Source organism: Haliotis asinina, chromosome 5 (assembly GCF_037392515.1).
Source record: "Haliotis asinina isolate JCU_RB_2024 chromosome 5, JCU_Hal_asi_v2, whole genome shotgun sequence".
Lineage (NCBI taxonomy): Eukaryota > Metazoa > Mollusca > Gastropoda > Lepetellida > Haliotidae > Haliotis > Haliotis asinina.
The window spans coordinates 52,800,645-52,872,733 of record NC_090284.1 but is presented as its reverse complement, the minus strand read 5'-3'; the positions used below and the strand labels follow the sequence as shown (position 1 = coordinate 52,872,733).

General features: G+C 41.3%; 5 protein-coding genes, 1 long non-coding RNA gene, 1 other non-coding gene and 1 pseudogene across 7 annotated transcripts in view; 4 read left to right on the top strand and 4 right to left on the bottom strand.

The window, feature by feature from the left end:
• The window catches only part of LOC137284636 (uncharacterized), a 19,079-nt gene extending 13,311 nt beyond the window's left edge, over positions 1-5,768 (top strand). Inside the window, exons 2-3 of the long non-coding RNA XR_010956915.1 lie at positions 4,529-4,608; positions 5,328-5,768. This is a non-coding gene — a long non-coding RNA (uncharacterized lncRNA). The remainder of the gene's footprint in view (positions 1-4,528; positions 4,609-5,327) is intronic.
• Positions 5,769-27,733: 21,965 nt separating this feature from the next.
• Trnaf-gaa (transfer RNA phenylalanine (anticodon GAA)) lies at positions 27,734-27,806 on the top strand. The gene has a single exon. It is a non-coding gene; the product is annotated as a tRNA-Phe (tRNA).
• Positions 27,807-32,141: 4,335 nt separating this feature from the next.
• LOC137284793 (phenazine biosynthesis-like domain-containing protein 1) lies at positions 32,142-38,209 on the bottom strand. Its single transcript, XM_067816775.1, has 9 exons — positions 38,068-38,209; positions 37,483-37,582; positions 37,108-37,206; positions 36,845-36,954; positions 35,933-35,962; positions 35,628-35,716; positions 35,191-35,384; positions 34,164-34,226; positions 32,142-33,040 (listed from the first exon to the last, which is right to left on the bottom strand). The coding sequence occupies exons 1-9, from the start codon at positions 38,161-38,163 to the stop codon at positions 32,931-32,933; spliced, it is 891 nt and encodes a 296-aa protein (XP_067672876.1). The 5' UTR covers positions 38,164-38,209; the 3' UTR covers positions 32,142-32,930.
• A 917-nt stretch (positions 38,210-39,126) lies between these two features.
• LOC137284792 (phenazine biosynthesis-like domain-containing protein 1) lies at positions 39,127-47,282 on the bottom strand. The gene is made up of 9 exons (XM_067816774.1): positions 47,151-47,282; positions 45,015-45,114; positions 44,730-44,828; positions 43,731-43,840; positions 43,250-43,279; positions 42,716-42,804; positions 41,537-41,730; positions 41,223-41,285; positions 39,127-39,852 (listed from the first exon to the last, which is right to left on the bottom strand). The coding sequence occupies exons 1-9, from the start codon at positions 47,253-47,255 to the stop codon at positions 39,743-39,745; spliced, it is 900 nt and encodes a 299-aa protein (XP_067672875.1). The 5' UTR covers positions 47,256-47,282; the 3' UTR covers positions 39,127-39,742.
• A 5,226-nt stretch (positions 47,283-52,508) lies between these two features.
• On the top strand, positions 52,509-56,623 carry LOC137283560 (E3 SUMO-protein ligase ZBED1-like). The gene is made up of 2 exons (XM_067815125.1): positions 52,509-52,686; positions 54,122-56,623. The coding sequence occupies exon 2, from the start codon at positions 54,141-54,143 to the stop codon at positions 56,118-56,120; it is 1,980 nt and encodes a 659-aa protein (XP_067671226.1). The 5' UTR covers positions 52,509-52,686; positions 54,122-54,140; the 3' UTR covers positions 56,121-56,623.
• Positions 56,624-57,973: 1,350 nt separating this feature from the next.
• Positions 57,974-60,562, bottom strand: LOC137284790 (cytochrome P450 2B4-like). The gene has a single exon (XM_067816773.1). It carries the CDS (start codon positions 60,560-60,562, stop codon positions 59,027-59,029), a length of 1,536 nt encoding a protein of 511 aa, XP_067672874.1. The 3' UTR covers positions 57,974-59,026.
• LOC137284791 (cytochrome P450 2H2 pseudogene) lies at positions 57,974-63,101 on the bottom strand (annotated as a pseudogene).
• A 5,696-nt stretch (positions 63,102-68,797) lies between these two features.
• On the top strand, positions 68,798-71,881 carry LOC137283559 (cytochrome P450 2C23-like). Its single transcript, XM_067815124.1, has one exon. It carries the CDS (start codon positions 69,287-69,289, stop codon positions 70,775-70,777), a length of 1,491 nt encoding a protein of 496 aa, XP_067671225.1. The 5' UTR covers positions 68,798-69,286; the 3' UTR covers positions 70,778-71,881.
• The last annotated feature ends 208 nt before the right edge of the window (positions 71,882-72,089 follow it).

Genomic DNA, 72,089 nt, shown 5'->3' with positions numbered 1-72,089 from the left:
CCTGGCTGAGTAAACCATTTTGATATGGAAATTAAAAACGACCTACTGTGTCACAAAAACAGCACAAAGAAGGGTGGTTCGACACCGTTGGTTCTGGGCGGTTCAGAAGTAATAAGTAAATATTGCGAACCAGAGTTTGTTCAAACGTCGTGTTTCTGTCTGTTGTCTTTGCTCTCATCGAGAGCACTAACAGGCAAATGGTGAAATATCATATTCTTAATAAAAATGTATTCAGTAAGGACATAGACTATTGATCTGATGATTAAATGAGGGTACTTGTGTGTACGAGTCCGCATTGATCGTGCGCTCCTGCTCTGTGTCTCCTGGTACCACTGATACTTTAATAATGTACATGATACGGGGCTGATACATGATACCGGGTACATAGGCCAGGGACATGGTACATGATACAGGGCTGATACATGATACGCGATGCTTGGTAGAGGGACAAGGTGCATAATATAGCGCTGATATGTGATACCGGGTACATGCTACAGGGAGAGGGTGAATGAAACAATGACAAGGGTACGTATTGTGACATATGTCGTATGTGAAACCCAGTGTTTGTGTGTTGTGACATATGACATATGACGTATGTGAAATCCAGACACTGTCTCTCGTCTACCCGTGCCGTGTGTGAACCCTAGACAGCGTTTCTATGTCACGACACATGTGTGTGAAACCCAGACCCTGTCGTATGTCGCTTGTAAAACGCAGACAGTAATTTGCACACGTAATGCAATTTCAATATGAAGTTATGAAACAGTTGTGTTTTGATTATCGGAATCAGACTTGCAAGGCCTGGCAAATGACATGAAGCAAGTACCCCTTTAACATGACTGACATCAATGATCTGGGGCCCCGCGATCGATTGATGAACGAGATCCTCGTCTTCGATGGAATCACGCTACCCAGACATCAACAGATATCATTTTCTTCTATTCCATGTTGCATTACGAACACACTAAGACCTAGTCCCTGGAATAAACATAGCATCTTCCATAACAAATAAAGACTGTTAGGCGTCACGTAAGTGCACTTCGCGAATTCTATTTCCAAGGCCATGTTAGTCTCTGTAGAATCCTTCTAGTTATTTCCACTGAAAATATGGCCATTTGTTAAGTTCGCATCTAGCTGCAGGCGTACTTCGCTGACGAAGGAACTAGATTCTGTGGGGCTGTAGTCGACTTTACACGTCACCAGGACACTTAATTGTCTTGTTCTGCAGTATTACACCGTTAAGCCTGGTAGGACACGAAGTCGCATTCATCTCTGTACTGATCAACCCCCGGCACGTTGAAGTTTCACTGAATGGTAACTTCAAATACGTACCCACCGTCCTTGGAAAATATGCATATGAGAACAAAGAAACTTAAAACATATATGTCCGACTCGTTCTCCAAACATCCGAGTCAAATACATCATGACTCGAAAATACAGATCTGATCCATCATATCACCTCGCAACTCATTTCAAATTGTTTTATAAATTTACAGCTTGAATTCAAACAAAAGTCGATATTTCTTTATTACAAAATCGTTATTTTTACTCCTCCAGAGGATAAAGGTCAAAGGTTCTTGATACAGCCTGAGGCTGAAACCTAATGTCATACAATGTCGGCAAATGTGCCGCCGCTGTCTAACATCGTTAAACTAGCCAGTGTACATGATGTTAATTGTTGAATCCATGGAACCTTTTACCCAGTGGCTTCTCGTCCTGGGCTGTAATGTACTCACACAATACATCAACACTTCAGTACAGCTGTCGTCGACGCTGTTTGTAGGGCCGTACTGTCGTGATGAATCTTCTTCTTGTTATTGAAGCGAAACATTCTGTTCCGCCAGCCTTTTATTTTACCGATAAATACGTCGATTGCTGAATCCTAACGTTATTGATTTTGTAATGAACTTAATGATTTATTCTGTCATCAAATATTGGTGTAGGGCGATTGCACATCTCCCCGTGGTGTTCCTGCCTACCTCTTGGCTCATTCACTTAATTCATTTGTTAATCAGCGCATTGTGGGTCGAATTGCAAAACGTCGTTGGCAAAGTTTTTAACGAAATGATACCTCGGGCAATATGCACTTATACCCCGGTAATTTATAGTCGATATCTTTCTAAAGAGGCCCTTCAGGTTTGTTGAAGATGTCGACTGACTTCTGAAGTCAGTGTGAATGATGACATTGTCCAGTTGCTGCGTTCTCGGTGCATCTGTCCTCAGTTTTCACTGTCAGTCATACTTTATCCTCCCGCAGCCTTCCAATGGCTGGTCTCGCAGCCATTTTCTGAAACATTCCGTTGTGTTGTGGTGCAGAAGATTGTGTGTATCCAAGAGCAAATGAGGTTGGAATACCGTCATGGTATTCACTTTCTGTGTTTGTTTACTTGTGGTTTAACACCGTTCTAGGCAATATTCCAGCCATATGGCGGCGGCCTGTAAATAATCGAGTCTGGATCAGAAAATCCAGTGATCAACAGAATGAGCATCAATTTACGTAATTTTTCAACCGATGATAATGGCGTCTCAGACGTATGCGGGTCAATGCACACCGACCCACCGGGTGTCATATGGATCAGTGCACCCTTACATTCCTGTTCTGTAACATAGGTGTCTGTCATGTGGCTCGATGCATCCTGACATTCCTTTTCTTTGACATAGGTGTCTGTCATGTGGGTCATTGCACCCTGAACCTCCTGTTCTGTGACGCACATACACGCCGTGTATTTATTCGCATACCCGGATTAAGACAGAGAGAGGCGGGCTGTAATTTACACAATTTCTATAGCCTGGTTTAGACCACTTTCAGAATTAGCTTCAATATATACTGAACAGCAAAAGAAACGCAACTCTGATTTTTGGTCAAGTTTTTAAACAGATGATATGAACATGAACGCTTACTTTTTATGAGATTTCATTTTGTTTCTAAACCTTCGTTTCTTTTGGTGTTCAGTATATTTCTTTTTCTTAAAGTACATTCTCGGCCGCTAAATCTAAACACCAACAGTAAACACATGCATGACCTTAACGTGTCAGAGGCCCTGGAAGTATCTGGCGTGCTGGTTACATTATAGTGTATATAATCTTGGACAGTATATTCACAGAACTGAATACGCGTGTTCAATGCTCTGCCCTCATATAACCGTGCCTACGTCATCCAGTTCCTTAGAAACAATACCTTTCGTGATTCACATCGCCTACCACAAGGCAATCTGAGCTTTACGATTGCCGTAAGTCAATGTGGTTTTATTGGATATCACGACAGTTCTACCACCACCGTTTGCAACGACGTACGAAAGAACGGCTTTCTGCAAGAACACATATCCTTGGTATATACAGGACAAGAAATGTATCAGTTGTACTTAGGATTTGTATGAAGCGGCAAATGGCGATTTATTATAACAGAATTTCAATACGCCATGATGTTATTCCAATAATGAAATCGAACATATGTTATATCTGAGATTACACTTTCTCTGCAATTATTTATAGATTACAAATTGAGTAAATTGCCCTCACCAAATAAAGTCATATCAAGAACTAATATTTGTAAATAGCTGTTAGTGGTCAGATATAAATTTCCCCGAAGGTGGCACGGGTACGGGTAAAGGGCCGCAAATCCATGAACCGATCGGTTTCTGGTGATTTAATATGTTTCATGTTTCGGGAGCTCGATATTTTCTTCATAGTGGTAAAACACTGATATCGCCATCACGACTGGCTCTGTCGGCGCAAGAAGCTGATATGAGGAGTAAGTGAGTTTTGTTTTACGCGTCATTCATCAATATTCCACCTAAACGTCGGCGGTCTGTAAATAATCGAGTCTGGACCAGACAACCCAGTGATCAACAGCATCAACATCTATCTTCGCAATTGGGATACGATGGCATGGCAACAAATTCATGGCGTTAAATCGAACTCACAATTTCACTCACATTTTTCACACCCACTACCCCACTCTTAGGAGGCAATGGGGTCATTGGTCCTTGTGCTAAGGCATTTACCCTTGATTCCTGCGTTTAATACACTGAATGGTATTAGCCGGGCGTTTTAGGTTTTGTGTGTACCAGTACTGCATCTCAGTCCCTGTTATCCAAATTTATTTGACCTTTAACAGAGATGGGCCCGTTTCCAGTAAACCTGTTATACAGAAGCCCACGCAAGTCTAGATTATGCTGCAAGTCTAGATTATCACAGTTTCGTTATATTTTATGATAATATTTGTTGGAAAGAGTTCCGTTCCCCCATATTCATTCTTCCGCAGATTAGCAGAGGTAACACTAAGTGGTTCAAGCCTATATATTGTACTTCATTTTGTTTAGTTATTTATGTGAGTCCTCTAGTAATTGATGTGTTAGGGTTTGTTAACAATTCTAGTATATATCAATTAATCAATATTATTTGGGATGGGGAACGGGAGGAACTCTTCCTGAATTTATATTTTTGTTTGCTGTAAAATTTGTCCATTTCAGTGACTCCGTCTGCTTCTCCAGGTTAAACGTGTTCAGTTGAAATCATATGTTTTCAGGGCCTAAACGTTAGTCTTAAACAGCTGTCCTGCGGGCTCTGATCACTGGTGGCGAGATTGCATGGCGTAAGGTCATTAAGGTAACCTTGCTCTCTTATAAATAAATTACAAAGATACGAGGCCACATGTTCGGTATGGATTTGAAAATGTTTTGTCATGTCGTGACGTCTCAATTCTCTAGCAAACAAAATACTCGCCTCGCGCGTAGTCTGCATGTGCGTGTACATATCGCACGTGACGTTGTCAATATACCGTGGCCGGCGTGTCAACATACGTGCATTGCTGGACGGGGAGCCTGACATGCTATTGTCTGTACGAGGCTGGGGAGCAATACCCCGTCCACGGATCATTAACTGTAGCTCAGATCAATGTACTTGATAAACCCTGACTCCCCACTCGTGGACAGTAATTTCATTTCATTCGTCCGCCCTAAGCTAGGGTCGTAAAAGTAGCGCTGTTATTGCATCTGAGGGTTTGGCTAGCTTGATGTATTCCAGCGTGTTTTTCAGTGTTCAATTACAGTGTCGGCTGTCAGTAGGTAACTGTGATTAAACATGCTTGTCATTCTGACCAGTATTCATACTATAAATGCATCATTCATGGTTTGTTTATCACCGACATAAGTTGTCAGCACTGTTTTTCTGTTCTTAATTATTGTAGTTCTTTAACTATTTATTTCATGCATTTAGTTTCTTTAATTTATTTTTAAGGGGTGGGGGTATGTGTGTTTCTAGCGTTGACGTTCTATGCTTATTTTGTATGACCTTGTCAATAACATATTATTTAATAATTTGTTCAGCATGCGTCACGGTCCGCTACGATGACAATTATAAAGTAATTGTCTTGCCGTGGCCTTCCCGTTCGCCTGGTCTAAACCCGAAAGAACACCTACTTGATCGACATGTACGTTAACGTCAAAACGCCTCAGAATTCTGCAAGAGCGATTTCGTCGGCATGTCCAATCTGTGCGGAGACGGTGTCGAGCAGTATTTGCTGCCAATGGTGCCCATACAGAGTGCTGACTTTGATGTCATCTTGTGGACTTCAGTGAGCAGAAACACAGAAATATAGGTTGTTGTATTGACAAACTGTTTATCTATAGACGTGTGAATGTTTACATATTTACCATGGGAATTACATGAAGTAATGAAGAGCGATTTGGGGCTAAAGTGAACGATTGCAAAAACCTGTATACAAAATCTGTCATTTCTGTTTCTTTTGAGCAAAGTGTTCAACTGGTCAGGCGTTTTTTATGTTTGGAAGACCTTATCAACCACTTAAGGACCGACAAGACCATCATTATACTCTTACAGCCCGCCAGTGAGAAGCAAGGAGGGAAACACTCCCCTGGACTTCATGATTGTTGGACACCACTACAGAACCGTGTTCCCTCTATCAGCCACTGCCCTCCCTGTCCACGTGTGTGCCTTTCAAGAGAGACACTATAAAGGAGGAATCAGTACATTGCCAAGTCAACAGGTTCTGAAAACTGATTGCTTTCAATTCTCAACACCTGTACAGTTCTGTTTTCCTAACCGACTATTCCAAAGCGGAATATTGAATGCGTGCGAGTGAGTGAAACTGCGTTTACACCGCTTTTAGAAATATTCCAGCAATATCACTGCAGGGAACACTAGGACTGCACTTCACACATTGTGTCCATGTGGGGAACCGAGCCCGTTCTTAGGCGTGACGAGCGGAAGGTTTAACCACTTTGCCACCTCCCCACCCCTCCAGAGTGGTAGAGAGTCTGCCTTGAGAGTGGCATGTCGATGGCTCCATCCACTGGCACTCTGCCTAATGGGGATAAACCGATGACTGGTTGGCTGGAACAGTACACCGTGTCTGTATGGAGTGTTTAACTGAAGCAAGGTATCTCTGTGGGGTGACACTATTAGAGTGAGTGAGTGAGTTTAGTTTTACGCCGCACTCAGCAATATTCCAGCTGTATGGCGGCGGTCTGTAAATAATCGAGTCTGGACCACACAGTCCAGTGATCAACAACATGAGCATCGATCTGCACAATTGGGAACCGATGACATGTATCAACCAAGTCAGCGAGCCTGACTACCCGATCCCGTTAGTGCCGCCTTTCATGGCAAGCATGGGTTGTTGAAGGCCTATTCTACCCCGGACCTTCACGGGTCGGCACTATTAGACAGGCACAAGCACATTGTGAGCCAAATAGCATCACACGCGGCCACGCTCAACATACACCCAAATAAATACATACGCACGTTAGCACTAACACGCATGCTATCAGCAGCGTGCATCAGCAAGAACACAAATACACACATATGCGCACGCACACACAAATACACACACATGCGTACGCGTCGCAACACACATGCTTCCATGCATGTGCAAGAATCTCACACCCGACTTTACACCTTATTTCAACCTGACCTCTCCAGACCCTCCCACCCAGCCAAGGATCTCCTAAACACACCAGAGCGTTCTTAAAAAATCCATTTTCCAGAATTACAGGTAGCTTTATGTCTTGCCATAGCATGGCATTGAATTTCAAACTATTCATTAGGTCGATCAGCAACAACATTGACTTCCAGTCTGTTGTGACGATGCCACGATGTAATTTGGACAAACCCCGGCTTTAGGGTTAGCGCTCTGTGGGTCATTCACCTCGAGGTGATCAGACTGGACGTCACGCCACCCTGAGGGCATGAGACCGCGGTCACCCCTCCACGCACCCGATATGTCATCTTACCTGAGGAGGTCTGTATTGTGCACTGCTTTAGGCCGGATTTTGGTAAACAACTGTGAGTGAATGTTGGTAATGGCAGCAATATACCAGCATATCATGCGTGTCTGTAACCATTGGTCGACGTCATGAACAATCACCGCGCCACTGAGTCACGATGACCTTTAAGTTACTTTTGGTCTAAAGCATTGGTTAGTGGGAACCACTGCAGCCCCTTCGGGAGTGAAAATAACCTTTTGTAATCTGAAAAGGCGAATGTGGGGTGAACAAACACCAGAGGGGGATACAAGCGACATGCCCTTTGCAAAAAACAACAAAAAAAAATTTAAGAATTAAAAAAAAACAATCAAGATCAATTATCAACACGCACTCAAAACATATACGTGTCAATGAATATTGCGTTTTAGTCGAATTATTTTGATATATTTGAAATGGCCGCCGACATCGACGTTTAATCTTTATAGGAGCCTGAACGCGATCAGTGTCTAGACGTGTGTCATTCAGGGAATTCATGGAAATAGGACGGCATGGTTGTCTCACAGACCTAGCCTTGCTCCAAGGCTGTACGGAATGCAAAGCTCATATATGTACAGTAATTCTGCTCTGTAAAGGGACAAGTCTAGAGAAGCGGTCAATACAAGGGCGTCAGTCTGTTAGTTATATTTGTGTAGAAATTGTCATTTAAACTATTGAGTATTACCATGGAGACTTGTGCAAGTCTACCACAGACCCTGAACCTTAATATTAATCCATGTAGCCAATACTGTAATGTAAAAGCCCCAAATGAAGTAAGCCCAAATCATAACGAGCAGGTCTGAATCTGCCACCTCACTCGGGCTTCCGCTTCACTTCAGGTTTCAAGTTCTGTGTTTCTATCAAGATTAAATATTTTCAGGGATTAAGCGTTAGTCTAGACGTTCAGGGATGGGCGGAAGGTAAAATACAACGGTTCAGGCTACTTGACACGGGGACCACATTGATGGCAGCAGTGACGGTAAAGGAAGGGTCACGTGCTGTGAAGGAGTATCTGTTTGCCCGTGAACCACTACTTCAGCATGTGATGTAGACAGGTAGGGTGTAACGATGTAGATCCCCGGCTTCAAGATAACAGAGGTACATCTTGTTTGCCACCTGCCCGAGGTATGCCTTATACATAGGTCAGTCTGCCCCGACTCCTTCCGGCAAAGAAAGGCCTGTGAGTCTGTCTGTCCAACTGAGAAGTGAAGTGGAGAATGAGAAGCCAAGGGCAAAATCACTATCCCCCATTGCCTCCCCGTCACCACCAACCCACCGTCCAACTCGCAACCGTTACACAAAACATGACACCTCTCGTCTCAGTGGTTCCAGTGCTAACGAATATTGTGATGACAAGCAATCATTAAGTGACTGAGTCAGTTGGGTTTTACGTCACACTCAGCAATATTCCAGCTATATGGCGGCGGACTGTAAAAAATCGAGTTTAGACCAGACAATCAAGTGATCAACAGCATGAGCATCCACCTGCGCAATTGGGAACCGATACTGAAGACGTTATGAATCAACCAGGTCATATATACTCATTGGAAAATGTTTCTTTGCAATGAGGACGAAGCGCACAACATGATGACATGTCATATTACGTCCTCAGTTGCACTTTGATGTTATGTTTAAAAATCTGTCAGTCTGTCTCACAGTGCCTTAACATTCCTTTTCCGTTCTGCCTAGCCCTGTCGGCAATGCTGAAGTTTTAAATGAAACAAGACTAGATTTCCACAGGTTCAGTCTCGTTTCTCACTGGTGATATTTTTCTGTTTAAAAGGAATTGTTTGAAATTAATCATATTCATTACCTAAGCGTTACCTATCCGTTATAAAATGTATTCATTCATGTTGAATTTAATCTTCCCGGGAAGCTTGGATTAATTACATCCATGTTGATAATCTAGAGCGTGCACCTACTGATTCACTGCATTGGCGCAGGGCATGTTGGTCGGATCTCCGTTACACAGTGTGGAAGGGTATACGGACCAAACACGTGTCATTTATATTGCATTGTCAATAAAACCAAACTGCTTCACTTCTACAGGCTTAACAACAGCCTATTGATGTGGCTAGTTTTTACATTTAAAGCAGTTTGATTTCATCCCTTATTTCACCACGACATCCGTGTACATTCGCTTAGCCAATCCCGCCCTGCGAGGACAATATGTAATGCAAGTGAAGAGCAAACAAACACTGTACGCACCGACTGCTCCTTGATCAAACACGAGAACGTCTTCAGGTGCACACACCTTCCACGTGTAGCTCAATCCACCCGCCCCAAAAAACGAGTCAAAATATTCCTATGATATGAAAATTGAACTAAGATTAAGTAGGGATCGCTGCTCAACCGTCTTCTTAATTCATATTCTCTGTAAGCACGTGTAAACAAAAATATATCCAATACACCACGTACACGTATACGGGACCACGGATACCCGGACTCACTCGTTTGGGCGTAAATCGTCCGGATAACTGAACATCCGGGTAACTGGGTTTTTCGTTTTCACACACTAGGAAAATAAAAAATGATGGTAAAAAAATAAGGGTTACAAATGCCTCAAAGCTGAATTTGATATCAACACACTGCACTTTTACTGCTTTGACCACAAAAACAACCTAGCAGTTAAAACTCATGTAGGTTATTGTAGTTTCAGTCTGAGAATAAAGACGATCTCTTGGCTTTTTTCGACATCTTTTAAAGAGAAAATTTTACAGTTTTTGGTTTCTGCAAAACACTTTCCTTTCCGAGATGCTAGTCCAACACAGGGGCGGTGGGGTAGTCTAGTGGGTAAAGCGTTTGCCCGTCACGTCACAGACCTTGATCTATTCCCCACATAGGGGTAATGTGTGAAGCCCATTTCTGGTGTCACCTGACATAATATTGCTGGTATTGTAAACTCGGTGAAAACCATACTCCCTCACTCACATAAAGCCTATCCCACACAAGACAGGAGGATACTTTGATGTTTGGTTGAGCGTGCCACTTACACTACAGGGGCGTAAAACCGTACTCACTTACTTATCGTACACAAGGCTGCCTCTCATTACGCTGAAGACTGGGGATGGCATTCGTGTTATTCTGGGACAAACCGAAAAGCGTCTTGCAGGTTTACGGAAAGGGACGAATGGTGACGAATGAGGGTATTGGTGGCACATACCAGATACCAAGTAATTTTATATGGTCTCTGCTTGTACCATGTCGTTCTTTTTGTTGCACAGATACTGACACACATGCACTCACGCACGCACACACACGCACGCACACACATGCACACACACACACACACACACACACACACACACACACACACACACACACCTAATTCCATTACCTTACATGCACCATATCCTCACATTCGCCTACTCGTCAGTGGCGCAAGGATGATTCTTATCACTACAGCCCCACCCCCGGGGCATGCTAACTATGTGATAACCACCCCCGAAGCCTTATTCCATCCAGTGCTAATGCCACCTATTGTCGACCGTGTACCGCAAAATAAAGCTCGACTTCCCTGCCGGGTTGGGCGCATCAATTATTTCTCCGAGTCTGTATCTCTCCGTTGGATGAGTTCACTCCATGCAGCAACCTAACGCTGCCTCGGAGTTCATTACCTGGTACATGTTTCCGATTGTTGAGGAGATTACACGGCACTCGCTGCGTGTGTCGCTCCGTATTTCTAGGTACTTGTCATCTAATCTTCCTTATGGCGGGATATTACGAGCTAAACATGCTGAAATGGGTTTGTATCCAAACCAGTCAGAGACCAAAGCATGTGCATGCGCGTGCGTGCGTGGGCATATGTATTTAACATAACATAATATTCCATGCCTATTATAGTCCATGAAAGTTATCTGCAGGTTCCATTCTGGCCTTTTTCTATTTAAGAGAAAATCTGAAACAACTGATACACTCTAATAGTTATATATTATATAGTTATATAACACTCAAAAGTCCGTGTAAGAATTAGTTCTCAGCGGTGACCGGACAAAATCCACCCGAACAAAATCCACCCCAAAATTGCCACCCCGGACAACATCTTCTTAACAGAAAAATGGACAAAATCCACCCTTTTCAAAACGTAGTTAAAAGTTTTAGTCTGTTCTGATCCCGAGACACACTAAACCATGAATTGTGGCGTGCTGTTTATTCATAGATATGTCTGAATGATTACAAGAAGACATAATATGTTTCATTGTATGTGAGACATATGCATTTGGGTTGTTTTTATTATCGATTATGAATGACTGATATGAAAAAAATAATTTCTGTGATTAAACATGTCACTATTTTTATTCTTAGGAAGGAATTTATTAGGGTGGATTTTGGATTCGTCCTCAGCTACCAGTGTTTGTCGTAAGAGGCGACTAACTAGAAGGGGGGGGGGGGGGGGGGGGTGAGGCTCGTACATGTCATCGTATCCACATTTGGCACATGTCATCCACATTGCTGAGTGCCCCATAAAACAGCAAACGAACCGAAAAGAGACACCCCGTGTGTAAGATAAGAGTTTGGGATATGCGGCATTAAACAATCACAAATAAAGAGTATCCTAAGATTAAAAAATCATTGCATTGGCAGACATGTGCTTCTCTAGCTTTCTACTGCTTATGCAACCATGTACTGACAGGTTGTCTCCCTTACAAAAAGGACATCTGTGGGCATGTCTCAGCTACAAAGGGTTAGACATTACATACGATTGAAAATCAAGACGTACATAACGTGAGAGTTTATGGATATTTTTGTCAGGTGTCATCAAAGACCAGATGTTACTAAAATGTTACTCAAATTTTAAATATTTACTGCTAAAATGTTCATTTATCCAAATCTGTCATAACAATTCATTTATTTTTTATGTAGAATGTAAACATTTATTTATGCTTGGACCCCCTCTCTCCTACCTAGTGGAAAGGCAAATATAAATAGGCACGTGGAAAGTGGATAAGATGAAACAAGTCACACATGTTACCAAAAGTTTCTTCACTGAAACTGTCACCTGAACACTAAACGGAAGGTCCGAAACACAACTAAACCCCATCAAATCCATCGTCCATTGTTTTTTCATTTTAGTTCCCTTTAAACATCGTTGGTCAGTGCTCGTTAATCCAGAGTATTCCGCTATTCTGGATTAACGAATTCGGGCAAGTGCTATCGATTACAGGAAGAACTGGTTCTGGGAAACAAAAGGTCAGTCACATAGATTCGTGGCTGAAAGTGCGATAAAATATTTACAATGGCGCTCTCGGTGTAAAACCAGTGGTTTCACTAGCGACAAGCGAGCCAGTATTCTGTGTAGACTCCGCCATTTTAATCACAGTTATTGCCATGGTATGGTCTAGTGTTGCATCATGGGACCACTAGGACGTGGTACTACATTGCCGTAACTGGTGCGTGTTGGTAGAGGTTAACGATGGCTGGTGTGTGATGGCAAATCGACGTGGGTTGAATTTCTGTTGAATATATCAGTTTTCGCTGTTTTTACCTTTCGAAGATATCTGCCAACATTCCAAACTAATCTAAATACCTATGTAGGCGTCGTGCGCGAGACCTCGCTACCGTTACTGTATACCTGTATTCGTCCTTGGTTTATTATCAAGTACTTAGTGTCTCACTTTCTCTGAACCGCAGTATTTCCCCTTCCACCCAGCAATGCTAAAGCAAGTCGAGATTTCCCCAGGTCCAAGAGCCAGTCTTACTGGGGCTCCTGTCAGTTTCAAGGAAATCTATGCATTCAGAGACTAAATCTCAGTATATAAACACTGAACTATATTCATTATGGACATAACCCTTTAAAATGAAGTTATGATGAATGCAGCGGCAACACAACGTGCATCTACAGCTACCTGTACCTACAGCACCAGCAGCTGTTGTCCTCCTTGTGTCCACAGTCCACACACTTACATTGAATCAGTGCTTCGTATTTTGTGATGCACAGATATGCCATAGACTCTAGATCTAGACCCACCCCGTCCATTATTCCGTCTATATTCCACAACAACCCCTTCACATCTCTACTGCATCGTTCGTGGCGAAATTTCGTTCCTGTAAACTTCTCGATACCCTTGTGTAATCCTGCTAATATGCTTACCACGTGGTATGGGAAGCTAGCTATACCTTCCCGCAATCTGCTCAAACATAACTATTTACAATTTAAGAGGTAACCTTCAATCTTCGACTAAATCCGTGTTACTTTGTCACCAATCAATGGGGGGCGTCGCTCCTTTTAAACCTAGTACATACATGTCCCCCCTGTAAGCTCTTTCAGCATCAGTATTAGACCAAATAGTTGAGCAGCAGCGCGTCTTCAGACTGATACTGTCGGCACGTTGAATACGCAGGTTTCCAACAACTCAGGAATATCTATCTACCTATACTGTGTTTCAGACTATTTGCTCTTGAGCTGTATCTTGAAAGTTAGTTGCGTCGTCGTTGGTTTGGTGCTGCAGCGGCTCACGCTGCTGACGCTGTTGCTGAACGTTTACCTTATTTTTATCGTCTTGGCATATTGTCATCATTTTCCCTGGTGCATCTGATGTCTTGCATTGCGCATAGCGTAGCAAGGTCAAGGTGTATCACGTGTCGCATTTGTTTACTACCCTTCCGCTGGCCTTGACCTTCTCAACTTACACTCTTGTTGAGCTCAACTGTGGACTTATACACCACTGCACTCACTGAAAAGCAGTAGATCACCGGCACGTCCACAGTCCTGATGTACGAACTGATCGCTTATATCACATACGTGCAAATAACTGATATCTCGGAATACATAAAAAACGCAATTTATTGAAAGTAATTCTAAAATATAATGAGGCTGAAACCCAGCTGCTTTCCACACAATGTCTGTTTGAACACCGAGACATACACTTTGATGAGGAAACCATATATACCTACAGGTCATTTGTCTGACGGATTTTATTCTGAATGAAATTGTCTGGTTTATTGATTGTTCTTTATATTTATATGCTTGTCGTAAGAGGTTACTAACGAGATCGGGGGGTCAGACTCGGTGACTTGGTTGACACGTCATCGATTCCCGTTTGCGCAGATCGATGGTCACGCTGTTGATCACTGTATTGTCTCTTTCAGGCTCGATTATTTACAGACTGGGGTCATATAGCTGGGATATTGCTGAGGGCGGAGTAAAACTCAACTCACGTTGTTGTGAGAGGTTTAAATTTTTAATGGGGCTAACATATGTTATTTTTTCAATTTTGGCCATTTATCACTTGCTTGACTTCTACCACCACTGTCTCGCGGAGACGAGTCTTGTGTTGTGTTGGTGGAATCGATGCCTGCAGGGGGTGCCATATAAGATACAATCTCCGTGTGTATGTGTGTGCCTGTGCCGGTTAATGATGAACAGTGTCACTTCGACCCCGCTGTTTGGGAGGGAATGATAAAATCACAAATTGATTTTGGTGTAACAATACCATCAAAGGCTCAATATTGATTAGAAACTATAGATTTTAGTTACCAACAAACAAAAGACACATTGTAAGCCGGGAGACGGATCGATGTAGTGGGAAAGACAATGCATTGTCGTTTAAGCGTCGAGTCTCACTGTCATTGTAAAGCTCGACACTTGTGAATGTAATCAGACCGTTTTTCAGCAAATTTAATCAAGCGGCGCCGTAACGACAATCTTGCGATTTGCAACACGAGCAAAAACAAAGCAGCGCTGGATACAAACGTTCAGAGGCTGGAGCCACGAGCGGTGCGACGGTGGACATTGTTGCTTGCAGGTAGCTGGTCAGGTGAATATGGGCGTTTGTAGTCGACGACAGCGTGTGAGACCTGAGCAGGCTGCTTATCGACTAGTGTGCTGCTTCTCTTTGATGTCGAGCTCAATAAACGGAAGGGTATCGAGAATATGTAGACTACTCGTGTTTTGTGGAGCGTTGTTATATTGAGGATTGAGACCTTCTTAAAATAATACTGTGAGGAAATAGTAAAAGGATCAGGAGAATGGTTGAATACATGTGCTCATGGAATAAGTCACATGCACTGATACCATATACGACACAGACATGCACATGCTATAAATCATATACATTGATACCGCATACGACACATACATGCACATGCTATAAATCATATACATTGATACCGCATACGACACGGACATGCACATGCTATAAATCATATACATTGGTACCACATACGACACATACATGCACATGCTATAAATCATATACATTGGTACCACATACGACACAGACATGCACATGCTATAAATCATATACATTGGTACCACATACGACACATACATGCACATGCTATAAATCATATACATTGGTACCACATACGACACATACATGCACATGCTATAAATCATATACATTGATACCGCATACGACACGGACATGCACATGCTATAAATCATATACATTGATACCGCATACGACACAGACATGCACATGATATAAATCATATACATTGATACCGCATACGACACAGACATGCACATGATATAAATCATATACATTGATACCACATACGACACGGACATGCACATGATATAAATCATATACATTGATACCACATACGGCACAGACATGAACATTGAATAGGTCACAGGCATTGATACCGTTTACGTCACACGACATGGCATGTTCTCAAGGCATCCCTCACATGCATTGATAGTATAAGACACAAAATGGACTGATACGTATACATCACAGACGTGATATAAGGACCTTGGTATAGACACAGACGTGGTATAAGAATCATATAAGTGTAAAACTTTTAATACTTTAAGCTGCGATAAGTACAGGTCGGCCACTAACCCCCACAGCGTCAGGGTGATGACCACACAACTCTGCTGTTCGATACCCACCGGCCATGGTTGTCTGCACTTGGACGTGATGAGTGTCCTACTATTCGGCATCCATGTGTAGGAACGATCATAACAAAATCATGAAGACCAGCACATGATTCAGATAACAATTTAACAGGCGAGGCACGGCGCATTTGAATTCAGATCAAAACCTCAGCATTGCATTTGTTCAGTTTTGCGATTGGATTCAGCGTGAGTCCTCTGAACACTGGATATTGGTGTAATATAAATGTAAAACGTAGGTAGGTAGGTAGGTAGGTAGGTAGGTGGGTAGGTAGGATGATAGGTAGGTAGGTGGGTGGGTGCGTAGGTAGGTAGGTAGGTAGGTGGGTGGGTTTGGGTAGGTAGGTGGGTAGGTAGGTAGGTAGGTAGGTAGGTAGGTAGGTAGGTAGGTAGATAGGTAGGTAGATAGGTAGGTAGGTAGGTATAGATGGATGAATGGATGATGTATGCAGTGTAGGAAAGATAGCCCGTTCCAACGTCCGAGACGTGTGGATTTTGTGGGGGCGGGTTAAAAACATCTAGTCCGTCCTCATGTCGGGTCAGTTTTCAGATCTTGATAGAGATGTTGATGCCTTGTCTGAAGGCTAGTTCTGTAATGGTGTAACCAGGTGATTTCACTAGGAGAGATTTAACAGTCCAAGCTGTGTGTGTGGATATTAAATGATAAAACAACTCAGTTTTAAGTCTTGAAATGGTGTTTTATTTATATTTGGAGAAAAGGTTAGATTTGGGCAGGACTAGTAAAATATTTCACCAGCCAGTCCTGTGGACAGGTTTTCTACATCTTTCCTACACTGATATGTGTCTGTCTGTCTGTCTGTCTGTTGAACGCTTGGGCATCACAGAAGCCATAGTACGACCTAGTACAACAGGGCAATGACAGAATACAGTACAGCACAACCTTGTACATTAGGGCAATGACAAAATACCATGATATACTCACCACACCCTGTAGTCTATCTGCTGTTAGTTTTTCCAAAAGAACTCGCTGGACGCTGAATAAAAACTAAACCCCGCGACAGTTCAGATCAGGAAACGTTACAATTTCTAGACTGATAAAAACAAGTGTTAAAAAAGTGATAATAACTGGCTCCATCAGTCAATACCTATCTACTATAGGAGAAAGACATAGCTGTTTTTACCTTGAAACTATAAAATATCACATGCTAGTATTTTCTCCCCAAGAGGCATTAATTATGCATAAATGTGATAGGTCTTATTGTTATCTTTACGGTACGTTTGCGCTGCATGACAGGATGTAGAAACAACCGCTTTTCCTCGTCACGGCAATCTGTCTCAGGTATTACACGGCGGATATGATCTCTTTGTGTCGACAAATTTATCAGGGACCTTTTTACTTCAAAACCCGTTTTTACAACGTGTCATTATGTAAAGTCATGCTTTTCTATGATGACAAATTAGTTTGACATCCAGTTTTCCAATTGTGTTCATGCCCACTGAATTTGACGACACCTTTTATTTATTTTAAATGTATTCATTAGTATCGGTTCTTTTTAAAAGAAATGTATGTCGATACAATTTGATATTCACTTATATGATCCTCAAATACTTACAAGTTTTCAGAACTCAGTGTGTATCTGGTTGTTTTTACTGCCATTTGTCGACAGGTTATTACATATTGTAAGTACATGTTATTATCATGGAATAATATTATCCTTCTTATGGAATAATATTATCCTTCTAACACTATGTCTAACATACTATTCGCTCGTCCCGATGAAGTTCGTTGTGGTGTCCCTCGCCGTGATATTGCTAAAAGCGGCGACAGACCATACGCACTCACTCAGACATTCTGGCAGGGTGACTTATTCACTTGAAAATTAAGATGCTTGCCATGTTCAGGTTGACCCTGCAGTAAACAAACCCCGAGATGTGACCTACCTTAACTGGAACGCGGGACAGAAAAGCTGTAACACGACAAAAGAGAACAATCACACGATACGAGTAACGATAGACAGTGCGATAACACGATACAAGACAGTGATACCATGACAGACAAAGCGATAACACGGTACGAGAAAGCGATACCATGACAGACAAAGCGATAACACGGTACGAGAAAGTGATACCATGACAGACAAAGCGATAACACGATATGAGAAAACGATACCGCGATAGAGAAAAGCGATAGCACATGAGAAAGTGATACCATGATAGAGAGAAGCCATAGCACGATATGAAAAAACCAATAACACGAGATGAGAAAGCAATAAGACGATATGAGAAAGCAATAACATGATATGAGAAAGTATTAACAGGAGATGGGAAAGCGATAACACGAAACGAGAGAGCGATGTCCTTTCTCGCCACCAGTGTGACATTGCCTGTGGATAAGGCAGTCGTAGAGAAGTGGCTACCCTTCTTAAAGGTACTTTCACAAATAACGATAATCTTGGGAGGTTTGTGTATGAAACAGGGCTTTTTGTAAGGAGATTGTTGTAAGTACACATTCTAAGCCTGGATGTACAACTGGGGTAGGCTTTGCGAAGAGCCTGGCACAAGTTTTATTCAGGAAGCACACAGGTATATCACATAACCAGTCGACATTTAGTGAGTGATGATATACGGGCTTGAGATTCAGAAGCGTTGGGAAGACATTGTTTCCTTGAATACCGACTGTGGCGCTAATGGCTTCAATACAACTGGATACCAGTAACTATTTATAAATACTGTGAAAAGGTCTGAATAAAGCCTGTGCGTGATTTCATTGTCATTGTAACCATTCGACCTAAAGTTTAAAATAGAAGAATATAAATTAAATGTAAGCTACGAGCTGAAGTCATGAGAATTTAGACATGTTTATTGATGCATGAAATTTCGTAAAGTCGGCACTACCGTAAATACTCACATTTGTCTCGTTTGATTTCCCCATCAAGAGGCGCCCAGATGAGGTTAATTAAGACTGGGAAATGTATCGTAAATTGACAGTACTTCGTCGAAGTTCATTTATTTCCGATGGTTGCACGAGGATCCGAAGTTGCCATACATATACAGGCGAATTTATTGTATTTTAGGCCTCCGTATTTTATGTAAGTCTCAGTATCATTTCCAGAGCTCATGAAATAAGGGAATCCAATTTCTGGTGATTTACCCAAGAACTTTATGGTAATGTACAGAATTCTCAGATTATCTACTGCAAGCGCCCTCATTTTTATCGACGCCTGTTCTTCTACCTTCATTGATCATAATTTATGACAAACCCAGTCTAAATCTGACAACCAAGTCACGTAACTTTAACAGACGTTATTACAAAAACTTTCAAACGATCTGTTTGGTTTATTTTGACTGTCAGTTTTTAAAAAAAAAAAACGCAACACAGTTAGCAGTTTTTTTTAAATGCCATGTTAAATCCAACATCACCTCTCCTGTATGTGTGTCTCACCGATCGTTTATAAGGAGACAATAGCGGTTTTTTTACGTTTTATTTGTTTGTTATGTTTTGTTTTAGAACCGAATTTCAGCAATATCCCTGCTATGACGTAAATTATCAAGTATAGACCAGACAATCCAGTGATCGATTTTCTAAGCAACGCTCGACGCCCTCGGAGTACGAGGACAAGGAGTCAGCCAAGTCACTTAGCCTGGCCATACGATCTTTGTGTATTTAGCACAGGACTTACGGTATTTGTGTTTTTTACTTATTGTTACACATGTCACGGAAAACACATATTACTCAAAGCGAATTGAGACAGGTGTACGTGGGAACCTGCGACTCGCGGGTATGTAATCGACCGAGGTTGTCACTTGGTTTGTACACGCTGTGCGGGTTTCGACAAAAAATAATATTATACATTTCTCTGTGATTTACGACTGTCGCACAGTCTCAGTAATGAAGCTACATATGGCGTTATGTGTGAAAAAGACGTATGCACCGTGATCACGAACAATATGCTCTACAGAATCTATACCGTATGCAGGAAGACGATGAGTTTGCTTCAGAGTGGGCAAAGGGACAGAGTGCACCTTCAGATTTTAAAGGTACTCATGGAGGCTTAACCCAAAACGTGGCCATCATAATTGGGCCATTTTCAGCGTCACATGCTTAAAAGTACTTCCTCACAGTGGATTTTTACTTGCAACTTGTAATATGCAACAAAGATGCATCGTCAGAAGGACCAAATCGGTTTTATACAGCATACGGCTTGTTGCACCGTTGTGGGACTTGCCATTACTTCTAACAGTGGCAGGCTCTCGACTAGACTAGCGTCTTCTCTCTGACATGAACATATTTTTAACTCTTCACACAAACAGCAATAAAATATAATGAAAAGGTGCCCAAAGTCTAGACTTTCTACTTATTCTCGACATGCATTCCTCCACCAATCAAATCGCTCAGACCTGGGTCCAGAGTGACCTCCCTTCGTTTTTGTTCAGATGGTGCCTGATCGTACCAGAGAAAATACAATGGGATGTTTGGCCAGAGAATCAAGTTGAGAACCAACACCGATTAAGGCTTTGTTTTCTTCTTTTTAGTGACTGCGATGTATAAATATATACGATGTGCCGTTCAGCAAGGAACACCGTGTGTTGCAATAACGTCACGAGGTAATGCAGGCTTGCTGATATTCTTTACCAAATTCTTGGTATTATATGCCCTCGATAGTTACAATGGAGATCATGGGTGACAGTCAACATTGTCAGGAGATCGCTCTGACATGGAGACCAAAACCATACAGTGTCATATTAAACGTACTGTTTGTACGTGGATGGTGTTTCAGCCATTCCTTTAGCCCTACGGGTATACTTATATTCGTGCCAGATGTTCCCTCACCAACACCCACGTGAACGTGTCAACTCCAGCACTAAAGCTATCAGTTCGACACGCAAGCCCACTTGGAATATAGGAAATGTGAAACGTGTTCAGTCCGGGCATTACCTCCACGGACATTGCTTCCAATTATTTAGATTGGCCGTTGGTTCATTCATGTCAGGAAAAAATTAGTACCCTTTCACTTGACGGTGGTAATATCTGCTCAAGGTCTTGCGATCGTGTTTCAGCGGAGAATATACTATTGATTGTAATTCCCACACGACTTGTGTTATTGCGGCATACCTGGGTAGGGCTTCTGGTGGCACCGGGAGGCAACGTCACTTTGATCAATGTTATTTTCATCTCATGTGGAGGCATGACCTTGGGTAAAGATTTCAACGTGAATAAAATGTGTTGCTCCATATGTTATAGATTGGAACTCCTGTCGATTTCGCACCCTATAATGTAGATTCCATTGATAGCATCTTTTGATTAAGTCCAGTAAGGCAAATTAAGTTTTGTATGCCACGAGGGTCCTTTTCAATGCGAATTAAGGGGTCGTTTTCTCTCAATGCAATTTTATCCCCGCTCGCTTGTTCGGAGACGTAAATACGTCTTGGTATAAATATAAATATATTGTCAATTGTGTCATAAAGTCCATACAACAGTGACCCCTATACAGAGATCGAGAACATGAATATACGTTCCAGAGCGTAATAGTCGCCAGGCTGGTGGGAAACACATTCATGAGTGAGCAAAATACCCTTCGAATACAAAGGATATACCCGTTCGAATTCAAAGAGGCATTTGTGCACATAAAAGAGGCTAGCGGCTCCGAACAGCGCTTATGCAGGCGACGTGTTTCCCACTGTCGAGCTGGTATTGGGCTGTACAATAGGCAACCAACATGACGGGCGCACCAAACAGATTTGTTTACGCATATAAATACTAGCCTCAATAGTTCATTAAATAACAACATGCAGGTATCCTGTCGGTCATTGGTTGAACTAACTAACAGCACCTTTCGTCTAAGTAACGTTTTAACGGTCTGTCGAATTGAATTACTTTCAGTCTTGTATTATACGCATATAACAAACACTCGGCTGCATCAACACTCGTGTATTAGGCTTTTATCATTTAGGTGTGGGTTTATGGGCGTATTACTCCAGGTTTGTTCATCTGAAGGTACATTTAGTCTGTGTGTACGCAGTCTAAAATCAATTAGAACACGCCATCCCATCACACCTCTCGCCACCCCTTCAAATCTCTCTCCACCCCATCAAACACCTCTCCATCCCATGACACCACTCAACGCTCCATCAAACCCCTCGCTACCGCTTCAAACCCGTCGTCATCCCATGAAACACCTCGCCACCCCATGAAACACCTCAACTCTCCATCAAACACCTCGCCACCCCATCAAACATCTCAACGCTCCATCAAACCCCTCGCCACCCCATCAAACATCTCAACGCTTCATCAAACCTCTCACTACCGCTTCAAACAGGTCATCACCCAATGAATCACCTCGCCACCCCATCAAACACCTGAACGCTCCATCAAACACCTCGCCACCCCACACAAGAGCGCAAGCCACCATCTCAGAAAGCTACCCACTTCCAGGACCGTCTCACTCCCTAAGGCCGTGTACAGCTACACTGGTTTCACATGAATCAGTCCGCAGGTAGGCGTCGTGTGATGGGAGGCATCACTGTACCTTCCAAAAGCCGTATCCCACAAGGACATGATCGCATGATCTGTGTTAGGCCATTAAACTAGCCTTGCTTCGCATCACAACCCCTCCACCCACCAACCGTTTTATTTTGTTCTATTTTATTGCAGTTACCGAACTGTCCTGAAAAAGCATCTAACCTGTGTCATTGCAGTGCTTTTGTTATGCGACTTTCTGAACATATATAAAACATTTGTATAACCATAATTTATGTCATAAAAATGTCATCCCGAATTTAAAATGCTATAACCTATTGAAAGAAGGCATCACATACAAAATTCATTTATATTTTGAAATATTTAAAGATGAAACCTAAATACTACGACGCTGTGACATTAACGGTTTGACAAATTTTTATTTTAATTTAAATTAGTAACTGAACATGAGCAGCATGCATGAGGCAAACAACAATTTTATTTGAACTGGAGATTCCTGAACCCATTGAAGTTCTATACTTGCTTCTTTTACTACATCACGGCAAGTGCTTGGTGGAATGGAAAACAATACAGATCCCGAAGTGTGGACTCTGCGAGACATGTTTAACGCCATTGTCAGTTATATCTATTGATCCCATTTCAAATTTATGAACGCTAATGATTTACAGTTTATGCCTATGCGTATACACCCCTTAACCCTTCGATACGCTTGAGACAGACCTATAAATCTGTATTTCATTCAAAAAGCCTTTCTGGATCTATTCTTTTTAACTCAGATTCGAGTGAATATTTGTTTTTAAAGATTTCTCGAAACTGCCAAAACAAATTAATAGAGGAATTAAATGCACCAAACATATATGAAATGTGTGCACGAAAATACATGGAGTCTACATACCAATCAAACATAACAAAGGAAGATTCTGCACAGAATTGGGCACCAAGAATCAACTGGATTCCTTCAAATGGTTCAGATCTAATATCATTACGAGATTCAACCAATTTTGATGTTTCCTCATATAAATCAATATGTCACAGATGACGGGCTTTCGTAATTTTAGGTGTCGTTTGGTGCCACCAGCTCAGCAATAACAAACGGTTAATCCCTTTCACATTTGGGATTCAACTAAAAAAAACGATGTATACACACGGCTTTTGCTACAGCGAGTGCTTATATTCCCACTCGTTACAGCTTCGCGTTGTAATGTTGACTCAACGTCCTGTTTCAATACAGGATGGGAAGGTAGATAGCAATGTACTGCAGGGAAACGTCAGAAGCACATTCTAGTCGATAAACTTACACAGACTGTCCACTTGTGTTGCGGAGCCCGGGTTTATTGCGTAAAAATCCATTACGTAACATGGAAAATCAATACGTTGCACCATGAGTATATACATGTAAATATTACGAGCTTTTGATTATTGCATTACTTACATAGAATAATGGATATTTATGATTTTCACGAAATATGCTAACAGAGGAAAGCTGATGATTGTTATTATTCCGTTCACATTCTCCCCTCAAATGAATACTTCCCATACTCTCCTTTGTTATTCGGATTCAAACACAAACAAGTAAGACACGAAAACCTATGATTAAACCGGGATGTCGTTGTTTTAAATAGAAAAGGAAATACATTAGAGACAACAAAGGGTATACATGAAACATTGTCTGCCGCCGTGTATTTACAACACAGGTATGTATTTCCTGTAGTCTATATTTTTCATGAAAGGGTATTCGGACGTTTATTGGCGAAAATACATCACAGAAATACTTTATGGTCTAATTGTGTTTACGATACAGTTTCTGCTGATATTTTTCATAAGTAGATTACGAAAGAAACTATGTAAAAAATTGAGGTGGCACTTATTAATTTCACCAACGCAGAAGAAAGACACCTGATTTCCGATATTTACATTTTCATAGTAGGCCATCTTCTTGTTAGGGCAAGTCAAACTCCTCACAGCGATTGTCCGTTCGCGGAGCTCGATTGGCAATCGCTGGTACAAGTCACAGATGCCCAGGGAAGGCTGCTACGGTGTCGTGCGCTGAGAAGGAGCTGGAATACAAGTAATGGAAGGGAGGTAACTCTCGTTTACCTTCATGCTGGACTTCACCATAATTCTATCATGTATGCCTTCCCTTGCTTCACGTTTGCGATTATTACACACGCGAGCGCGCCCGCCCGCACGCACGTACACACACACGCGGAAGGACGCACGCACTCGCACACGCACACATATATATGGTCCTACTTTGAAACTTGAGAAGACTGTCACATTTCTTTCAAAAATCTTGTATAATTATTGTGGTGGCATGGAATATATTAGATTACTCTCGATTAAAATTTGAGTCAACATTTATCATCGTAATCATTTACTCTGCATGATGCTGATAACCTGATCAATTAGTGTCAGCTTACTAAATGAAGTCATATTTCGAACCAGATAGTGAGTCTGGTAATATGGGTCAATAACGTTCTGTGTTTTTTTTAGACCAAATACTATCTATCAATAGATTCTCCTAACACAGATACATATAAACATAAATAAAAAGTGTCATCCAATATCACAAATGCTTCCAACCATGAAAATATGTCATTACATAAACAATCCATTTTTGATTTTGATATGTTAGAAGATGCAATCATGAACAACGATGCATCCCATTAGCGACCAACTCGCGTCATTCCGGAAGAGGCCGAACGGGCTACGGAAACCTACGAAAGGTGACGATAAGACGCAATCGAATTTCCGTCATCCAGAGGCGCATTCGTAACTACTCGGGTCATTCCGGAAAGGTTACGGAAAGAGGCGAGTAGTTACGATTGCCAGAGGTGATGTCGGTGTGTTCCAGCGTGCCTGACAGTCGAATTGTTGGTTCCCCGCCTCGAAACGCTTGGCGCTAATGAATCTAACAGTAATCACCAATGGCCTCCAACTATTGCTGCAAAACGTCCCGTACCAGATGAACACGGTTTCATCTTCTTTGCAGCCCGCTGCCGCGATAGTGAGTTGCGACATCGCTAGTATGTCTTTGACTTTCCTTATTTGGACATCAGGGAAATGAGTGCCTTATGATACCAGTCATCACTGCAACTATAGCCATCAATGTTTAATTTCTCTTGATATTCGCCCATAAGTACCGCAGATTCTTCGAAACTGCCGATTGTCCAATATCGATTAGACAAGATAGATGGTCACTTTCGCCATCTCCTGGAATTCTAAATGAGCGACTCGGCGATTTTATAGCTATGGGTCATTGCAGTAGAGTCTGAGTCATCGATACCGTTTCATAGAATAGAATACGTTGGATTAGAAATAATGAGACTGTGAGACAGACTAATGACTTTCATTCATCAATCAAATACGTTAGAGGTCGGTGGGGGTAGCCTGGTTAAAGTGTCTGCCCGTCACGTCGAAGACCAGGGTTCGATTCCCCATATGGGTATAATGTGTAAAGCTCATTCCTGGTGTTCCCCGCCGTGATGTTGCTGGAATGTTGCTAAAAGCGAGATATAGCTAAACTCACACGTTACCTAACGTGAAGAGTGCCTTCGCTCTGCTTGCAAGTTTAACTTTCAGACTGATATCCACAGTTCGTCTGAGGTTCATATTAACAGCCGAAGGGGAATGTTAGTGCGGGTATTCTCATCACAAGCCGGAGGAAGTCAGTTTATCATGGCTTGACAGGGTAGATAAGTCAGCCGTGATAAAAGTCATTAAACAACAGACAAACAGATTGGAGGGAACATCTCCCCCACAATGACTATTGACTATTCAGCCGTCTGCCTCACTAGCCAAACGTGTTAATAACAGCAGCCAATATGTAATTAGCATCGGAACCCAGCGAGGAATACAGTAGTCGGTCGTACAGACCCTGAAGCAAAAATAATTATCCAAGAAAGCCCACGCAAGTCTAGAAAATGTGAGAGATTTCCGTAGCCTCTGGAAATTAAGAAAGACCCACTGCTCCATTTCATTATATTAAATTGTTTTACTGTGAATTCTTTTTCAGTAAAATATGTTCATTTCAGAGACTAGTTGTTACTCTAGGAATACATATCACCTGACAGATTCAGGTAATTGGAGTGAGTGAGTTATACGCCGCTTTTAGCAGTATTGCAGCAATATCACTGAGGGGGCACCAGAATGGGAGTCACTTACTGCCCACATATGGGGAACAGAACCCCGGTCTTGGGTGTGACGAGCGAACGAACGCTTAACCACTATAGGCTACCTCACAGAAACTGTGAGACAGTCTAGTGACGACAGACACCTGCACTGTAAATATATTCTCAAACTGTCCTATTACTGGCTCGCATGTTCCATCGGCACTACATGACCTCTCGCTATTTATTTCATTCATATTCACCGAATTATATGTTGATATTTCATATCTATATATATTGAACTGCACTATATAGCATCACCCGAAAAAATATGTTGTTCATCCATAAAGTTTGTCCTTATCTGTTTCACCAGCTTCTAAATACGCCACTCAAAGAATCTGCAAATAAATTTGAATACATTTCATTAAATATTTAATTCTATCTAAATTAATATGTTAGTTCATCAATATCACACATTTTATGAAACAGGGACAGCTAGCATGTTAAAATGGTTGATATGCAAGGACGCTGAAGCTGACAAAGCTGGTCTCAGTCACGATTTTACTAAATATCCCATCTATTGTTAGAAATCAATAACCAGACTAAGTTATAATTCTGTTGCATATACCCCATGCATACGAACATACGAAAAACATCTTCGACAGTGCTCCGTAATGCTATTAAATTTTGTGCCTTGTATGTTTCATTTACAGCCTTGATAAACGAAATTACATGAAAGAAATTCACCACACCACACCAGCACTATGTCAAAACTTGCAGCTACTCACAATGACATATTCATTACTATACCAGTATTATCACCCCTTGCACACACCTAATTATAATATCGCATAATTTATGATCATAGATCTAAATCTCACAGACCTGTCGTCATTGCGACATTCATATATAGCAGGGCGCGGTGACCTATTTTGATGTTTGGCTATAATCCTTGAGTAAAATATATCAATGTTATTGCTGTAGTGTTATTCAGTGACATGAGATCGATATTTTTGATAGTATTAAGTCAACCTTGATTTAGTACCTTTATAGTTGGTGCTTGCAGCCAGTTCATTCGTCGGCCGGAATAGCTCAGTTGGGAGAGCGTTAGACTGAAGATCTAAAGGCCCCCGGTTCAATCCCGGGTTCCGGCACAGAGTGCAGGACTCTGGCGGCTGACCAAATTTTTCATTTTGTTTTTAATTTTCATTACGTATTCTAGTTTTATTGAACTCTAAGTACCAATGACTATATAACGTACATTTTTTCAATAATGAATATTTCATAACTTATTTTTCAGAAGATTTTTCGAGACTAACGGTCCTTATTCCCCAATAATGAACTGAAATGAAAGTCAGAATAATTATGTCTGATATTTAATACGGTAAAACAGAAACAACAGACATAAAATCAAAGAACAGTCCCCAACAATACACATTCACCGTAGGAGTGAGTGTTAAAACAGTAACTATCTACCCTTTAATGGACATTATTTCTCCTGACTGGAGTCCTTCAGACAAGGACAGGGTTCCAAGGGTTTTTTTATTTGATGAAAGAAGTACAATTATACTACACACAAAGTTAAGACATTCGTGTAGTTCACTGCATGCAGATCTATTTATCAGAGGCTAAAGCTTGCAATTGTGGTGCTCCAGTGGAAGATGCAAACCATTTCTTTCTAAAATGTCCGAATTTGTCAGCTGCCGTTTTGATCTGAAGCAAGACTTTGAACAATCAAATGTTTTCTTAGACATTGATAGCATTTTTCACGACAATCCTGCTCTGCCAAACACTATTATGAAAATATCTTTAGTCATGTGCATAAATACACTGTACGAAGTGCGCTTCGATTAATGAAAATCTTATGTCTTATTATTAATATGCCCATTCATTACGCCCATTCATCATTGTTCATTGTTCTGTGATGGGATCGGCGGTAATAAGTTACATGACATAGGTTTATTACCTATTCTGTGTGTGGGCATACAGTGAAGACCTATAATCAACCAGACTAATAGCGTTGTGTATTAAAAGTATTAAAATAAATGTTTCAGTTACATGACACAACATTTTCTGAAAATAATATATGCAAACAAGTATTAATGACATTTTTGTCATTACCAGCCATACAACTGAATTACTGTTTGATATATCTGACTGTATATTATAACAAATTACGTTTCCATGCAGATCGAGGTTGTACGATATTTCCAGTGTCCCCGTCATAATGATGGCAGCGTTCCTAGCCAGGTGTACCCGGTCCCCCGTCACCCTCAGGTGTATGTCCCCACCCCGGGGACACTGACGAGCTGGAAGAGACAGGCATAACAGTTTGTGCCAGCATTCCACCCACATGTTTAAATACATGTGTTAGATAACTTTCATATCAGACGTTAGTCATCATTCTCTCTGCGCCATGACGCATTATCCTAATCTCCCTAAACAGAGATTCGCCATTTATTATAGGGGAAGGGAAAGGGAAAAGGTTGGGTCAAATGTTTAGGGTGGGGACCCGTTAAGGTCCCTGGGTAGAATAGGCCTTCAGCAACCCATGCTTGCCATAAAAGACGACTGTGCTTGTCGTAAGACGCGACTAACGGGATCAGATGGTCAGTCTTGCTGACTTGGTTGACACATGTCATCGGTTCCCAATTGCGCAGATCAATGCTCATGTTGTTGATCACTGGACTGCCGTCATATAGCTGGAATATTGTTGAGTGCGGCGTAAAACTAAACTCACTCACTCACTGCTAGGGTGGGACTGGGCCGGGGCATGCATTGTGCAAATCAACAATACAGTTAAATAATACCTAGTAACTGGACTTACGCCGCCAATTATGAGGGAATGTTATGTGGTATGACAACATACTAACTATGCACAATGACAAGCTGATTTACTATGACGTCATAAGCAACAATGTTTACTGTTTATACATCTATTTTGTAAAATGCCAGGAAACACTAAGGATTGTCGGTTTATTCACATGTCATACATGACGTGAAAACAGCTCATCATAAAACTCGTATTTGTTCAACTGCCGTGACCAATAACTGGTCAATACTGTGTGGACTGAGCCTGAAAAAAATCACCTGTTAGTAAATTCAACTCCTAAAAGATTCTTTTTAAAAAATGAAACTGCTGAAATTCAAATACACACGTTTACACCTTATCAATGCAAAACAATGCCCTATGCAGAAAGCAATATTTTTTCGAGGTCCCCATACTAAAAAAAACACAAATTGCAAATGCCACGCCCGACACCTGAACAACGGCAGAGGGTCTCGGGAATGACAGACAAGTTGGGTTAAGGGAGTGATTACATCTATCCCGAAGTCGGGTGCTCAAGATCCCCGTGACTCCCTCTCCTACCGAGACATCATTTAAGAGCAAGAATAAAATGTGAATGAATGAAAGAATAAGAATAAAGGAAAGAAGTAAATATGCTTACCGATAGTGTAAATACACTCAAAACAAAATGATTAAATAATAATTATTTCCGAGTGACAACTGTTCATAGCTGACTAAATATATCGATTTACATATATGCTTTTCAGGTATTGATGTCCTATTTTGGTTGCAGCTGCATCAGAAATGTGTTTTGATAGTTGTGAGAAGGGGATGTGCGGGAAGAACAGTGGTGGTGAGATGTGTTCATACAAGAACTTATTGACATAAATCAAGCTATTTATTTCCCTACTCACGGAATTTTGTACATACAGGTATAAAAATAAGTTGTAATAGACATAAAACTATGTACTTGATTTGATTTTTCGTTTTCTTTGAGTGCGTTTACGCTATCGGTAAACGCACGACCAAGGCGGAACTTGACCAGTAGATATTTTTACACGCTCTGCGAGTGTGAAATTAATGTGAAACCAACTAATAGGCTCGCTACTAAAACCAAAGTTGTTCCCGTTCAGCTGATCGAGTGGTATTGTCCACCGCGAAATGTCCGTTACTGTGTATGTTAGTTTCTAATATTGCACGACTTGTGTAGATCCAGTTAGAAGTTTCAGTAATACTTGTCGCAAGAGGTGACTAACGGGATCGAGTGGTCAGGTTCGCAGACTGGGTTCATACGTGTCGTTTACGTTTTTGCTACGATTTGCGCCGAAACACTACTGCCAGGAGCTGTATGTTTCATTTCTCACTCACAGACTTCAAGAATGCCGATTAAACAATTACATATAACAGAGGCCATATACCGGTCTCGTCCCTTAAAATATTGAATATTTGAATATAGAATATGAAGTTGAATATTTTTAAAAAGTAGTGATTCAGACTACTATCAGATGGTCACGCTCATTCGCCGACTTTATTGATCAAAATTATGTTTATTCAGAGATCTGGCTTGGGTCTGTGAGATTCACGTGGCTCTTGGTCGGAGATAAGATTGGTCAAAGGGGAGTAACTCTGATCCCTTGACGAACGCGGTAGCTCGTCAGGATTCAGATGGAAGTCCTTGTGGTATAACATTGACCTTCACGTGAGATACCGTGTTTACTAAAATAGGGTTGTGGTGACTAAAGACTTGCACACGTCGCAGAGATAATAATAATTGGATTAAGTAATAATTTCTTAACAATATGTATTCTCCAGTTATAGAGTTAATATAGGTTACGTCAGATATAACACTTTTTATCATACCCTGATATGAATACTTCAAAGTTATTGGTCAATGACGCTTTAACAAGTTTCCGTGCCATCCCTCCCAGGAGGGTGACAACTAGTACATATATTACCGCTGCCACGGTAACTTACAAACCACCAAGACTGTATCGCATGCAGTGCACCGAGTTCGAAAACAGTTTACTATATATGTATAAAATTACTGAATTATTCTATCGACATTTACTACTTTATTTACGCTATTGCATCGTTTGCACACTCAATTTAGACACAGTTAACCATTTTACAGCAGTTTTAAGCTTGTCAGAGTATGTTGTATTGATTTTAGATAGCCAGTGGAGAGGTAGACGCCATTTTGTTTAAATGTCATACAGTCGGTCTTCAAATTCAAATATAACGCAAACTCGTACATTTAACACAGCGGTAAGATAAGCGATGGGCTAGGTAGGCGGGTGGGGTACATCGAAGTATCTGGCCTTGTCTAGATATATTGTACTGTGAAGCGATCCAAGTCGGGGGTCATCTCAAACATTTTATATACTTTTTAAAAAAAGTCTTTGATCCTCGCAATGACACGAGGGCCTATGGTATACTTTGGCTATTAACCAATCAGAATTCGACAAAGTTACCTTAAGGGTAATAGACGTATTACCCTTGAGAGAAGCATACAACTTTTATTTTATAAGGTACAGATTCTTCGTATGTTTGTGCATTGATCTTACATGGTTTTGCGGAAGGTAGGCTTCCTCACTTCTTATTAATTGACCTAACTATTAGAATGTGTTACTCGTCTATTTTGTTGCAGTTGAATATGCTTCTGAGAGTCTGATCAATGGCAATAAATAACAACTGAACATCATTTGCCTCACTCCTTTTAATAATAACACGCAAAGCAGATTCAACACAGAAATCAAACATTGAACATATATAGTAAAATGACACAGAATGTTAAATAACACAGAGAATTCTAATAGTGTAGAACGAGATGTCCACCAGTTTCCCTCCTAAATACGAAGATATACATCTGACCACAACCGACATCATCTCAACCATCCACACACGTGTTCCAACAAGTTCTGCTTGAATACACATATTCTATCTGGAATAAAAGTAAACCATACACAGACTATCGTATCTGGTTATTAAACATGCATGCACGCTGAAAACGGAAAACAATTACTTTACATTCCCTGACAGTGTAAGGTTTATTACCTGTCTTTGGTTTGCATATATTACTGCATGTTTCACTGACTAAGTATTGGATCTATCATAAGAATATTATTTGAAATATTTAAAACACAAATTATTCGACATATCGAACTGTATACGACCCGTGAAGGTCCCGGGATAGAATAGGCCTTCAGCAACCCATGCTTGCCATAAAAGGCGACTATGCTTGTCGTAAGAGGTGACTAACGGGATCGGGTGCTCAGGCTCGCTGACTTGGTTGACACATGTCATCGGTTCCCAATTGCGCAGATCGATGCTCATGTTGTTGATCACTGGATTGTCTGGTCCAGACTCGATTATTTACAGACCGCCGCCATATAGCTGGAATATTGCTGTGTGCGGCGTAAAACTAAACTCACTCACTCGAACTCTATACTACATCCGTGAAATGTACGTTTCCCTGCAAATCGAGTTTGCCTCATAGTTCCAGTGTCCCCCTCATAATGATGACAGCGTTCCCAGCCAGGTGTACACGGTCCCCGTCCACCCTCAGGTGAATGTCCCCACCCCGCGGTGAGCACTGACGAGCTGGAAGACACAGACATAATAATGGGTCTTTGTGTCAGTATTTCTCACATACATTTACATACACGAGTTAGATAACTTTAATATCTGGCATTGATTAACATATTTTGGCATCATGATAATAGTCACATTGTCTTCCTAAGTACTATTGGACTGGTCATTCATTATAGGGTAAGGGGTTGTGGAAATGTGACTGGTGGTGGAAAAGTGTGTGACTGTGCAACAGTTGGTATCAGGTGATAATATCAATATCGTTGTCACAATGCAAAGCAAAGTGATTTGCCAACAGTGTGGATGTATCTATTTTGTAACATGCATGATTTCTCGGATCGGTTTTAATGGTGTGATATGAAGGTAAGGTGAAATAGGGTTTAAGGTACAGAGTCGTACAAAAAGTATACACTTGACGTAATTTACATAGACTTACGTGTTAAGCGCAGCATCAATAATTTTTATGAATTTAATTTTCGTAAGATCCATTTTTGCACATTTGTGAGGAATCATTTTAGCTACAATCACATAATTTCTGTTTACTTTTCCCTTCCTTATTTATCGAATGACAACAATTTAATCAACATATGTTGTAAATTCCTTTAACACTGGGGCCTATTGCATTTTGCATTGTGGAACCATGCGTAACTTCATAAATGTGACGTCATTATAGTTAAATAGTGGTCGGAAAACTGAACCGAAATCATGTTCACAGAGAAGAGATGATTTCAAATTTTAAAGATCCATTTTAAACTCCCTTTATGGAAATTATGTATGCTATAATGAAACAACATGTAAGTCTATGGAAATTACGTCAAGCGTCCGCATACATTTTGCACGGGTCTGTATATTTTCACTTTCATGACGAAGTACATGCGTGTCACGTGTGACTGATTGTACCAGGTTGCTCACTGCGATACCCCATGAATACCATACTCAGACACATTATACTGACTCCTAGCCGACCAGCCATTGAACCCATTAGCGCCAGGCAGGGGCCAACAAGTACCATATTTTAACGTCTTCTTGTATGAAGCGACGCCGCGATATTCCACTCTCGGAGCGGACGCTCAAACCACTACAATGCAAAGGCGTTCTGATGTGTTATAAATTTAATGACGTTACGACATCTCACCGTAAAACTCGTTTTTGTCCAGCTGCCGTGACCAATAGCTGGCCATTACTGTGTGGGCTGACCCTGAAAATAATAACCCTTGTCAGCAAATTACACTAGCATCCAAACATTTACCATTAAAGTTCCAACGAAACTAACGCAAAACCATCTACCAAGCAGAGGGCGACACACGACCACATGCATGGCCACATTATTTCGTAGAAAATGCGTAAAATTGAAAAATAAAAACAGGTGCTGCATCCGAAAGCATCATTGTACACAAAGGATACGGTCGTCTGAAAAACATAGCCTTCCGGTGCCACATCTAACACCCAACCAACGAGTGTGGGACCAAGGGATGATACTGAAGGGAGCCAACATGTCCACATTGCTTGAGCGAGTAAGTGAGTGAGTTAGGTTTTAGCAATATTCCAGCAATATCACAGCGGGGACACCAGAAATGGGCTTCCAACATTGTACTCAGCCGCTACACTGGGACGTTATTGACTGTGCAACATTTTAGTATAGAAAGAGATTGAGATGGGCCCACAATATACGTCATGGGCAGCGACGTGACTAGCAGACGGTAGTCTTTATGGTTGTGTGTATTCACAGCTGATGGTTACCGCCGAAGGAGAGACCGAGTTCAAGTGACTGTACGGTGTGGGGAGCAGGAGCGAACACCAGTGGTCACCGTTAATGGAAACTCATGGATGGCAATCTTTGTCCAACTGGAGTCCTTTATCAGTATGATAACACCAGACTTAGTGCAGTACAGACCAGGGATGACTTGCACGAAGCGATCTTAGCGTTACAATGATTGTACCTCCCATTCTTCAACATAGGCTTATGGCAGGTCGTAACGCTAAGATTGCTTTGTGCAAGTGGGCCCTGGAAAGGGGCTTTACCCATTGTATACCCGAAAGGACAATCCAGCCCTGGTGTTCGGCTTTACTGAACATTCCCCCACCGAACATGAGTGTTTGCTTCCCTCACCCGCGGTTCTAAATATAACGCCAACGAAATGGTTACATGTGCAGAAACTTACCTGTCACGTGATCCTCCGAGACCCCAAACCACGGGGCGAAGAACCTGGACACAAAGTCGTACCCCTTCCCTTCAGCGTCCACAGCTCCGTTAGACTGTGACCCCCTCAGTGTGATGATCACTCCATTCACTTTGCCTGTGCTGTCACTCTCCACCATACGGGATATCTGGGGCTGGATGCTCTCCAGCTCGGACCTGCGGGGACACGTGGAGCGATTGTGTTGGCAAGACTTTCATTTTATTTGAAAGTGATAAAGCCAAAATATTTTCAAAAGAAATATTAATTTAATTTACTTAAACTCAAGATAAAATACAGTAACTTCACCTCACGGTGCTGTAAATATAAGGGCATGGCGACGAATATGGGAGGGGATTATAAGCAAAATGAGATTCGATCCTATATATACGGTAATACGGTACTTTTTAATATGTCCTTACCTTGTGCATGAGTCTGATATTCTGACCAGAAGGTAGTTGGTTGTAGGCGAGTATTCCACATCCTGTATAAGTGAGGAGTCCACAACCATCTGGAACAGTCCAACAGCCAGAATCTAAACCCACCTGTGAATGTTTATTGAAGCGTTCCAGGGATGAGGCGTTTTCCTTCGAGGTGGTAATTGAATTTGCAAATACATGTATTAAAAATCATGTACTCATTTAACCTCCGCGTTAACGGAAAACCTCATAAATGTATTTTTAATTACATGTGTCGATTTTATCCGTCTTCAGGTTTCCAGACCCACCTTTAGCAGGCTGTCCACCTCCGTTTTGTCCTGTTAAATAGAACAAACGTATTAAATAACATGCTTGACCAGTCGTAACTATCCATCTAGGTGTGTAGCTACCATTATCTAAAAAAAAACCCGAGGTTAAAAGACGATTTTTTTTCTTTTAAAAAATCTAATTCTTGCTTTTATAAAAACACCATTATTAGATCAAATAAAAACTTGAAATCCCTCTATTGACCACAATCTTATTGACGAAAGCATAGACAATACAAGTCACCATGTACAGTAAACATGATATTCTTCATATCATAAATATGGCGTCTTTCTTTCAGTGATGATTGTTTTTGTCCTCGACATGTATGTGAATGTTTCCTTACAGTCACGATTATACGTGAATCAACCTGTCGAGATTGCACGAAAAAAATGGCTTGCCATCATAGACCTGAATTGTCGATGTTTTTGTCAGCCATAATCCCTACCACCCAATATTGAATAATAATCCAGAAATGACATCAGATATTTTGTCTACTTCAACCACGTATTTTCCTCCCGCATCATACTTCCGTGTCACGCAACAGAGAGAGAGCTCTCTTCTGACCATTGCTTCTCCTGATGCGAAAAATCCCCAAGTGATGCAAGTCTATATATTCCTTACGCTCGGGATCTTCTGGAATCTCACTGGGGCTCTATTTCAACCTACATATGCATTGTGTTCCTGGCAAAATTATGTTTAATCAAAGAATAAGTGTGTTGCTTTTTCTCGAAGGAGAGCGTGTCCAGCAGCTCTTCGTCGGTAGAAGACTGGGCAAAGGGGAGTAACTGTGATCCCTTGATGAAACACGGTATCGCTGTCACGTCACTCCACGTTTCTCTTTGGTCTTGTTTAGGCAACCACTGAGACCTTTCACAAATCTGAAGTAAGATCACCTGTTTCTGAGGGGCATTCAGAGGGAAGTCCATCCAGAAAAGGTTATCCTGACAGCTCGCTTTCAATGTTCCACTCGAAATGTCAAACGAAATTTCTTTCGATGTATTACCTAAAACAGAGTATTTTTTAATATAATGTTTACATCAAACAGGCAATACCTTATTATATTCAGACACTGGCGTTATCATGTTCTCAGTATATATTTTATGTTGTTTTTTCTACTTGTAGATGTATCTGTTATGAAATACGTTGATCTGAATACCCAGCTTCTTGAACAGAACAGCAGCGGAGGCAAGAGTGGCATGTCCACAGAGTTTAACTTCAGTCTTTGGGGTGAACCATCGCAGACCAAACCTAGAACCTGCCAAATACAACAGACAGGTGCTCAAGGCCAGAGGTTAGTTCAACAGCTCAAAATACATTTTCCCTCTTTAAACGACATCCTCCTACATCCAGTGTACCACATGCACACATTTTGGTTTTTACGAAACGTCCTAAGTCCTATCACGTTTGTCATGTTCTGTTATACTGTTGCTGATCTTAATATTTAACGTCACATCGGCAATATCCCAGCATTGTGGTGACGATCCTACGCAAACAAATGTTAAGTAAGAACAATGCCCTCGATCAACATTACCTGTTTTAAAGCTCTCGTCATCCCCGTCGCTGAATATAAAGCCAGTAGCCGGCATATTCATCTCCATAGCAACCTTCTGTATTTGTTCGTCTGTGAGACTCTGCACAGAATGATTATTATGATAGAAATAAATATATAGACTGGTTCCAAAACAATGTCAGGTATGCATTTAACAAATTCGGTTATATACACCGTACACCATTGCTGTTGTTAGTATTATTACACTAAGTGTTATGAACATACCTATGGTGAAGATTTGGGTGAAGCATTCGAGGTTAAGGAACAAAAACCGAATCAGAATTCTATCTCTTCATGTACATCGTGCCTTTGTTATTTTCACTATATTCATAGCACTGAGAAGCACAAAGCACAAGAGAAGTGTGACAACCTTTACAGTGTAATTTTGTAGTTAGTCTTCTTCTGACAATTATTTGTGTCACGGCATCACTTCTATGTGAGCCACCGTTTCGTATTCTGACCCACTATCGGGGTTATTCAGTCATATGTTGTCATGAACTACTTTTTCCAGCAGAATGTAACGTGTGGTATGTAAGCTAGACCAGATGAATTAATACACGTGCTTACCGCATTGCCTTTGGACACTAGGCATACACCCGCGGGATTTCCACCGAAGGCAGCCTTTGCGAAAGCATCTACGAAATATATAGGGAGTTCAGACATGGTGGTCCTGCTGGTATAACCTTGACCTTCTCGTGAGATACCGGGCTTTACTAAAATAGGGTTGTGTTGACTTAAGGCAAGCACATGTCACAGAGATAACAATAATTGGATTAAATAATAATTTCATTAGTAATACGTATTCTCCAGTTGTAAGAGTTAATAAAAGTGGTGGTAGATATAACAATTTTTATATCTTGCCTTGATGTAAATACTTTTAATATAATTGGTCAATGACGTTTTAACAAGTTTCCGTGGCATCCCTCCCAGGAGGGTGACAACTGGCAAAAAGATTACCCGCTGTCACGGTAACCGCCAAACTCTCCGCCGATAAGCTGTATCGAATGCAGTACATGGAGTGGAAAAACGTTCGATCAGCTGTTTTTGAGTTTACCGTGTACACAATTATTCTACTGACATTTACTGCTTTATTTAATTGGATTATTACATAACTTCCAAGTGATAAAAACAATAATTCCCATTTCTATTCTTTCAAATGTAAGCTGTGGTGGATACAATTTAGCAAAGACAAGTCTTTAGATGCTCAAGTTCTTATATTATTATGCAGTAGCAAAGCCTCTCAAACAGTACAACAATTTATATGTACACATTCGACCTGCGTTTGTGTACTGATTGTACGGGTAAAGGGTAGTGGGGAAGCTAGCTTTGTGGTTAAGGTATTCGCTCGTCACACCGAACACCCAGGTTCGATTCCCCACTTGGGCGCAATGTGTGAAACCCATTTCTAGTGTCCACCATCATGATATTGCTGGATTACTGCTAAACGCGGCCTAAAACTAAACTCACCCACTCGTTCTTACTTTACTTAACATATCAAGAGGTACAGTGAAGGCTTTATCACTTCTTGTTAATCCGGGTATTAGAACGTGTCAATCGATCTACTTTGTGGCAGTTGAAGATGCTTCTGGAGGCTGATCAATGTCAATAAATAACAACAGAACATCATTTGGCTCACTCTGTTTTTAATAATAACACGCACAAAATCCAACACAAATAAGAGAAAATACAACCGAGGAGACGAAATCAAACAATGAATCATCACAGTACAATGAAATAGAATGACAACATGCATTGAGAAGTCTTAAAGGACAGAGGCACATGTCCAGCAATTTCCCTCCTAAACCAAGATACCATGTCAACCAACATGGCCATCCACACACGTGTTCCAGCAAGCTCTTCTTAAGTGCACATCATTCTATTTTAAAAACAAGTAAGCCACACATACAATGTCGTTCCTGATTATTAATATTAAAACACGCACGCACACTAAACATTGCAAACCGTTACTCCCTGACAATATATGGTTTATTACGCGTCTTACGCTTTGCTTATATTATAGACCGTTTAACTATAGTATTGTGTTTCTAAAATATCACATCTAAAATAATTTCAATAACATGACAAAACATACTTGGGAAATGTTCAAACTCAAAATAATTGAAATGATATTGTTTTCATTGCCACCCATAAGTACATTATTTAAAATGTATATAAAATACAACTAGCTTATTATTCGATACATCCGTAACCTAACTTCGTTTCCCTGCAAGTCAAGGTTGCATCATATTTCCAGTGTCCCCGTCATAATGATGGCAGCGTTCCCAGCCATGTGTACCCGGTCCCCCGTCACCCTCAGGTGTATGTCCCCACCCCGGGGAGAGCACTGACGAGCTGGAAACAGAAAGATATCAGACAATGGGCAATATTAACACTGGTTAATATTAAATATCAACATTTCCAAGGAAGTTTAAAAACACATATTATTTTAATTGAAGGGGTATACATAGATGGTGCTGACGTGGTATACACAGATAATGCACATAGATGGTGCTGAAGTGGTGCACTTAGATGGTGCTGAAGTGGTACACATAGATGGTGCTGAAGTGGTATACATAGCTGGTGTTGAAGTGGCATACATAGATGGTGCTGAAGTGGTATTCATAGATGGTGCTGAAGTGGTATACATAGATGAACTGAAGTGGTATACATAGATGGTGCTGAAGTGGTATTCATAGATGGTGCTGAAGTGGTATACATAGATGAACTGAAGTGGCATACATAGATGGTGCTGAAGTGGTATTCATAGATGGTGCTGAAGTGGTATACATAGATGAACTGAAATGGTATACATAGATGAACTGAAATGGTATACATAGATGGTGCTGAAGTGGTACACATAGATGGTGCTGAAGTGGTGCACAGAAAAGGTGCTAAAGTGGCATACATAGACCAGCTGAAGTGGTATGCATAGATGGTGCTGAAGTGGTATACATAGATGTGCTGAAATGGTATATATAGATGGTGCTGAAGTGGTACACATAGATGGTGCTGAAGTGGTGCACATAGATGGTGCTGAAGTGGTATACATAGGTGGTGCTGCTACGGAGGGCCATGTCATCCATTTTTCGTTTGTCTTTCGGTGAGTGATCACTTCAGTGTATGTATGCAAATCCATAGAGTTTGGTAAGATTCTGAGAACACGTCAAGTCATAGTACAACGCGTGCTGTATTTGGATGTTTCCACTCTTTTTTTAAGTGAATGCGTGAGTATAGAGTACGCCACTTCCGACAATACTCAGTCAATAACAGCAGGGAGCACCTGGAAACGGCTTCACATATTGTACATCCGTCGGGAATATACATAGGGTCGTCATGCTGTAACCGTCAGGCTACTCCACAACCCTTTGACACCTCTATAAACAAACTTTACTAACACTGATGGTAGGTTGCTAATAAACGAAAGACAGGACGATTTAGGTCAAAAAGCCACACTTTGATCACTAGCAGGATACAAGTCAAATGTATAAAATATTCATAGTGAAATCTAATAAGTTGTATATGGTTCACGCATATATTTGTATTTAGGCTATATTCACATCTTTAAGTGTTAAGTGGTGAAATATCCTCCGAACTAATTCGGTCAGGGGACAGAAGCAGGAGGTCAGAGACACATTAAATGACCAAAAGACTGTCGTGACAACTCACGTCTTCGGGGATAAGCCAGTGGGTACCTTCAGGATGAATGGTGGCAAATGACTCACCGTAAAGCTCCTGTTTGTCCAGCTGCTTTGACCAGTAGCTGGCCAAGACGGTGTGGGCTGACCCTGTAGCGCCAAACATCGCCCGTCAACATAAGGACATGTATAGAATCTACAGTATGATATGGTTTCAGTGTCTAAAATGCATGTTAACTTATATTTCAACATCACGATGGCGGTTGTTGGTTAACTGGTATATTGCCAAGTGCTGCCTCAAACACGTACAAACGGGAAAATATTTGCCCTTGAAGTGTCTTAAAAATATGCAACGGTGCATCTAATATTTCGTTTCTATTCAAATGAAAATTGAAACTGACCTGTGACTGGATCCTCCGGTATTCCAACCCACGGGGCGAAGTACCTGGACACAAAGTCATACCCCCTCCCCTCAGCGTCCACAGCTCCGTTAGACTGTGACCCCCTCATCGTGATGATCACACCCTTCACTTTGCCCGTGCTGTCACTCTCCACCATACGGGATATTTGGGGCTGGAGACCCTCAAGCTGTGACCTGGGGTACACGTTGTGTGATGTAGTTGCAACGATCATTTAGGAAATGGAATTACCTATAAATAGAGAATCTCGCCCGAGTGTCTTTTGATATCAAATATATCACTAGAACTATTTACTTTTATCAACGAGTGTTGATATGTGTAACGTATGTTATATTTGGGATTATCTTCTGATGTAGTTGATATCAGAAGGCACGAGGGTGAGATTCTATATATCATAAAATATCACTCTTCTTTAGTTTTAACACGGTATATACCGTTCGACTTCGATGGCAGTGATGCCATAAAATTGTGACGTCATCAAGTTCATGACGTCATAGCATCGTCAGGGCATTGGACAAAATCTACTCTCAAACTGATATTTCTTAGGAAATATCCTTTGATCTCACATGAGCAATATTTCCTGCTCAACACAGTTTTGGGTGGTAAAACAAAATCCACTTATCAGCACATCTTGGCATGCTTTCCATCCTCTGAAATTCACCATTATTAAGCCAAGCAAGCGTGTGTCTGTCGTAGTCCTGAAACAGGTGTCCTGTCATAACATTGTCTAAGCGACGTCGCTCAGCGAGTTGCTCATTTGTGACGTCATTCTAACTTTACGTCACAATATGATTTGAATGACGTCACCACTGTTGATGACACATATAAAACAATTGTTTACGTGTCAATCTTGCAGTTTCCGGGAATCTAATACCATTTGATCATGTTTTTCAACCAATCAGATTACGGAACACAGTAACTGTTGGTTTACAATTATAAATATTTCTTACACAGCCGTCTTTAGAAATCGTCAAAGATACTGTCATGCCCTTTTCTGGAGGATGGGTCTGTTATCGAAAAACCTATATAAATGTCATCGGGACGTCGACATCGAAATTAAGACGGCTATACCTTCTGTGACGTCATTAGACTATGCAGACAATGGTGTCTGCATTACGTCACAAATAGTATGATGGTCCTTTAACAACTGGCCCCACCTACCGTGTCACGGAGTCTGACAGCCGGACCACCAGTTTCTTGGTTGTAGGGGAGTATTCCAGATGTTGAACTAGTGACGGATCTACAACAACCTGGGGGAAAACAGGATCTGAAGACGCATTAAACTACGCTGTTCAGTGAAACCTCATCAATCCGGATGGTAATGAATCAAGTTTGTGTCCTTATACCCCTTACGGAAAGGCGTGCGAAAGACCAGAATTAAGGAGTAAAGTCTTTTCACAGCGTGAGTACACCTTTACGCCGCTTTCAGCACTATTTCAGCAATTTTGCGACGGGGTACAAGCGGAACGTTCGGGCTTCTCCCATTGTAATCATGTTGGGAATCGAACCCGGGACTTTGGCTTTTAGATAATACACTTGACTGCCCCGTCGCCGTCACTGCATTGTAATGACGCCTGTGCTGCAATGGGTTATTAAGAAGCGTGAGACCAAGTTCGAAGCGCTTGCTATAATTTTCTGTAACATAGCAGGATCTCGTGTGTTTGGGTTCCTCTTGTACGTATCTTCTGTACAAACCTTGAGGAGAGTTTCCATTTCAGATCTATCCTGTAATAAAAACACAGATATAACATATTTTTTTCTTGTATGCCTTTTAAAAAATAGTTATTTCAAGGGAATGTTCAATTGTTCATATGATGCAGGAATATACACCTGTTCACTGATAATTGTAGAACATCGTCTTGTGAACCAACCTAACTGGTGTAAGGGAGACAACTTGGTCGGTTGTGCGTTTATGCACCCGTTCCTCAAGATACGAGCGGCAACGATTACTTTCTCTTCTACTGGATATCGGTGAAACACTGTAATGAACCCTACCTTTAACTACATATTACACTAACGTTCCCTTTCCATAGGTTCTAGGAGACAATATCACTGTTAAAGTAGTCGAATGCTAGTGAAAAGAGGGTAAATGAACTGGCGAACTGATCTCCATTCGCAGTTATCCAGACAAACATAACACACGCCGGATAATCGAGCAGAAGTAGCTGCACTATACCTGCTTCTCAGAAGGGTTTATGGGGAAATCCATTGAGATTAACTTGCCCTGACGCCGTGTCGTTAGTATCCCGCTCTTTGTACTGAAGCATATTTCTTCGGACTCATTCCCTAATAAAGGACGAAATCTAAAGTAAAGTTAATCTTTCAATTTAGTACAGTAAACAATGGTGAACATGCTTATTACGGATATAACGAACTGTTGCTTTAGTCGCGGCCATTTACTGTATATTTTACTCGTATAACGAAAAGCGGTTTTACCAAACTGAAAATAGTGGACCCTTTGAATTCGTTATTACTGTTTTTTTATGTTTTGTTGTTTTTGTTTTTTTAAAAAAAAATATAGCGAGTTTGAAAACGCTCTACGTAATACACAAATACACACACACGTACATACGCACTTACAAATACGTTCCGTCACCATTCATACCCTAGTTTCCCACAACCATCCACCGGATGTGTGAACATCCGGATTAGAATTGGTCTTCAGCAGCCCGTGCTTGCCGTAAAAAAGCACTCTTCTTTTGTTTTCACTGGAAAATGTATATCTCGCAGGCTCGCCGACTTGGTTAATACATATCATCGTATCTCAGAGGGTCGAGGCTAATGCTGCTGATCACAGGATTATCTGGCCCAAACTCGATTATGTACAGACCGACATATAGCTGGAATACTGCTTAATGCGGCGTTAAACAACAGCCAAACCAGAGTATCCTCCCGACCATCTTCCACCTTATTCCCACCTTCATTGACACATACCACCCAACAAGTCCCGTCATCACTTACCTACCCCGCCGCCATATAGAAGGGATATGCGTTAAACAACAAATCAAACTAAACAAACATAGCCCTAACCCCACCCCACCCCCCCCCACCCCCACCCACCCCCGGATACTGTACCCCCTACATCCCACCCACCCCACCCAAGCCCACCGGATCAATACCATGTTTATTATTGTCTTTGGTTTTCTGTCCAACTGTCTTGTCTATACGTCCATACCTAACTTGTTGAACAGGACAGCTGCCGACCCGAGCGTCGCATGACCACAGAGGTTCACTTCTGTCGTGGGTGTGAACCAACGGAGGCCAAACTTGCAATCTGGAATTTACAACACAGCCTGTCCATCGTCACCTTTCACATGCGTTTAGTTTGTATGTCATCCACGTTGTACGTGATTCTCCATTAAAAAATCATCATGACAACCACCCATAGCCATAGATGCTATACTCCTGTACACGTGTAACTCAGTTTAAGAAGGTAGACTAGGTATAACATCATAATCACCTTTTTTGAAGCTGTCTTCGTTGCCTTCACTGAAAATGAAAGCTGTCTCCGACAAATTCAGTTCAGCGGCGATCTTCTGCATCAATGTTTCCGAAAGATCCTTTAAAATAAAATGAAATTACGGTAATATTACGTTTGGCCTTGCACCCCTTTCACACTCGTGTACAACACTTTTTTCCATGTTTTGAAATCAGACGAGTATTTTGAAAGTGAAAATTAGACATTTTGAAATACCGAACTGTTATAGATAGTCTAAAGAGATTTAATGATAATGCGTATCATGCAAAAAGACTAGCCCTCGTCTATGTTAATACAATCTGTAATTCATGATTTGCAGAAACGAACACATCTCCTTAGCTAAGGGAGACAACTCTAACTGACATAAGCACTATTTATGTACCAGCAACGTTCATGTCAATGACGGCTGATCTGAAACAAAGCAGTGATGCTGGTACAACTGTTATGTTTAAGGGCCTTTAATATGTTTCGGCAACTATTACAACTAGTAAGGTCTTGAGAACGCAGATAAGGTCTCTGGATAGCGTTTTGAAGTTTTTTGTGGAATATACTTTTCAAAAATACACTTTCTTTCGTTTTTTGTACTAAGTATATCCACTTCAGATATACATGTTTATATATTCTATAATATATAACTGCTGTCGATTAAATATAGAATTTAGGTGAGAAAGTTCAGTAGCAAAACATGAATATCAGCAGTGACCTTTAAATATAGTAAATCAAATTATGTTAAAACTATATTGCTGTTTGCTTTGTTTGAAATCTTCATTAATAACGAAAGAATGTTGAAACACAACCTACATATACATGACCTTGTAAACGCTCTCAAGTAGTCGTTTGCTATTTTTTATGTGGATGTTATAATAAATAATGAAAATATGCATTTATGTTTTATTGCAAACAAAGTTATAATGATATTAGTATTGAAAACACAGACATGATTATACGATGTAGGGGAAGCCGTAATCGATCGTCGCCTTACATTATTTTCTGGTAAAAGAGGTATGAATCAATATCACACTTCTTGTTATGCAGTTTATTATAGTCCCAACAGAAAAAAAGTCACAAATGGTGATTAAACATTGCTACAAGGACCATCGGACCATGTAAGGTCATGGACCTAGACTTTCGAACCACTCCTAGCGCTAAGATAAGTTAATGTTAATGTATGGCACGTACGGCTATCTTAGCGCCAAGAGAGCTTAAAAAATCTAGGCCCTGGTTAGATGACCTTCAGCTACCTATACTTGTCGTAAAAGGCAACTAACGCGGTCGGGGGGGGTCAGGTCTGTTGATGTAGTATATATGTCATCGTATCCCAGCTGCGTGGATTGATGCTCATGGTGTTGATTGTCTGGGGTCAATTATTTACAGACTGAGGTCATATAGAGAGAATATTGATGACTCCGGCTTAAACCAACAAACCATCTAACAAGAACAATCTCTCAACAGTCCATTAAAGCCCCATGTAACCGCGTGAACAAAAGTTATAAATGTGCCCACAGCTTTGTAGCTGAAAGAGCGGCGGCTGGGATGTATGTGAATATGGCAGCTCATGTAATCCTAGCTAGCTGCTGGGTGGACAATACTAACTACAAGGTCCTTTGTATACTAATAATACTGAACCACAAATAATGTCAGTATTTGAGATCCATTACACAAACATGAATTTCACTCCTAAAATCGAGCATAACATGCCAGTCACCCACCCGAAAAGATCGTGTAACCCAAAATGCAAAAGAAACATTTCAAGGTTCTAAGTACGTATGAAAACACGTACATCATGACAAGAATTAAGAGATAGCCAGTTCTGTTGAAAGTTTGAAATATACAGGTAATGGCTCTAAAATCTTGCACAGCAAACACACTATCGCTTAGAAACCAAAAGCTTTCGAAATATGTAAATTGTGACGAATCCCCAGAGACCTCGGAGATTCGCGAACGGCGAGAGATACGTGGTCACTCGTCAAATTTTGATATCTGCCGGAAAATGACGAATGAAGCCGAATGTTCTACACGGACACTGAAACACATGAGTAAGGACTGGCCTACTTTGAAATCATCACATTGCTGAAAACAGTTGAAACGGCAGCAGAATACGTCAAAGATAATATTCACCATGTTGGCTGTTGAAACGAGGCACACGGCCGCGGGGTTGCCGCCGAATGCCGTCTTTGTGAACGCATCAACACAGAAAAGCGGGAGACAAGTTGTCTTGGACATGGTGGACAAAAATCTGACACGGCCTTGACCCCTTGGCCGGTTTATTCCTATGTGTAGGCCTTTAGGGCCGGGGGTAATCTCTTAGGAAAAATGTTTATGTTAGTTAATCATGATGATGTACTATTCAATGTATGTATATGACAACATAAGGTAGGCTGACGAGGACAACGGCGCTATATCATGCTACTGTTTTATACAGTACCACTCAAAACAAGATTCTTTCATATCTATAAGGAGTGAGTGAGTACGGTTTTACGCCGCATTTAGCAATATTCCAGCAACATCAGGGTGGGGAATACATGAAATGTGCTTTAAACATTGTAACCATGTGGGGAAGCGAACCTGAACGTGAAGAGCGAACACTTTAACCACCTCGCTACCCCACGGTCCCATCACATTACTATGGTCAATCCGTCGTGCCATGTACCTGACACCTTGTTGTTATTGTATTATTTGTCTTGACACATGTGCCGTTGTAATATCCATGTGTCGGGTGTTCTCCAGTGAGTGAGCGAGTTGGTTTTAACCGCTTTTAGTAATATTACAGCAATATCACGGCTGGGGACACCAGAAATGGGCTTCACACATTGTGCCCATCTGGGGACACGAAGGCGGGTTTTCAGCATCACCAGCAATTGCTTTAATCATAAGATATCCCACTGCCCTTTTTGGAATGTAACATGTGGTGTTGGTTACTTCTGCAAAAATATCAAGGAATATATCAAACTGGTAAACACCAGTTGTGACTGTGCAGGATTTAAGGTAAAGCATGTGTAAAATTCCTGAAAATAACTGAGTGGTATATATAGACACGAAATACTGACAGAGCTATCAGCGTGAGTGAGTTTAATTTTACGCCGGACTCAGCAATATTCCAGCTATATGGCGGCGGTCTGGAAATAATTGAGTCTTGACCTGACAATCCAGTGATCAACAACATGATCATCGATCTGCGCAATTGGGAACCGATGACATGTGTCAACCAAGTCAGCAAGCCTGACCACCCGATCCCGTTAGTCGACTCTTACGACAAGCATAGTCGCCTCTTACGACAAGCATAGTCGCCTTTTATGACAGACAAGCATAGTCGCCTTTTATGACAGACAAGCATAGTCGCCTTTTATGACATAGCTATGAGACGTGAAGGGTGCAAACAACAAACGAATACTAAGGTACTTACACGTCTTAACAAAATGGACTAGTGACTGACTTTTCAAGAGCGATAGGGTAGCCTAGAGTTTAAAGCTTTGACTCGCTGTGCCAAAGTCCCAGGTTTGATTCTCAGCATAACCAGTAATGTAGGGGGTGGTGGGTAGACTGGGGGTGAAAGTGTTCGCTCGTCACGCGATTCCCCACAAGCCTATTTCTGGTGTTGCTGTGACATTGCTGGAACATTGATAAAAGCGGCGTAAAACTAAACTCACAACACTATACCAGGGATTGGGAAAGGCGAGGGCCATGGGCCAATATTGCACATTAGAAAAAAAAAATGGCCCATTAAAGTTTTGAAGTTTACTATTGATACAAGTGCAGTAGCCCATTCTAAGTTAAGAAAATGGCTAATAATCCTGACAAATGGCCCATTGTCAAAGTTCTCTATCCCAATCCCTGCAATATCTGTGGTTTAACTGGTTGAATTAAATGTTTTATTCTCCAACATTATCATTGCATATGTTATACTGAGTGAGTGAGTGAGTTTAGTTTTACACCGCACTCAGCAATATTCCAGTTATACAGTGATGGTAGTCTGTAGAAAATCGAGTCTAGATCAGACAATCCAATGATCAACAGAAGTGACATTATCATTTCGACAAAACACTCTTTTGCTCTATGATTGTTTACTGCCACGGGTCGTCCAGTAAGAAACAGTTTATCTTATTATCAAGTAGCGTTAACTACAAACTAACGATCCACAAAACTAAAGTTACCAGTATATGTCATGTTCACTAACTACATCTGTACGGCTGGTGCTGGGTCGACTAGGTGCTAGTTATCTCCCAGTGTCTCCCACAATGGTGGACCCCACCGACCGCTCACTTGGACATACATGGGCAGCCTCAACATACATCCACAGCCGTTCAGCAACCTTTTGCGCCTGACCCTTCCAGTGAAAATCTGCCCCTACAATGAGTGAACAATATTCCAGCCATATGGAGGCGGTCTGTAAATAATCGAGTCTGGGCCAGACAATCCAGTGATCAACAACATGAGCATCGATCTGCGCGATTGGGAACCGATGACATGTGTCAGCCAAGTCAGCGATCCTGATGACCCGATCACGTCATATATTGCTCAGTGAATATTCTGAGAATAGTCATGTTCACGCCGATTTGAAGCAAATGGATATATTTACACTCGATGAAATTTGTTTAATTGAAATGCGATAAAAGATAATGAACCCCCAAGTGTTTCAAATCCATAACGTGACAAGGGAACATTTCCTGTCCGAGTAAATATTTCATAAAGTACTCGGCAAACGGCCACACGAAATTTTTCACATGAGGCCACATATAAAAATATTCTTGTTTCTCAGTATTGCCTGACCCAAAAAATCTTATTTCTTATTTTCACACTAGGGAAAACAGAGCTTCGACTCTCAAAACGTGAATGATTTTTCCCAGTTTCCAAATTCCTTTCGGAGAAAAGATGTAAATTTCCACAGAAGTCAAGGGGTTGTGGACATAAATAAAGTGTAAAAACATAACCCATCCACCCGACCCATATCTTTTAAAGTGGTCAGAAATATATTTTAAGTGGCCTTACTGGAATAAGAGAGTTATTCCTACATAAAAATAAAACCTATCCGTGGACGATGTAGAGTGTGAATGGCATGTGATATGTTGCATTGGCTGTCGCAGACGCTATGGCAACATACAGTTTAATCACTGTTGTCAGACACTACCACTGTATAATTTTGCTAGAGGCAAGTAACTAAATCGAGAGTTATTCCTACATAAAAATAAAACCTATCCGTGGACGATGTGGAGTGTGAATGGCATGTGATATGTTGCATTGGCTGTCGCAGACGCTATGGCAACATACAGTTTAATCACTGTTGTCAGACACTACCACTGTATAATTTTGCTAGACTCAAGTAACTAAATCGAAGCTGAGCTTGTGATGGAAGTTTCAACCTGTACAAAAATCTAACCTTGTTGTGTATAGCATCTTCCGTCTCAGTCCCTGAACCACATTATTTTCCCTTCAGGCCAACCCTTAGTCTGTCGTACAGATCCTGAAGTATATATATCCAAGAACGCCCACGTAAGTCTAGAAAATGTGGCAAGTCTAGATTTCCATAGCTTCAGGAAAATGAAGAAAGTCTCAGGGCTACATTTCATTATATTATTTTTTTTCACTATGAACGTCTTTTCAGTAAAATATGTTCATTTCAGAGACTAGCTGTTAGTCTAGCCAACCCTTTCTGCTATGCGAAAGTTTAAATGATCAAGTCTAGATTTTCTCGTGATCTGAAGCTGCAGACCCACTAGGGTTCGCACTATAAATAGAGTTATTCGGTTCTATCCCAGTTATATAGAATGCAGCGTATTATGGTTCGCAGATTTAGACTAAAGATTAACTGTTTAAATAATTATGATAGTAACAAACAAACCTGTTCAATTAAATCGCCTCTGTCCCCGAACCGCGTTATTCCCCCTACTGCCTAGCCCTCTCTGGAATGCTCTAGCCCTGAGAGAAGCAAGTCTAGATTCTCTTTTCAATTTAAATAGGTTTATTTGTTTCTATCGTTAGTCTAAGGCCGACCCACAATCTGTGAACCACAATACTTGCCTTCAATACTCTACTGATATACATAGACTTGCACTTAGTCTATGAGTGACCACCACTCTTAATTACCCCCATGCATTTGTCCCTGAGTGACCCCTGTATTCCCCTATTATGTAAGAAGGCGGTGGTCACTCAGGGATATACCCTGAGAGACAGTCTTGGGCAACATGTGGGTCTGCAGTTCAGTGTATTATCCCGTAATATGATATCCCACCCTTCTCCTTCCCCTACTATACCCTACTCAACGAAAAGAAAAAATAAAACAGGTGACTTTAAAATTAAATAAATTAAAATCTTTGACTGAAATGATTGAACATAATGACCAAATTAAAACTCGAAACAAGATCTTTAAATGTTACAGCAAACACAGAATTGGGGTTGGGTGTGGGTGTGGGTGTGGGTGTGGGTGTTATTTTTTACTTGTTTTTTGTTTGGTTGCTTTGCTTGTTTTTGTTTTGTTTTGTTTGGTTTGGTTTTTGTTGTTGTTTTCTTTCTCTTTTTTGTTATTTTAAACACACACTTATTTGATTACAGTTATACAATCCTTTATATTTTAACACATTGATGAGTTGATCTGTGGTCACTATAGTGTCCAGCAGTCACTATATATGAAGCAGCATTATGAGTGAGTGCAGATCATGTATGAAATGTCTCCACCATCACCACAATCCTTTCTCAGTTTCGGGTAAATTATGGTGATTGGAGATTAATGGTATGGTAAAATAGAAACTTCATAATGCATACAACACAACTCGTTCATACATGTGCACAAGTTGCCCTTAATATGTGGTAAAATAGAAACTTTATATTGCTTACAACGAAACCTCGTGTATACAGGCTCACAGGTTGTCATAGTTACCATATATCAAAGGATAGATGTAGGTAATATGGGTCAATGTAATACACACCATGAGCTTAGACAGACTAGATAAATAGCTTATTTAGAAATATTATCGGTCGATATGAGGTCAAAGTTCTGCATGGATGGACAACCCCGAGTGTATACACGGTCCTCTCAATAAACATGCACACACTTGTTTTTTCACCCTCTCGACAAACACCAGATACATTTACTCTACATTATCGGCTTATAATGGACTCTCGGCTTCACCAGGGAGAACATAAGCAGCTGTAGATTATCCCTGGGTTCACGCACGTGTTGGAGCGATAACACCATTTCTGACATCTTCCTATGTGCCAATGCTGTTTCCACAAACTTTAGGCAATATATGTGAAATTTAATCGAACATATATCGCCTGTCATTTACACACAACCAGATTTCGATATAGCGTCAAAGCGAAAGGTCACAGCGACCCAACCTGTCCTAATTACAACAGAAAAGGAGCGCAGGCAAACAACCTGATAATATCTCCCGGTGACTCGGCCCGAGTAATACATGTGAGAATTCTGGCAATGATTACTCTAGTTAGAGGGAGGTAACTCGCCCTGGGGACCAATACCTCGGTTATTGTATAGCCAGCGAGCTGAGGAGGATCGATTTCTCATGGCGATTATCGGGTTCCGTTTTCTTGTCGTCTATCGATGAAAATGCATCAAATTTTCACAGAAATACGTAGGAAGGACAAAATATAAACACTCTGTATATTTATGAAGAAGACAAGAACGAGGTGTGACTGACGGGTGAGTGTTTCATATGATCAAACTATATTTCATCGTTTGGTAGACCAGACTCCTGACAGCTCCAACCAAGCCATACACGGCTGACGAGCTGTTCTGTGACCCAGATAACAAGTTGGCGTATCTCCGCGCCCAGACAATCGGTATAATTACAGATACTGAAATATACATTGTATAAATATATGTTGAAATTGATATTATTTATTCCATTTCAGACTTTGTGGGAAAAAAGAAATCACTAACGCGTCTCTTAACGCGAAAATATTTCTGCGTTAGTTCTGGCAGTTTCGATTTTTTCATGATGCTATATGGTAATAGGATCAAGAGAAAATCTATCGCTTCCAGCCTTGAAACTCTATACTGATTACACATTCGCTCGACATCTAGGTCTGTTAGACTGGAACGGCTGTATAATGGATAAGATGCATCACCAGTTACAATTTTGACTGCAATGCACAGATATCGCTTCACCGAAGTTCACAATGTCCCAATTTTCGGTACCTCGATGTTCGGATTTAATTCCATAAGTTATTGGAAGGAAAAATCACACTTGCAAGAAACACTACATAAAATAACTGACATGCCCTTTTCCCAACTTTAACATTAATTAATGAGTATTTTTAATATTCCTGTAGTCATGTGATAAAATAATTCGGTATTGATCTGTTGATTTTCTGTTTTAAGTGGCAGCGGCTGTGAAATAAATGATATGAAAATAGATATTCTGTAATAAAGTAATTTATACATTAATTAATAAGTTTCACGGATGTCGCTAAGTAATGACAGTAAGGTTTAAAACATTATCAGTGACAGTGAGTGAGAAAGCCCAAAGGATTAACTTATATGCCTTATCCTAATGATAAAACGCCCCACTTAACTATAAACAGCTGATCATATAGGTTTATTTGTCGATTCGATATGTTTAAGTAAAACGGTATTTTATCACAGGACTGGAAAACAAGCAAAACTCGATTATGGAAAACCATGTTCTATGGATACTTAACTTCTTGAATGCAATGAATGCGAAGTTCCGATTTAGGAATTCAGAACGTGGTTGTAGAACTTGGTTTTCCTTCTTCACAATTTCTAAAATGACAGTGAAGGAAAGAATACCTGGTTGTCAGTGAAAGTGATACCGGTACCATTCCTTAGTGACACAGTATATTTGCTTAGTTTCATAGTAGCTGAAGGAGTGAGTGATTATGGGTTCACGCCGCTTTCAGCAATATTCCAGCAATATCACGGCGGGGCACTCCAGAAATAGGCTTCATACATTGTATTCATGTAGGGAATTGAACCCTGGTCTTCGGCGTGACGAGCAAACGCTTTAACCTTTAGACTACCCCATCGCCCCTGACCGAAGGAGGAAAACAGAAGGTACTATACCATGACAATGAAATTATGGCGGAGTTGTATTTTCCTCTCTCGCTTTTTTCAGCATCAAGACCACTGAAGACATGGAGGGCGGACACAGGCAGATCTTCGAGTTTCCTGGCAAGGCAAAGAGCGACGTTTGGAGGAACTTCGGCTTCTATCTCAGCGATGACGGTTACACGCTGGACAAAACGAGAGCCATATGTAAATACTGCCGCATCGGGGTCCGCTACACCGGCAACACCACCAACCTCCACACCCACTACGTCAACCACCACCTTAAGAAAGACCAGGTCGGTGTCGCCCAGGTCATGTGTTTCTCTGACAATGACCAGGTAATCACCCTAAGTCCACAAGCAGTCAACGACATCGTCCACATTCCTCCATCCATGGCGGTGACGCACGGGCCGAGTGGTGGAAAGGAGTCCCCTAGAGCTTCATCTCTAACCTATGCAATTATGGAGTTCATAATTGACGCCATGCTGCCTTTTCCCACCATAGCTAGTCAGGCCTTCCAGAACCTTCTACACACCTTAGATCCGAAGACAGATGTTCCTTCAAGGAAGCACCTGGAGGAGTTCCTTCTGCCTCAGATGTATGAGGACGGACGAACTAAGGTTTTGGCTAAACTTGAGAATCAAGAGCATGTTACTCTCACAACAGACATTTGGTTGTCCTCGGAAAGATATTTGACAATCACGGCTAATTACATCTCTAGGTCGTGGCAGCTGAATTCCTTCGCGTTGCAAACAGTAGACCTGCCTTTAGATGCAACAGCTGGGTATATATCTGAAACTCTGAAGACCCAGGCATCTAACTGGCGGATAACATGTGAGCCTATCCTTGTGTCAGGCCATGAAACTGTTTTAAGGTCCGGTAGTTTGCTGAAATGGAAACACTTACCTTGTTTCGCGGAAACAATCAACGCTGCTGCAAAGAAAGGATTAGCTCACCCTGAAATACAGAGTTTGATCGTGTCAGCCAGAAAACTGTCGCGTTTCTTTATGTCCTGTGTTGCAGATGGTCTGAAGCAATCCCTTCCTGCTATGAATTCCTTGACGGTTGATGATGAGAATCGGTGGAATTCTACATTTACAATGCTTGAGCAGATCATCAACGAAATGCCATCAATCCAAATGGCTTTCCAGAATCCCGATTTACAGAAGCAAGAAGTCCGTCCGTTTCTGTTCGATTCCAAGAGCAAGAAACTGTGTCAGGAGCTTATAGACTTGCTAAGACCTCTGAACAACGCCTCCATGTTACTCTGTGAGCAGAAAATGGTCACGGCGTCAATGATACTACCAGTCCTTAAGAAGCTTGAGATCACGCTTCTAGGAGGGGAGACAGACTGCCCAGTAATTAAAGAGTGTCGGAACACCATCTGGAAGGAGATACGTTCTCCATACTCAGCGGACAACATTCGGGACCTTCTTCTCACCTGTTCACTGTTAGACCCTCGTTATAAAGAACTGCGTTATGTCGAGGCTGTCGAAAGAGAGAAGGCAAGGCGGCTGCTCTATGATGCCGCGCTGAAACCATTCCTGGCGGACTTTCAGATCAAACAGGAGGTGGATAGTGACGATGAATACATTCAGAACATCATTCTAGGACCTCCATTCTCCATCTCGAACGGGTCGGGCGTCCATGGCAGTAACTCTGGTTCGGAAGAACCTGTCAAGAAGAGGATGAAATTTAAACCTCCAGCTTCTAAATTTGAAAACGACTGGTTGTCAGATGTCGTTGGCCACAAAGATGACGTTCCCCTAGACAAGATGTCGCCGGTGGAGATGGTGAGCTCGGAGATAGACCGGTTTATGGCGGAGAAGCAGATCACATCCAGCACTTCACTGATCTGGTGGTATGAGAGGGAAAAGATCTTCCCCAACATCTCATGTCTCGCGAAGAAGTACATGTGCGTCATGGCGACCTCTAGACCGGCTGAACATATCTTCCTCCCCGACAGAGATCCTGTCCGGGGTCAGAGGTCATGCATTCCAACCAGGAACCTTAATGCTATGATATTTCTCAACAAGAATCATCAAAATCTCAAAATGACTTTTTAAAAGTGTCAAGATATATGGAGACAATGTGTTCCTTTCATTGACAAAATGAAGGATTTGTTCGAACAATGTTTTAATGCTTTCCAGTTATGTTCGGTCTATCCATACAATGTTACCCCATGGCCTAAATCGGTGGAGCTAATGTTACGTGTACATTCGAATGCATGACAGTGTTGTTCATTGACATTATGCATGCGCGGCTATGAAAGAAGCACTGTGAACGAAAACATGATTAATCTTTATACCAGGTACAACAATTTCTGGTGGTTAGGGAACGACATTCCTTTTGAATGCATAATAGTTCACCGGCTGCCCAGAGCAATAACACATTTTGGGCTGAAGAAAACACAGAACACAAACACTGCAAGTGAACGCCCTATCTCCACAAAATGAAATGTAAACTTCGCTGTCGACCACCACTGGTGTTGTGAAAATGTGTGTATATACCTATAATCACTGATATGATGTCATAACAAATATATATTGAGTACTATATTGTGTATATAGTGTTGCCGTTGTTTACTTTGTTCCACATAATGACATGTATGTGTGTCTGCGTATGTTGCATTCGGCAATATTCCAGGACGGCAGCATGTGAATGATCTCTACTGGACCAGACATTAAATTCTAATGATCTATAATATAAGAAACGATATGCTCCGATCGCAGGGAATCGGAGTTTGTCCATGTTATACATTTAAGGCTTTTATGGCACTTGCTTCATTGAAACCCGTGACAATCCAGGGTAGAATTGGTCGAGATCGGGTGGTCAGACTCTCTGACTTTGTTGATGCATGTCATCGTTTCCCAAATGTGTAGATCGATGCTCATGATGTTAATCACATTCTAGGTTGTTTTTTTCCACATCACTGTCATATGGCTGAAGTATGGCGTTAAACAACAATAAAACAAAAATCTTGCTAGTAATATGAAACACTACCTGCAATGGAGTTCCGTGAACTGAAAGTACAACACGTGTTGCTCTTTTCCAACCAAACTTGAAAACATTTCTTATACGTTGGTCATAACTGTGGACAATAAGATAGGGTGGATATGAGAAATTGTGGCCATATATTTCCGATGGCTCTCTTTGAATGTGTGTGTACGTCTGTGTGTCAGTCTCAGTGTGAATGTCTGTCCGTCTGTGTGTGTTTGTGTGTGCGTGCCTGTGTGTGCACGGGGTGTCACTTACGATGACATCGCTGCGTTGTCCAGTGCATCTCTTTGTCTTTAGGAGTGAAGGTATGGTGCGATCGGGGTTCAAACGAATCCCCATCAGCACTCCTGCAGACGAGCTATCCGCCAACAGACCACGGTGGTGGTCTGTGCGAAACCTCGATTAGTACTACCATTAGCGATAGAATCATTTAGCTCAGAAACAACATTAAGACGTTCGACTCTCAACAATTCTCGGGCAGTGAACGTCAACAGATGAAGAGAGTTAACAGTATGCGAACTGGTTGACTGGGTGTTATCGTACCCGCATTGTTGCTTGGGCTTTATACCATTGGTTTACTTGCTACACTTATGTAAACTATATGAACAATCTACATAATAGAATGATAATTCCATTCGTAAACCATCTCCAGAGAAATGGTAAATATGTGTAATAATGTTGACGTATGATGACCGTACATGTAACCAACCTTCACAACATTGTAAAGCCACTGGCACTAGTACTGGGGATTTTACAGAGGACACAGGTCGATTCACGGTTCGTCAGTGTGGCCGGAGTAGGGAAAGATCCATCGGCATACGATGGGTCAAAGCCTGACCGCCCGATCTGGAATTCGGCTTTCATAAGCAGGATGTCCCAAATTCCCCTCATAGCCTCAATGCTAATCAAACGACACATGTGACAGTTTCATGTAGTTTATTTTACAACATTAATGATACATTAAAATAAACAGTGAAAATATGAGGCGATTAGATTCATACATAAATTATTATCAGAAAAAGATTAATCAACATAAACATACATGAAGTGAGATTCTACCTCACATCTGCAAACCAATATATTTCCAAACCATGATTCAAAACAACAGTAACAAGTCAGGCCATTCAGACCACGGTTGGACCGACACGGTCGGCATCTGCAGGCCGTTGACAGACGTAGTTCAGGCACATCACTACGGTTTGCTGAACGTTTACATAACCTGGTACAGGTAAATCTGCGGTAGACTGTTTGAGCTTCGTTTCATGCTGCCTGTATATGTGTGCTGATCTGTGAATCGTGATATTTTCAGATAAGAATTGGTTACCCGTACGTCTTAACGGATGCGGTCGTCGAGCTCGGCGATGTGGATCACTATGTGTCATCCATCCCAGACGGTATAGTTGTACTCAGCAATATTCCAGCTATATGGCGGCGGTCTGTAAATAATCGAGGAGCCTGGACCAGACATTCAAGTGATCAACAGCATCAGCACCGATCTGCGCAATTTGGGAACCGATGATATGTGTCAACCTAGTCAGCGATCCTGACTACTCGATCCCGTTAGTCGCCTCTTACAAGCATAGTCGCCTTTGTGGCAGGCATGGGCTGCTGAAGACCTATTTTAATTCGAATCTGCACGAGTCGACGGTATAGATACTCGTTCATAATATTTGTCAGTCACTGGATTGTCTCGCTCTGACTCGATTATTTACAGGACGCAGTCGTATAGCCGTGCAGCCATATAAATACCAAGAAAAGATGTCATCCCTGACAGCTGATCTCTATCCGAGAAGCCGTTGATCTGAATCTAACTGATCCCACCTTAGAAACACTAGTCTTCTTCCGAAGTAGGCCGCATACGAGATTATATATGAAGTGGTGATAATACCCCCAGAACATCTGGATCAAAATGTGAGTGAAAATGGCTTTGTGCCAGTTTTGAACTGTGGTTTCATGTGGTTGTACAAACATGTTATTCACGAAGGTGACTTGATGGAGTGACATTTCTTCGTTCACTTGCACGGTGCCTGTTAATCAGCTGAACACAGTACGGATAAGGTGTGAACGACAAATTGGTACATGTATCTGATCTGAAACACGTAGGATTGGACTTTTCAGTTTTCCTAAACTGAAATTGCTGAATCATTGCTGATAGAAACAAGAACATTTCCAAAGTTGCCAACTGTTCTCCTAAACAGGAGCTTTGGCCAATAGAAAAAGGAATCCATTGTTTGTGTTTTACGAAATGTCCTTTCTCATTTAGAAATCTCTCTGGTTTGAATTCGTCTGGGTTGTCCCAATGTTCTTCGTCAAATAACGCTGATTCTAAAACAGGTAAAATCAGAGTGTCCTGTGGAATAAGGTATCCCCGGAACATAAAGTCACGGGAAGCAAACCGCTTAGCACCGTAAGGATGTACGTTTACACACCTCAGTACCTCGAAAATGGTGGCTTGAACGTAAGGAAGGCTTTCTGCGTCTGACATGTTTGGAGTACGATGCAAGCCTACGTTTTCTTTGATTTCATGATAAAACCTGTCCTGTACATCTGGGTAAGCTATGAAATATAGAATACCCCACTGGATAGCAACAGCTGTGGGCTCCGAGCCAGCATTTAACAAATCTGTAACAATATCAATAAGAGAGTTGTTATTAACAGGTATGCCCAGATTCTGGCACTCCTTCAAATATGCCGATACGAATGTCACATTGTGGTCATCGAAGTCCTTCTCAAGGCGTTTTAGGGAAGGTTTGATTATTTCATTCTCTGTAAATGCAATATTTTCGGCCAGCCGTTTCATATTGAATATATCTCCCGGTAAGTAACGCAAGTATGGCATAAGCTCTAAAATGGCCGTCAAACTAAAATCCTCTTGTCGACGTTTCAAATACTCCACAAATATTGGGTCATCATCTTCGAATCGTTTGCCAAACAGAATGGAACAGATGACATTAGTAACAGAAAAGTTAATAAAAGATCGTAAATCCACATTTCGACCATGTTCTTCGTTGACAAGACGTAGTAAATTACTGACTTCTTCGCCAGTCCGAATTTCTAAAATATCCTTTCCTGATCCTCTTGTGAAATCTCGGAGACAGACCTCCGCTATTCGTTTTTCTTCCATTCCAACTGCCAACGCCGCGTTCAGAACGCCGCGCCCATGATTGGGATACTCAGAAACGAACACGTTCGGTCGTTTGACGAACAAGTGCCCGTGTGTTACAAGGCATTCTTTTATGATGTTAAAACCGTTCAACACTACGACACGTCGCCGTCCCAGGTATATGCAGAATATATCACCGTAATCCTTCCTCCATTTCTGTAAAGCTTCTCTAATGCCTCGCGTTAAGGAAAACATATTTCCAAACAAAGGCAAGTGCATTCTCGGTCCGGGCGGAAGTTGTGAATGTCGTCTGCTGTTGTAAATCCACACAGCAACTAACACGGACCCGACGACTACCATGGTCGTGGTAACATTGTCACAAATATTCTTCATTATTTGATCCATACTAACAATCTGAAGCTACGAGGGACAGTGTTAAGAACAATCATCTCCCAAACACACGAACGTGTCGAGACACATTTCACCTGTCACCTAATTCGTCAAATTGGAACGACCCATGAGCACGCAGTCAATATAAGGTGATTAAGGCTCGCTGCAGTTAACGCTCCGTCTCGCAGTGCGTTATGCTCTGTTATCGACTGACGACAAGAGGTAAAATGCCCACTAGAAGGGTCGAATACCCACGGTGAAACACTTGAATAGTCAATCCACTCGCAATATTGACATACAGGACTAACATGATCGCCATTATTGCTACGGGGTGAGAAAGTATAGATTTCAGTTTGTGACAACTAATTTTAGTTTTTTTTGTTGGATAATTCTACTGCATCCAAAAGTAAGTTTAATGTTGTAAGTAAAATGGTATTGAGTTAACAAGCATATTTACTCACTATGTATAATCATGTTATATAACAAGATGAGCGAACGTTCTATCTACAAGGCTATCCAATCAAAACATACAATGGGTGAGAATATACTATATTACACAGCTGTCATCTAACGTACCTGTATATGCCTCTGTACGGACGTTCAAGTAACATCATGCGGTATATTGTGTGAAGCTCATTGCTGGTATCCGCTACGATGATATTGGTAAGAACAGCATATAACAGCATGCAATCCCCTGGTGCTAAGATCACAAGTAACTAGAAATGTAAATGAAGCTTATACCACAGTGTCCGACTACATCTTGATTCTGTCTAATCTACAGCGGAAATATGGTTTTCGCAAAATCTTCACCAATTATATATGTTTTGGTTCATATTAAACAGTGATATGAAAATGCGATTAGTAATCGGATTTACGTACAACAAAAAAGACTCTTAATTAAAAATACATTCACAATTACAGTACCCCTGCTCTGTCATAAAGAGCACGGTGCAAATCTAATTCCTGGGTACAGACTTGACCTTGAAGGGTTGCGGTTTAAGCACTGCTCCGGGTACGGGTTCCTTAGATAGAGGCGGCTCGTCCGCGGGTGGTTGGAAGTGAAACCGTTGGACGAGCCCTGTGATGAACAGGAACAGCTCCATTCGGGCAAGTGACTCTCCCGGACACGCCCTCTTTCCCAGTGAGAACGGAATGAATTCCTCGGGTTTCACGAATTTGCCCTCAGCACTAAGAAACCTCTCCGGTCGAAATTGTCCAGGATTTTCCCAAATCCCAGGATCCATCATTATCGAGTCTAGGTTTGGGAAAATGATGCAGCCAGCTGGGAGATGATATCCTTTCAGCACTATGTCTTCCGTCACCCCGTGGAATCCAGCTATTGGCGAAATATTGGCGATCCTCTGAACTTCTGTAATGGTTGCTTCTATGAAAGGAAGCTTCAGCTTGTCAGTCATCTCAGGACGCTTCTCTGTTCCAATATTGTCCTCGATTTCTCTGAAACATTTCGCTTGGATGTCCTGATGCATCGTGAGATACAACAGTATCCACTGAATTGTAGTTGACGTGGTGTCAGTTCCAGCAATGAACAAATCTCCAACGACCTTCACCAGATTGTCAAATCCAATGGATGTCTCTACCCCCTGTTTCTCCTTAGCCTTCATTTCCCTGATATATGCAGCGATGAAGTCGTCAATGTTATTTTCATCAAAGGCCTTGAGGTGCTCTTCAATGGAAAGTTTTATCAGCTTGTCTTCGTAAAACGCTATGTTCCTAATTGTCCTATGATAAAGGAAAGGATCACCAGGAAGATGCTTGGCAAAAGGGATGAAGTTCAGTCCACCAAGTTTCCCAGCGGCCTTGAAGTTCTCGTCAGTCTTTTTAAGATATTCTATAAACAGTGGGTCGTCATGCTTGAATCGTTTCCCAAACACCATAGAGCAGATGATATTGGACACAGACGTCTGAATGATGTGCTCTGTGTCGTATTTGTGTCCCTTCTGGTCTGCAATGACCTCCAGACAAACTTGCACTTCCTCATTAATCTTCTCTTGAAGTATGTTTTTACCCATTCCAAAGTCTTTTAGAGTAGAGAGTGTTAGTCTTCTCTGTTCCTTCCACACCTCTCCATTGCTTGAAATAACACCTTTATTGTGAAAAAGATCGTAAAACACAACTGCATCGGGTCTCACACCGAACACATCGCTATTCTTCACCAGCGCCTCCTTAACCGTATCATATCCGTTCAGTACTATGGTTAATCGGTTGCCTAGATAGAGAGTGAACAAATCTCCGTATTGTTTCCTCCACTCTTGGAACTGCTCTCTGAAGTCCGGTTTCATCGACACAAGACTGCCTAAGACCGGAACACCCCTCGGGCCAGGAGGCAGCCCAGATGGGCGTCTGGAACTGTACCAGAGTGCAAGCAAACATACCCCTGATACCAGGATCGGAGTCGCATATCCACTGAAAAATTCGTCCAACATTGTTGCCTATTTCCCCCGTATTCCTTTTTCCTCTGACCAGTCTCCCTATCTGCTGTCTAACCCCGATTCACATCACACCGTTTAGAGGCTTAACGTGTTCACGCAGGGTCGGTCATTCAAGCACGCTTGGTTATTTTTGACTGTGTGTCAAGGACATTCATGTGCATTCAAAATACGCCTTGGCTGCATCGTTGCATTTAACAAACTGGGCTGCGTGTTGTGTTGACAAAAACAGCTGCACGTTAGGTAGCAGGGAGTTCTTCGTACACGGGTCATTTTCCGTTGTCGTGGCGTTGTTGAACTGCAGGAGTTTCTAGCTGTTGACAAATATACTTTTATCGACCTATTTACAGACCAATGCATTAAGTCCAGGTCATAGGTCATGGGTCAATAAAAATACGTACGCAGATACGAATTCTGTTGGTTGAACGAACACAGTCAGGAGGTTATGTTGTGTAGTCAAGGGGGCAGACATATTTAGCTTGTCTTTTGAGTCGGTGGGATATACAGTCATGATCTCGGTGTAAATAGCGTGATCATTTACCGCTAGATCGTCATAGTCAACCGACAACCAAACTGGATTCTTATAGTACTGTCGGAAACAGAAAAACACCTTTTTACGTTTATCTCTATTTTATGTAGTTGATACTAGTATGCGAAAGTGTGGAATATCTGTTAAAAGAAGTTCGGTCTAACCACAGTTCCAGTGGCAGGGAGATAGGAAACGTGAAAAAGGATTTTACTGAGGAGAGATAAGTGCAGAAATGAGCAAAGCGACTTAGTTTGAACAGACCATAGAGCTTTAGGCCAGTTAGAGTGCGCTATGATATTGTATTACAAAGGCCACTAATCTAAATGGCCATATTGAAATTAGACTTGGCTTCATTATGAACGATATCTGTCGTAAAAATAATGACTTTCATGCTGAAACTATTAAGGGTGTAGCTACCGTGGAGTCTTACTATCACTATAAAAAGAAAAAGATAAGAGGGGTCGTCTCAAAAGCAAAACCAGGACAGGTGAAGCAGACGACGGTTAGGGTCGGGCTTGTGGATAGAGGTATCACCCATACTTGAATTAAAGTAGAGAAGTCTAAGACTGGAACTATCATGTCCTATCAATATCCAGTCCTGTCGATCTTCAGGTGGTCATGACACCTATATATATTGAGACTACGGGTATCAAGAATCATACTCTTTCACCTTTACATATCTTAATGTAAATTTCATGAAAGAAAGACACGTAAAATGTAAATCAATAGATGAGACATATTCGACACACGTGAAAAAGCACAAAATATATTTGAGATGACCCCTTACACCAGTAGGCAGTGCATGCATTTCATGCTAGGTGAGTCGAGTGTCCGTCGTCATACCTGGCAGGTAGACCTAATTGAAATATAGTCTGATTAATATTTTCAGCAGCTAGTCATATTTATTATAGGTTTTGCACGATTTTACAAGTAAACATGCTTTTCTGCAAATCCTCTTACACATCACACTGCATGCCCATTTAGGCCGAAGTGAGTTATTTCGACATATCCTATTTGCAGTTGTGTACATTTAAAGGATACAGAGTATGTGTGTGTTGTGTGCGTGCGTGTGTGCGTGCGTGCGTGCGTGCGTGAATGTGCATGTATGTCATGTGCATGGTTTAAAGAAGAACGTGTAGTGACCCATAAACTTTGGGCTCCAGTGTTATGTCTTGCACTAATCCGTGTCTATGGTAAGAGGCGGCGTGCCTCTCTTAAAAGCCGTTGCAGGCTCCTGGGCCCACATGCACAAAGTGATCGTAGCGCTACCACTATCTTACCCCTATGTTGGTGTACAATCATTGTGACTCTTTACGCCCCGTTCACATGCACCTGTTTGCACCCGTATGTATAAATACACACATGGGCAAACTTTACTCACATGTGTAAATGTGTCATGTGAACGCATTTACTCACGTATGTAAATATACACCGGGAGCAAATTTACATGTGGTCAGGACCAGGTGCAAAAGTATATTTACATATATGCAAATTTGCACTGCGAGTAAATTGTGTCATGTGAACGCATAGCAAAATGTACACATATGCAAATTAGTTTGATGACACATATGCAAATTAGTTTGATGACATAACAGTTTACCGGATGCTGTTCTAGACAGGATGTCATCATTACTATATTTAGCCCAGATGTCTGCACCTGACCCTTCATTCTGTCTGAGAAGTCATTTAATTTTTTATCTGATGAGATCAAGATGCCTAAGCAGTCAAACCAAACCATGCGAAACGAAGGGGTCAGTCCTGGACTGATGCAGAAACACTGGCTTTGTTTAGTGTATGGCAAGAACTACATGAGGAAGAAAACTTGGATGATCCCAACAAGAATAACAGTAATATCTATAAAAGTGTGTCTGCGGCATTAGAAGATTGTGGCTTTGAAAAGTCTGCCGAACAGTGTAAAACTAAAATGCACACGCTTAAACGATCTTATCGCAGCTGTAAAGCAAAAATGAACAAAAGTGGATGTGGTCGCTCTACCTGTAAATTCTTCGACAAGATCCAAGAAATATTTGGCAACCGTCCTGCGTCTTCCCCTGTGAAAGTTATTGAATCGTTATCAAGAAAAAGAGTGCAAGATGTTGGCAATGAAGACGAGGGCAGCGATAATGATGGTGACACTGATGATAATGACCTGATAATGACGGAAGTACTGAAGATACGAGTTTCACAATGAAGTACACTAGTGGAGGAAGTCCTTATGAGAGCAATGACGTCGATCTTTCAGAGGATGTAGAGACGGATCCTAATGTGGACCCACTGTCGAACCTAGATAAAGGAGTTATGTCCAGAAGCAAAGACCAAAGAAAGGGAGTTGGGCATCTGGAATCCAGGAAAAGGGCTCTTCAAAGGCAAAGAAGGCCAGAAAAGCTAAACTGGAAATTGCTTTGTCAACTGCATTTAACGAAATGTCAAAATCGAATGAATAGGTAGAAGACAAATATGTCGAATTAGAAAGGAAGAAAGTCGAAGTAGAAATAAAACGCATTGAAATGGAAAAGCTGAAATTGGAGTCAGAGGAAAGACAGCGCCGTGAGGAACGCCAGCATCAGTTGCAAATGATTCTTGGGTTTGTGGGACAGAACAGACCTGGTGCTGGAGGTAACATGAATGCACCATGGCTGGGGCAACGCACTACAAGGCAGCACACTGATACAGCACCATGTAACTCTGGAGCAGACAGCGATGTATCCTACCATTCTTATGGATCTTCGTTTTACAACATGTAAACAAAGGCAAAGACTTTGAACGTGAATTTCTGAAAAATTCTGAAATGTTTATTGTTTCTTATTTATTGTTGAATGCTTTCTTGAAACGACATTTAGAATAGTTTAGTTTGTACCCTTCAACTGGTCACATATCCTTTATATTTCATATAATGCTTCTTCATGTCACTGCTAGAGAACAAAGTACAAAGAACAGACATGAAAAGTTTTGTATTTTTGTTTGAATTGAGCTTGTTTACATCATACAGTCATATAAATAAATGTTTCATATGGGTTATACCTTGTTCTTACATTTGTTTCAAGAAAAACATAATCAGTGTGTATAGATAGGCATGACCTTTTGCATACATTTTTTCGACTAAATACCAAAATTACCACTTAAATAGACCTGCTAAAAGAAAGTTGTCGTAAGTACTGTTATAAATGATTGTTACACACGTTTAGGATGCAATGGCAGTTGCAAACTGAGTTCATGTCTCTCTTGATCCCTGTGTACCAACTACACCCCATACCAATATTGGCGTCCCATCTGCCCCAACTGTCTGTGGAGTTTTACCTACAACACATTCTACTCTGACAGATTTCAATTTTTTTTATCACATTGTGAAAGATGAATATACTTGATCTCGCTGCACAAAAACAGAACATTGAATTTCAATGATTCATTTTACTTTCATACAGCAATACATTGTAATCTGAGTGATGTAAGGCATGTCATTATCACTGCATAAACACTCCTGAAACTAAATCAGGAGACAGACTCTCAGGCTATACAGCAAACATTCAAATAAAATATAAACACTCCAAATTGGATAACCATTTATAACAGAAAACGTCCAGTTCAAGTCATTATTTATGGATTACAGCACAGCTTCCGTGAATGCCTGCACGACATTGTCACGAGTGACTTTGCCTGGCTGATCTGCAGCGTCTTCTTGCCCATCATCTTCCATATCTCCCTGCAAGGGTTCTTCCACGTGCCAGATATCGTCAAAGCGTTGATTGTGAATCTCACATATGTTGTGAAGCACAACACACGCAGCTATTACAGTACAGGAAAACTCTACACCCACATCCAAACGTTTCTGCAAGCATCTCCAACGCCCTTTCAGTCTTCCCAAAGAGTTTTCTATTGTCATTCTGGCACTACTCAAGCGAGAATTGAAAACCCTTTGACTGCTGGATAATGCTCCACGATTAGGAAACGGTTTCAAAAGCCAGGATCTGAGTGGGTAAGCTGGATCTCCAAGAATGACGACTGGCAGCTGCACATCCTTGTCTGACAGGGACACTTTTTTATACCACTTTGGAAAAAGTCTCGACTCCTCACCTTTTTGAAAGATTTCAGAATTAGAAAACACCCTGGCATCATGAACTCGCCCAGGCCATCCAATGTTGGTGTCTCTGAAGATGTATTTGTCATCACAGACGGACTGAAGAATGAGGGAGTACCAGCACTTACGGTTCAGATAATCCCCATGAGCTTCCCGCGGTGCCATGATAGGAATGTGACATCCATCTATGGTTCCTGCACTGTTTGGAAAACACCATTTGTGCTCAAATCCTCTTATCACGTCCTTCAAATGTTCATTTAGGGGAAATATTACATATTCCGGCAGCAAAATATTGCATGTGGTCTGACAAACTTCATGAATGCATTTACAAACAGTAGACTTTCCAACGCCAAACCGATTTCCCACAGTTCTATATTCTGATGTTGAAGCCATCCAGTATATTGCGATTCCAACTTTCTTTCGTACATCCAAAGGTTGGCGAACAGCTTCGTCACTGGTCTTTAAGCAATCCTGCAGTTTTGTGCAGATAAGATCAAAAGCTCCTTTGTTCATTTGAAAATTATCGTACCAGTCTTTGTCGTCATTCGATTTATTCCAAACAGACTGTCTTTCTTTCTTCCAGAGAGCTCTATCTTGTGACAGACCTATTGCAAGAGCAGTACATATCTGATACTGTGTTTGTCTTCTAAAGCGCCAGCGATAAGAGAACATCTTTCTCCGTTGAAGTTCAGAGGACAAATGAGACAAATTGATAATTTATTGTTTGCACTTTCAAGTTTACTCACTCTACATAAATTCCATGTGAACGCAAAGTAAATTTACTATTACACACAAAAGTATATTTACACATGATCGCTTTGTGCAAGTGAGTTCAGGTACGCATATGGGACGCAACTCCGCACAGCGAATTATTACATTTTTAAATAACCCAACCCGTACAAGTTAACTTCATTCGTTAAATACACTTTGGTGAAATTCTGGAGCTGTAGCGGAGTAGACCGTTTTTGATACCGAACCTATCTGTGACTCTTTGGTCTGTATCTAGGCCAGAGAGTCCTTCACAAAGTGTACCGTGCTCGAAGTCCACGTTTTGTCATTTACACATACAGTCTGTCATAGTTTCGCGGACCTTACATCTTATCAAATAAATGCGCCTTCCCAGTTCGCCAGCTTGTACATTCCCGGTATGTTTGTCCGAGTAAGATAAAGAATGACCTGTATGTGTAACTCTCGTTCTCGTTCAGTAACCAGTAAAGACGTAAGGCAAAACCAAGCCGACTGGTGAGTGAAGCTGTCACTGCAACAGTATATCTTGACTGGTGTGTAAATCTGCACAACTGTATCTCGACTGGTGTCTACTTCTACAGCCCTGTATCTCGACTGGTGTAAACTCTACAGAACTTTATCTCGACGGTGTGGAAATCTCAAGCTCTAAATATCGACTGGTTCTTATCCACAGAACTGTATTTCGACTGGTGTGTAAATCTGCAGCCCTGTCTCTCGACTGGTGTGTAAATCTTCAGCCCTGTATCTCGAATGGTGTGTAAATCTTCAGAACTGTACCTCGACTGGTGTGTAAATCTACAGAAATATATTTCAACTGGTGCCTTAATCTACAGAACTATATCTCGACTAGTGTGTGTAGCCCTGTTCATATAGCAAACAATTTGTTCACTGAGGTCTACATAAAATTCCTATACTGAAACAGCGGTAATATCTAACCGACAATGCTCAGCATGTTTTTCACGGACATTCCGACAGCGGTTCTCACTTGTATTGTCTGCACCCTCATGCTGTGGATGACGTTCCGCAGGCCGCCAGGGACCCCCCCAGGACCAGGCTTCCCTTTGCCATTTCTCGGCCACTTGTTGTCCATTGGGAAAGATCCGAAAAAGATATTTCGAAAATGGCACAAACAATATGGCGACATTTTTAGTGTGTACATTGGTAATCGGTTAGTGATCGTCATGAATGGTTATGAGGTCATGAAAGATGCTTTTGTGAAGCACGGAGATGTTTTCTCAGACCGTCCTCACGTTTTCGTGGTTGATGAGATAAGCAACGGCATGGGCGTGCTCGGAACATCTGGGCAAGTCTGGAAGGAACAAAGGCGGTTCACGCTATCCACACTGAGAGACTTTGGTATGGGCAAGAACATGCTGCAGGTAAAGATTAACGAAGAATCAGCCTCGTTTCTTGAGGCTATTGCAGAGACGAAAGGACTGAAGTTTGATTTCCGCGAATTGATACACACAGCTGTTTCCAACATCATCACGTCTGTTGTGTTTGGCAAACGATTTGTGTATGGGGACAAATTCTTCAAGGAACTGACTTCTAGAATTGATCAAAACCTTCAGTCAGCAGGAGCAACAGCCGGCTTGAACTTCATTCCTCTTGCACGGTATCTTCCAGGAGACCCTTTTAAGTTTAAAAGAACGTTGGCGAATCTGGCGTTCTTTGTTAACAGTCTGACAAAACCATCTGTAACTGAACATTTGAAAGACTATGATGAGTCGAACATTGGTGATTATGTATCAGCTTACATAAGAGAGATCAAACGGAAGGAGAGTGAAAACATTGAGTCGTCCATTAATTTTGATAATCTGGAAAAAGTGATTGGTGATTTGTTCATTGCAGGAACTGAAACCACTGCCACTACCATTAGATGGGCAGTTCTACTGTTCTTGAAATATCCAGAAATTCAAGAAAAATGTTTCCAAGAAATTAAGACAAACATTGGTCAAGAGAGGTTGCCAGAGATGTCGGACAAACTGAAGTTACCCTATGTTGAAGCGACTATAGCGGAGGTACAGAGAGTGGCCAACATCATCCCCGTGTCAGTCTGGCACAGTGTCCCGCACGACGTACAGTTCAGGGGATACACTTTCCACAAAGGCGTTACTGTAGTGCCCAACCTTGACTCGGTGCTCATGGATCCTGAAGTCTTCCAAGATCCGGAAAAGTTTCGACCAGAAAGATTTTTGGCTGACAATGGAAAGTTTGTGAAGCCTGATGAGTTCATCCCCTTCTTTCTGGGCAAGCGGGTTTGTCTTGGGGAATCCTTGGCAAGGATGGAGCTCTTCCTTTTCACCACAGCATTAATTCAACGCTTCCAGTTCCAACAACCCGCAGATGAGCCACCACCAACTATGGAGGCTGTGCCAGGTGTAACGTTTGCCCCTCTGCCATTTAAGTTCATTGCTGCTCCTAGGGTCTGATTAACGTTGGGTGTTTCTTGTACGTGATCACACACTGATGTTGATGTTCAGTGGACACGTGTGAGTGAGTAGGTTAGGTTTAGCACGGTCTTGAATATACTTGTATTTCTTTAAATCATCGCTCTGGTTTTTGGCTAAGATCAAAGTTTAGTATCTGCTCTTTTCAGCTTAATATTTCTGTATATCACAGCTTACCAACTCAGGGCAGTCCAAGTGAACCAAGTTGTGCACATTTACACTTCCAGAAACACAATTATGTGTAACGATGAACCAATGATCTAAACAGGTAATAATCTAGTCCAAGGGACTCATGCAATAACACTGTTGCTACAACAACAACAAAAAATGAAAGAAAAAGAAAAGAATTTCCAGCTTTCAAAGTGTACTACTTTTGGTACCTAACCTTGAAAACATGTTAATCCAGATGATGAGCTTGACCATAGCACATTTGTCTGTTTGACGGTGTCCTTTGTCCGAATTAGACACAGAGTCAATTTTTTTAAAAAAAGCAAAAAGCAAGACTGCAATATGTATATATTGCAATGAATGGAACTGCTGTCCTAGCTGCCAGTGATATGGCAAGACTGAAATGATCTTTGTTTGGAGATTATATAGCCGACCACATTGTAATACCACACCTGCTACCCCAAGCATATAACTTCACACATGGCATTCAAGAGAGCGATAAAAGAATGAGAAAGTATTACTGCAACATCCCAATCGTTTTAAACAGTCACTTCATAATGATTATGTGCTATTCTGTACTGCTGCATCCACAGAGAAAACACTTAATCTGTGCAACAAATATTGATGTTCTGAGACTTTGGACTGATGACTGATCAATGATTGCAAAATGAATCATAAACTGTGATGTTGATTAACACCATCATAATTGATAGGGATTCATAAACACATTTATGTGAACTCTACAATGGACTCTTACTTTAGCAAATTTCTAGTGATTATGGACAGCCTTTACGTAACCTATCCTCAACAAGCATACCAGGCAAGTGGACAGGATTGCTGCCAGAATATCCATTTACATAATATACGGACATTGCAAGTTTGAAAAATATTTATGTTTTAGAATTAATAAAAAATGGAAACTATTGAGATGCATTATTGATACATACTACGAGATAACTCGTAATATTCAACCAGAACTGATACTACGAGTATACTCCTGAGAGACAGTCAACATGTTAACCGATGTATGTAGTAAGACTGAAAATATTTTGTAATTTTTAAAATTAATACAACATGACTACGTATATTGCTGCTTGGCATATGACACATCACACTCTTCAAGAAC

What these genes read in the sequence shown, in the direction of transcription:
- LOC137283560 (XM_067815125.1), top strand. Translation starts at nt 54,141, where the DNA reads ATGGAGGGCGGACACAGGCAGATCTTCGAGTTTCCTGGCAAGGCAAAG.
- LOC137284790 (XM_067816773.1), bottom strand. Translation starts at nt 60,562, where the DNA reads ATGGATCAAATAATGAAGAATATTTGTGACAATGTTACCACGACCATG.
- LOC137283559 (XM_067815124.1), top strand. Translation starts at nt 69,287, where the DNA reads ATGCTCAGCATGTTTTTCACGGACATTCCGACAGCGGTTCTCACTTGT.
- LOC137284793 (XM_067816775.1), bottom strand. Translation starts at nt 38,163, where the DNA reads ATGTCTGAACTCCCTATATATTTCGTAGATGCTTTCGCAAAGGCTGCC. An exon ending in TGTTCTGTTCAAGAAGCTGG is followed by an intron (nt 36,955 to 37,107) that starts GTATTCAGATCA and finishes ACTCTGTTTTAG; the next exon opens with GTAATACATCGAAAGAAATT. An exon ending in AGGTGGACAGCCTGCTAAAG is followed by an intron (nt 35,717 to 35,932) that starts GTGGGTCTGGAA and finishes GGACTGTTCCAG; the next exon opens with ATGGTTGTGGACTCCTCACT.
- LOC137284792 (XM_067816774.1), bottom strand. Translation starts at nt 47,255, where the DNA reads ATGTCCAAGACAACTTGTCTCCCGCTTTTCTGTGTTGATGCGTTCACA. An exon ending in TGTCCTGTTCAACAAGTTAG is followed by an intron (nt 43,841 to 44,729) that starts GTATGGACGTAT and finishes GTCCTTTATTAG; the next exon opens with GGAATGAGTCCGAAGAAATA. An exon ending in GGACAAACAGGAGCTTTACG is followed by an intron (nt 39,853 to 41,222) that starts GTGAGTCATTTG and finishes TTCTGTTTCCAG; the next exon opens with CTCGTCAGTGCTCTCCCCGG.